The 68,444-nt window shown below is 43.6% G+C and overlaps 11 protein-coding genes and 1 long non-coding RNA gene across 19 annotated transcripts in view; 9 read left to right on the top strand and 3 right to left on the bottom strand.

The window, feature by feature from the left end:
• The window catches only part of LOC107280813 (uncharacterized), a 2,891-nt gene extending 541 nt beyond the window's left edge, over window positions 1-2,350 (top strand). The window contains 2 exon segments of the mRNA XM_015781369.2: window positions 1-10; window positions 1,597-2,350. The exon segment at window positions 1-10 is cut by the window's left edge and continues 541 nt beyond it. Of these exon segments, the coding sequence (XP_015636855.2) occupies window positions 1-10; window positions 1,597-2,350 (764 nt within the window).
• Window positions 2,351-6,547: 4,197 nt separating this feature from the next.
• Window positions 6,548-8,649, top strand: LOC4325563 (cytochrome P450 710A1). The gene has a single exon (XM_015781356.3). It carries the CDS (start codon window positions 6,707-6,709, stop codon window positions 8,219-8,221), a length of 1,515 nt encoding a protein of 504 aa, XP_015636842.1. The 5' UTR covers window positions 6,548-6,706; the 3' UTR covers window positions 8,222-8,649.
• A 17,942-nt stretch (window positions 8,650-26,591) lies between these two features.
• LOC9267882 (cytochrome P450 710A1) lies at window positions 26,592-28,355 on the top strand. The gene has a single exon (XM_015791527.3). The coding sequence runs from the start codon at window positions 26,639-26,641 to the stop codon at window positions 28,205-28,207; it is 1,569 nt and encodes a 522-aa protein (XP_015647013.1). The 5' UTR covers window positions 26,592-26,638; the 3' UTR covers window positions 28,208-28,355.
• A 4,418-nt stretch (window positions 28,356-32,773) lies between these two features.
• Window positions 32,774-35,022, top strand: LOC4325562 (cytochrome P450 710A1). The gene has a single exon (XM_015770324.3). It carries the CDS (start codon window positions 32,881-32,883, stop codon window positions 34,414-34,416), a length of 1,536 nt encoding a protein of 511 aa, XP_015625810.1. The 5' UTR covers window positions 32,774-32,880; the 3' UTR covers window positions 34,417-35,022.
• A 12-nt stretch (window positions 35,023-35,034) lies between these two features.
• Window positions 35,035-40,647, bottom strand: LOC4325561 (phospho-N-acetylmuramoyl-pentapeptide-transferase homolog). Of its 4 annotated transcripts, XM_015770305.3 has the most exons (9): window positions 40,346-40,647; window positions 39,859-39,936; window positions 39,529-39,752; window positions 38,873-39,320; window positions 38,700-38,764; window positions 37,898-38,091; window positions 37,220-37,428; window positions 36,336-36,514; window positions 35,035-35,316 (listed from the first exon to the last, which is right to left on the bottom strand). In XM_015770305.3, exons 1-9 carry the CDS (start codon window positions 40,505-40,507, stop codon window positions 35,103-35,105), a joined length of 1,773 nt encoding a protein of 590 aa, XP_015625791.1. In that variant the 5' UTR covers window positions 40,508-40,647; the 3' UTR covers window positions 35,035-35,102. The 4 variants fall into 4 exon arrangements, with proteins under 4 accessions (XP_015625791.1, XP_015625799.1, XP_025879606.1 ...); XM_015770313.3 differs by lacking the exon at window positions 35,035-35,316 and having other exon boundaries at window positions 36,018-36,514; XM_026023821.2 differs by lacking the exon at window positions 35,035-35,316 and having other exon boundaries at window positions 36,018-36,514; window positions 38,873-39,141.
• Window positions 40,648-42,008: 1,361 nt separating this feature from the next.
• On the bottom strand, window positions 42,009-48,627 carry LOC107279203 (uncharacterized). Of its 4 annotated transcripts, none has more exons than XR_010738494.1 (7): window positions 48,301-48,627; window positions 46,500-47,012; window positions 46,278-46,412; window positions 45,561-45,616; window positions 45,314-45,410; window positions 44,858-44,998; window positions 42,009-42,387 (listed from the first exon to the last, which is right to left on the bottom strand). It is a non-coding gene; the product is annotated as an uncharacterized lncRNA (long non-coding RNA). The 4 variants fall into 4 exon arrangements; XR_001540577.3 differs by having other exon boundaries at window positions 46,560-46,760; XR_010738495.1 differs by lacking the exon at window positions 46,500-47,012 and having other exon boundaries at window positions 45,314-45,428.
• Window positions 43,509-47,919, top strand: LOC4325560 (potassium channel KAT2-like). Of its 2 annotated transcripts, none has more exons than NM_001397731.1 (11): window positions 43,509-43,776; window positions 43,869-44,084; window positions 44,272-44,328; window positions 44,407-44,464; window positions 44,597-44,914; window positions 45,380-45,619; window positions 45,736-45,834; window positions 45,926-45,958; window positions 46,044-46,229; window positions 46,322-46,592; window positions 47,418-47,919. In NM_001397731.1, the coding sequence occupies exons 1-11, from the start codon at window positions 43,661-43,663 to the stop codon at window positions 47,528-47,530; spliced, it is 1,707 nt and encodes a 568-aa protein (NP_001384660.1). In that variant the 5' UTR covers window positions 43,509-43,660; the 3' UTR covers window positions 47,531-47,919. The 2 variants fall into 2 exon arrangements, with proteins under 2 accessions (NP_001384660.1, NP_001384661.1); NM_001397732.1 differs by having other exon boundaries at window positions 44,173-44,328; window positions 47,418-47,915.
• A 5,214-nt stretch (window positions 48,628-53,841) lies between the features above and the next one.
• On the top strand, window positions 53,842-54,902 carry LOC4325559 (uncharacterized). Its single transcript, XM_015758633.3, has one exon. The coding sequence runs from the start codon at window positions 53,932-53,934 to the stop codon at window positions 54,433-54,435; it is 504 nt and encodes a 167-aa protein (XP_015614119.1). The 5' UTR covers window positions 53,842-53,931; the 3' UTR covers window positions 54,436-54,902.
• A 1,734-nt stretch (window positions 54,903-56,636) lies between these two features.
• LOC4325558 (uncharacterized) lies at window positions 56,637-57,795 on the top strand. The gene is made up of 2 exons (XM_015758625.3): window positions 56,637-56,930; window positions 57,086-57,795. The coding sequence occupies exons 1-2, from the start codon at window positions 56,710-56,712 to the stop codon at window positions 57,519-57,521; spliced, it is 657 nt and encodes a 218-aa protein (XP_015614111.1). The 5' UTR covers window positions 56,637-56,709; the 3' UTR covers window positions 57,522-57,795.
• Window positions 57,796-58,323: 528 nt separating this feature from the next.
• On the top strand, window positions 58,324-60,620 carry LOC4325557 (alkaline ceramidase TOD1). Its single transcript, XM_015780109.3, has 4 exons — window positions 58,324-58,788; window positions 59,003-59,215; window positions 59,445-60,026; window positions 60,289-60,620. The coding sequence occupies exons 1-4, from the start codon at window positions 58,497-58,499 to the stop codon at window positions 60,618-60,620; spliced, it is 1,419 nt and encodes a 472-aa protein (XP_015635595.1). The 5' UTR covers window positions 58,324-58,496.
• An 81-nt stretch (window positions 60,621-60,701) lies between these two features.
• LOC4325539 (uncharacterized) lies at window positions 60,702-62,211 on the bottom strand. The gene is made up of 4 exons (XM_015780121.3): window positions 61,591-62,211; window positions 61,361-61,477; window positions 61,133-61,213; window positions 60,702-61,053 (listed from the first exon to the last, which is right to left on the bottom strand). Exons 1-4 carry the CDS (start codon window positions 62,101-62,103, stop codon window positions 60,895-60,897), a joined length of 870 nt encoding a protein of 289 aa, XP_015635607.1. The 5' UTR covers window positions 62,104-62,211; the 3' UTR covers window positions 60,702-60,894.
• A 2,528-nt stretch (window positions 62,212-64,739) lies between these two features.
• On the top strand, window positions 64,740-65,327 carry LOC107275864 (transcription factor MYB44). Its single transcript, XM_066306718.1, has one exon. The coding sequence runs from the start codon at window positions 64,740-64,742 to the stop codon at window positions 65,325-65,327; it is 588 nt and encodes a 195-aa protein (XP_066162815.1).
• Window positions 65,328-68,444: the final 3,117 nt, after the last annotated feature.

Here is a 68,444-nt window from a genome sequence, read left to right as displayed (position 1 = left end):
ACACTGTGAAGCATCTAGGCCCCCGGTGTTAATTTTGGTAATTAATGACAAGCACTAATTGTGGACTAACCGTTGTCTTTGAGTTATACATTTTTAAGTTAGGTCCACGTCATATGTGCGCATAGATGATTATCGATGGATTAAAATTGACGGTGCAAAGCAAAGGGAAAGAAGACGGTAAAACTAGCGCTTTAATTTAGAATTGATCGAGGTGTAGGGCGATCAAATTTGCTAGTTTAATTTTAGTTTCGCCGTACTATTAAGAGGGGTAATGACCTAGCAAAGAGATGATTTTAATTTCCACATTAGGTCATTGCATTTTCATTTGTGCTCTCTTTTTCATTTCACACACATTCACTAATTCACTGGGTTCGGCCTGACCAGGGACGGTCAGACTGGCCACATAGTGGCGGTCTGACCGGCGTGCCCTGGCCGGTTAGACCAGCTACATAGTGGCGGTCTGACCGGCGGCACTTTCCCGGTCAGACCGGCCCCCTGGAGGCCGAGATGATGCTGCTCGGGATGGCCGATACGGAGCCGACGGAGCCGTAGTCGGTCAGACCGAGCTGATGGTGGTCTGACCGAGCCGAGGCCGGTCTGACCGGCCGCCCCATGCCGGTCTGACCGGCTAGGCCGATGGGGCCCTCTGACAGGGCTACAACGGCTAGTTTTCTAGCCGTTGCAGAGTAGCACGGTCTGACCGGCCACATACCTCCGGTCATACCGGTAGAGCACAAAGTTGGGGGATTTCGCCCCCAACGGCTAGTTTTGGTGGGTGGGAGTATAAATACTCCCCCACCAGCAGCAAGGGGGCTCTCTTGGCACCCAATTCAATTGCATACACTCCTTGCACCTCTCTCACACTCACTTGAGCTTTGTGTTCATCCATCTAGTGTGTTAGAGGGTTGTTTAGCCAAGAGTCAAGTGCATTTGCTTCCATTGTAGATCTAGTGTGGCACTTGATCATCTCCACACCGGGTCATTGCTTGTTACTCTTGGAGGTTGCCGCCTCCTAGACGGCTTGTGGAGGAGTTGCCCGGTGACCTCTCCGAGAAGATTGTGGAGGAGGCCCGGCGCCGGTTTGTGAGTGGTTTGGAGTTCACCACCTTCGGAGTGAAGGAAGAACTATCCCGAGTGATCGAGGCTTGGGTAGTCCTCTCCGTGGGCCGGCTCCCGCCTTGCCCACCCCTTGACGAAGGGGGCGTGCGGTGGCTTCGTGGTTGAGCGGTGGAGTTGGGCTTGCCTCAACGGGGAGTAGGAAACCGGCGAGTTCTCGAACCTCGGTGAAAAATCTCTTGTCTCATTGTCTCATTTGATTGTCGCATTTACATTTGTGCAATTTACATTTCTAGAGACACACTTGAGATCATATCACCCTAGGATTGCAAAACATTGACATAGGAGCGTGATTTACTTTCCTAGATATATAATTGAGCCACTATCACCCTAGGTTTGCAAAACATAATTTAGTTGCTTAGTTAGAGTTCACCCTCACCAAGCCTAGCAACTTAGGTTAGATTTGATTAGGTGTTATTTAGTTTTAAATCGCCTATTCATCCCCCCTCTAGTCGACATCTCGATCCTACACACTGCAAGGTTGTTGGCTATAAACACTCCAAGGGGGTTCCCAGGGATGCTAGGTTCTATTGACTGTATGCATTGGAGGTGGAAGAATTGCCCAACAGGCTGGAAAGGACAATACTCAGGGCATGTGGATGGGCCAACCATGATTCTTGAAGCTGTTGCATCTAAAGATTTGTGGATTTGGCATTCCTTCTTTGGACTACCAGGTTTTCTTAATGATATCAATGTACTACAGAGATCACCACTCTTTCAAAGGCTTACATCAGGGACAGCTCCAGAGTTGGAGTTTATGGTGAATGGAAAGAAATACACCATTGGTTACTATCTTGCTGATGGCATATACCCTTCTCGGGCCACTTTTGTGAAGACCATTTCCAATCCACAAGGTAATAAGAGAATACATTATGCAAAAGTTCAAGAAGGAGTGAGAAAGGATGTTGAAAGAACATTTGGTGTTCTACAAGCCCGCTTTGCAATGGTCAGAGGCCCTGCTAGATTTTGGGATACAGAGACCCTATGGTACATAATGACAGCTTGTGTAATTATGCACAACATGATCATTGAAAATGAGCGAGATGAAGATGTAGACTTTGACTAAGATCAGGAGGACAGTGAGGTGTTGAGGAAGGAGGAATAGCAACGACGTAATAAACATGTGTTAGAGAAGTTTCTAAAGATACATAAAGAAATTGAAGACCGGCAGGTACATGAGCAACTTCGAGATGATCTTGTGGAACATTTGTGGGCGCTTCATGGTGCTCGGTAGTTCAATTTTTGCATTTTCTATCATGTATTGGGTTATGTTCAATATTTGCTTGTAGGACATATCATTTTCATGTTTGAAATTTTTGAACTCAAATTTGAATTGTGGTGTTTGAAATTGCAAATTTGAATATGGTTGAATTCCACGCGCTAGAATTATTTATGTTTCAATTATTGTGTGTTAAACTGGATATAAATATAAATTCTATACTAAAATAAAAGAAAAAAAGAAATAGGGGCTAAGATATGGAGGCTACTGCTAGACATAAAGACATATTTAGGATCCTAAAGCATTGGGGGCAGCTCCCATTTAATCTTTGGGGACTCTAAAGTAGGGGCTACTACTGGAGATGCTGTAAGGCGCGCGACTGTTGCATGCCATATATGGAGGTCTCAGCCGACGGCGACGACGAGGGGTTGGCTGCATCAACCGCGAAAAATGGAGAAGCAATGGCGACGACGGTGATAAGCTGTGGCATTATTGAGAAAGATGGTTGGGAAAAGAGAGTGTTTTCTAAAATTTGAAGAGCAACAAGTGTTTCCCTCACATAGTGGAGTCGGCATGAAGGTGAGAGCAAGTTTAATAGTATAGCTCACTACTAGCTCTAAATCATCTTTAGCCAATGTAATAACCAATTCATACAATAGTTGCTTACTATACTATTAATATCTGGTCCCACATGTCATACACGAATTATGTCTTGGAGTCCGTGCTGTAGCTGGCTACATATCTGTAGCCCGCTGCTTTTCTCTCTTTTCATTTATCTCTTTAAAATATATTTGTAGTTGGCTTATAGCCTGCTATTGTACCTGCTCTGATAGAGGGGGACTCACGCCCACCACTGTTAGCTCCTTTTATGGTCTTGTTGGGAAGACATACTTGTCACATTGTAGCTAACCAGCAACTGCAACTAGTCAACAGTAGCTACTCCCACCGTCCCAAAAAAAAAACCCAATCCTGGGTTTGAATCTGAATATAGTGTATGTCTGGGATTGGGTTTTTTTTTTTTTTGGACGGAGGGAGTACAACTTATATAGGTGTTGAAGCCAGCAAGTGTAGGGAGCACTAGTTCGTGTGCAACCGAACGGATTGGCTGTACAGCACAGCCAGAAAGTTGTAAAAATTGGAGTACCGAGTAGAGTAGAGATATGAGATTATAGACATCTCAAGTTTTGTGTGTTGTGGGCTTGTGGCCTGAGTTCCGAGTGGGGTGGTAGTGAATATGGACCTGGCGGGTCAATTTCACTGGACATGGTCTTATAGGTGCTTTGCAAGGAACACACCGACCTGGCCTTTTCGGCCTAGCCCAACCAGCCTTGCAGCATACTCCGTTCGTTTCCACTTAAAAAAGTGGATTAAGTTCTGGATATTCATGTCACGCTTTTCAAACTACTAAACAGTACGTTTCGTGTGAAAACTTTCTATATGAACTAATTCATTTTTCAAGTTTGCAATAATTAAAACTCAATTAATCACACGTTATTATCATCTTATTTTTACGTGAAACACTTAATCTCGTCATCTTCATCTTCAGAGATTCAAACACCACCATTGCACCCTTATTATATACTGCTACTACGCTACACAATGTTTTCTATCTCACATCAAAATTCAAGTTAGATTATAATTTGTCCGGTATGTGTATCTTTATCTTCTAAAGCCAGAGGTTCCGCTGGAATTCAATTGGTCCACATGGCATATTAAATCTGCGAGCGAGTTGATGAATGCGAGTTTCTACGTTAAAAAAATCTTCACATTTTTTTCTAATTACTATCATTAGCATTAACTAGAGGAGTTAGTTATGCGCGAAAGTATGCGTCGCTGGTGCGCACACGCCAGCTAGCTTTCCCCGTTCATTCGTGCTAGCTTCCCCTGTTCATTCGCCCGCACAGAAACAGGCAGAATGCATAATAAGAAACTAAAAATAGCGTAAAACTTAACAGTTGAAAAAGAGAAAAAGAAAGAAAGAAGTGGGTTTTTTTTTTAAAATAAAAATCCTTAGACAAATACTTATAGCCCCACCGGTTGCCTAAACAGAATATGTCAAAGCCAAAATTTAAATTTTAAAACATAATTTTGAATGATTATAAGATACTGTCAATGTAGTTTCTTTTTCAGCATTGGTTTTTAAATCGCTAAGAACACGTATATAGAAGTTTTATGCGTAAGCTATTTTTTATTCACTAATAAGCTGTTACGGTTTATAATAAGCTTTTGTGCAACCCAGGCCATGAGAGATGAGACCCTTATATGCTACTCCATCCGTTCCAATATATAGCAACCTAGGATAGGTCTCTACGAATCTGGAAATAAGATTTATAGAGTGAGACCCATCCTAGATTGCTACCGATTGAGACGGATGGATTAGATTGCTACCGATTGAGACGGAGGGAGTAATCCATGTTAAGTCCAAACACAAATCAACAAAAGAAAAACTAAGTGACATACATATTATTCCATCCATCCCAAATTGATCATTACCTAAGCAATGCTGAGATCAAGGGCATCAAAATGTTCAACGTTCTGAAATTAATCCTCGTTGATCAAGGTGCTCCGTCGCTTCATATTCAACATAAATTAATTCACGGTTTGAATGTTGCATGTGATTGCACCAGAGAAATTAATCTTGGCTAGTTACATCTATACGGTTGCATGCAGGGCATTCAACTATGCACATTTACACTTTACACAAATAAAAGAATACACACTTTATTAATGATGATTATTTCAGGAAGACCTTAAAATTCTTAGGTGATGAACAAATTGAAATGAAGGGAGTATAAAACAATGGACCAAACTTTGTTTCACCTCAAACTGTCTTTTTGGAATACTCCCTCCGTCCCAAAATATAAGAATTTTTAGTATAGTGCCAAGTCAACCATTTTTAACTTTGTAAATTAATAGAAATAAAATCAAACATGTAAAATTGATATTATTAGATTTATCATTAATCAAAATATTATAATATGCAACTCTTTTTATTTAAAATATTTTATTTTTATAGATATTGTTGGTCAAAATAACATCTCAAAGACTGTGTCGAAGTCCAAAAATGCTTATATTTTGGGACGGAGGGAGTATTTATTTTATACTAGATTTTTAGGAATATGCAAAACTTTCAGGTTTTTTATGAAATCACTGCAATTTGAGAAATATTACTCCCCCCTCCCCTCTAAAAGCATCGGTAATCATTTGTCAAAGTTAAACAGCATAGAACCAACAGAACTGATGGTAAGCCCTTAATCGGAAATGCTAAAATTATGTTGACAGAAAATACAACCTCAAATCTTGCAAATTTTAGATCACTGGATATGCTGGATGTGCTTCATGATTCGTGCTCTTCTTCTCAAACTCCGGCGATCACCTCTTCTTCTCCGGCGTTGGTGAACCCAAACTCCGACAGAGGGCCGACGAATTAGGGTCCCGGGGTGAGGTGGGGGTGGGAGGGGGGGAGGGAGGGGAGGGGAAGGAGGGGAGTTCACCGGCTTTAGAGGGATGGCCATGGGAGGTGGCAGCCCGGCGGTGGGCGGCTGATCGGGCGGGCGGCGAGGCGGCGGCACCGCCGCCAAAGCCGTGGGGTCGGGAGCAAGCGGCGGGCCGGTGTAGGAGGCGGGGGCAAAGCGGAAAAAGTGATAGGAGGAGGCGACCGGTGGTGGCTTCCCGCCGCCGGCGACGGGGTAGATGACGGACAGCTCGCCGCCGTCGGCTTGAGGCAAAGGAGAGGAGAGGGAGGGGGAGGGGGAGGGGGCTAGCCTGGGGGGCCTCGCCGGCACTGTTGACACCTTTCGGCCAGCCGGCGAGGCCGGGCGGCGCCCGGGGGGGGGGAAGCACTGAGGAGCGGCGGCGTGAGGAATCGGGAGAGGAGAGAGGATTTTTAGGGTTTGGTTGTCTGCACGAATCTTAAAGCAATCGGGTGGTCTAAAATTTGCAAGATTTGTAAGGGGGTTTTTTGTCAAATGATCTTTAGACAGTCCCTAAATTAATATCCTACTTTGATTCGGTCGTCTTTAGTACGTTTCTCCATAGGAATTAATAATCTAACTCATGTAGTCAGAAAATAACTAACTCACGCAAGAATTATATAAAAAAATCTTTGTACTAAATGAACTCTAAATAATATGCATATGTACTATTAAACTAACTGGCACGCAAAGTGGCGTCCCGATTTTCTATTTGCTTCCAACGCTGAATGTACGTATCTGTCAGATCTTCCAATAGCAATGGATGTTGAGAGACCAGAAACACATGTAAATAGGCCCTTTGGGAGTTTAGGTTGAGAGACGAGAAAAATACTAGGGCAATCCATTTGAGAGAGAGCTTTGAGCCAAAAGCACCCCACGCACTAGCCGGACCGGCGAAATGGTGGACTCGCTGCTATACGGGCTCCTAGACCTGCGCATGGCGGCGCCATTGCTTGCAGCTGCCGTGGCGTTGTACGTCCTTGTCGAGCAGCTGTCCTACCACCGCAAGAAAGGGTCCCTGCCAGGGCCGCCGCTCGTCGTGCCGTTCATCGGCAGCGCCACGCACATGATCCGCGACCCGACCGGGTTCTGGGAAATGCAGGCTGCTCGCGCTAGAAAGTCCGGCGTTGGGTTCACCGCCGACTTCCTGGCCGGCAAGTTCACGATCTTCATCCGCGACTCGGAGTTGTCCAACCGCGTCTTCGCGAACGTCCGCCCCGACGCCTTCTTCGTCATCGGCCACCCGTTCGGCAAGAAGCTCTTCGGCGACCACAACCTCATCTACCTGTTCGGCGACGACCACAAGGACCTGCGCCGCCGTATGGCGACCAACTTCACGCCGCGCGCGCTCTCCACCTACGCCGCCATCCAGCAGCGCGGCATCGTCTCCCACCTCCGGCGGTGGCTCGACCGGAGCGCCGCCAACGGCGGCAAGGCCGAGCCGATACGGGTGCCCTGCCGCGACATGAACCTCGAGACCTCGCAGACGGTGTTCGCGGGGCCGTACCTCACCGAGGAGGCGAGGGAGAGGTTCAAGAGCGACTACAATCTCTTCAATGTAGGCCTCTTGGCCTTCCCCGTTGACCTGCCGGGGCTCGCGTTCCGGCGTGCGAGGCAAGCCGTGGCGAGGCTGGTGCGCATGCTCCGCGATTGCGCGAGGGAGAGCAAGGCGCGGATGCGCGCCGGCGGTGAGCCAGAGTGCCTCGTGGACTACTGGATGCAGGAGACGGTGCGGGAGATCGACGAGGCCAAGGCGGCGGGGCTGCCGCCGCCGGCGCACATCTCCGACGACGAGGAGATCGGGGGCTTCCTCTTCGACTTCCTCTTCGCGGCGCAGGACGCGTCCACCTCCTCCCTCTGCTGGGCCGTGTCCGCGCTGGACTCCCACCCGGACGTGCTCGCCCGCGTGCGCGCCGAGGTGGCCTCCCTCTGGTCCCCCGACTCCGGCGAGCCCATCACCGCCGATAAGATCGCCGAAATGAAGTACACAAAGGCTGTTGCTCGCGAGGTGGTCCGGCACCGCCCACCGGCGACGCTGATGCCACACATCGCCTTGCAGAACTTCCAGCTGACGGAATCGTACACGATCCCTAAGGGCACCCTGGTGCTCCCGTCGATGTACGAGTCGTCGTTTCAGGGGTTCCATGACCCCGACGCGTTCGACCCGGAGCGCTTCTTCTCGGAGGCGCGGAGGGAGGACGTGGTGTACAAGCGCAACTTCCTCGCGTTCGGCGCCGGCCCGCACCAGTGCGTCGGTCAGCGGTACGCGCTCAACCACCTCGTCATCTTCATGGCGCTCTTCGTCTCCCTCGTCGACTTCCGGCGTGAGAGGACGGAGGGCTGCGACGTGCCGGTGTACATGCCGACCATGGTGCCGAGGGACGGCTGCGTCGTCTACCTCAAGCAGCGCTGAGTCAAGTTGCCGTCGTTCTGATCAAGCTGGTTTCCCGTCATCTTCTCGTGTTCCGCTCTGTTTCTCCGCTCCTCTCGATCCATGCACGGCTCTACCCCACCACCTCGCCTGCATGGCTGCATGGGCGTTCCACATCGCTGCATGGGCTTGGGCATCCCCTATCTTGTTCATTAATATTGGTCAAACAATCATCTCCCATAACCATTCCATCTTCTCTTTAATTTGCTTAATATATTAAAATTGCACACCAGTGTAGTTGCGGGTGGCACGTGTGCGTTTGCATGCACTGTGTAGGTGGTCTTTTGCATCAAGCGGTCTGTGTCTTGCGTGTCGTCCTTGTATGCGTAACAGTGTAATAACGTGCTGCTTGTATGAATATTGTAATTTGTGGTATATTTCGTTTGTTAGCACGCGCTCCATGTATGCTACTTCCTCCGTTTCAGAATGTAAGTCATTTTAGCATTTTTCATATTCATATTGATGTTAATGAATCTAGACATTAACATCAATATGAATATGTTTAGATTCATTAACATTAATATGAATGTGAAAAATTCTAAAATTACTTACATTATATTGTGAAACAGAGGGAGTATATAGTTTCATTTGTTAGCACGCGCTCCACGTATGTTATCCACATGGATGTCGAAAACTATCAACGCATTTTATATGAAAGAAATATTAGAATGCTACCTAGCGATAGGGGCGATCAGATTCTGATTCCCTCCCTCCACCTGGTTTCCTTTTTTGGCACCGTATTACTTTCCTATTTTAGTAAATTTATACACCTAAAGTTTGTACACCTCAAGTTTACACATCTCCACAATTTTTTTTTTAAAAATAAAAAGTTAGAAAAATTTAGGTATATAAATACTATATATAAAAAAAATTGAATTCAAATTCAAATTTGAATTGGGTATGTAAACTTTTAACTTATAAACTTTGGATCATTAAACTTTTGGTGTATAAACTTTAGATGTATAGAAATACTATATATATAAAATATTTGAATTCAAATTCAAATTTGAAACGGGTATATAAACTTTTGACTTATAAACTTTAGGTCTATAAACTTTAGATGTATAGAAATACTATATATAAAAAAATATTTGAATTCAAATTCAAATTTGAATCGGATATATAAACTTTTGACTTATAAACTTTTGGTCTCTAAACTTTAGATGTGTAAACTTGAGGTGTATAAACTTTAGGTGCATAAATTTACTAAAATAGGAAAGTAATACGGTGCCAAAAAAGGAAACCAGGTGGAGGAAGGGAGGGAGGAGGGGGTCGCTACCCCCATCGCCAGGCGATCGATCGCCCATTAGGCGTACCCCATGCGAGTTTCTAATTATGTATGCTTCATCCATTACGGGATTGTTAAAATTATGGCGTCACACTTTTCACTGAGTCACTTTTTTTTCCTGTACGATTTTCTCTCTCCTATATATATAAAAGTATATTTCTATATCTCATAGCTAGTCTTTTAAGTAAACAATAAATTACTTTTGATCCTAATTTTCTTATACATTATATATTTGAAAAATTAAAATAAAATATTGAAACTTATACGGTGTAATTACGTAAGTGTAAATAATTTACAGTATAAAAATGATTTAACTATTTTTTTCTGAAAAATATGGCGACATAAATATAGCTATTCCAATCTATTATTCACCACTAGAAATCTCCATGTTCCATGTTGTTTAGTTGTTTCCTGTTAGTGTATACAAAGTCCATGCAAAAAATATTGTTCCCTATAGTTTTTATATATGTAGGGAACAAAGGGTGGAAGGGCCTACCATGCTCCTAGTGGCTTGAAGAGTTCTGGATTTCCTTTTTTTCAATCAAAGTTGGTTAGCTGGTTTGTGATGCAGAATAATATGTACAAACATGCAAGTTTAAATTTAATATGCACTTGAAAAAACAAAAATAACAAAATAGGTATTGGAGAATAGAAACATAAATGTTTATATCTCTTTAAGTGTACATTAAATTTGTAGTTGTATGTTTCTTGAAAAAAATATAGTTGTATGTAATGCGTATGTAACTATGGTGGAAATTATGACATGCCATAGGACAACTGAATTGGCAGTTGAGCTAGGAGCGATAAAAGTAATAATTGAAACTGATACTATGAAGTGGTGAGGATGGTGGCTCAGTCAGAACTAAACCGCTCTATCTGTGGGACTAGGATCCATGAGCTCAAGTCTAGGTTACGTGTCTTCCACGAGTCGAAGATAATCTCGGTTCGGTGCTCAGTAAGTATAGTAGCACATACTTCCTCTATCAAAAAAACTCAACCTAGAAGAAGATGAATCTGGACATTACATCCCCTCCTAGGTTGAGTTTCTTTGGGACGGAGGGAGTAGGCTTGTAAAAGAAGGTTTTTCTTCTAGTTGCTTTACAACCTGGGTCTCTATTTCCCTGGGTTTTGTTTTATCCTTCCTTAAGGATGATTGTAAGAATGAAATGTGGCTTGAATAGAGTTATTATCAGTTCCTCTAAAAAAATATCATCAAATATATTAAGTTTATTTATATCACATGCGTATATCTATGTGTTGTCACCCTTCCGCCTCACTTGTGGCTGGACCATGCCCCATCCACATCCCTGATGTCTACTGTCCACCAGGATCTCCCACTCTTCAACGTTCTTATATATTCTATCATCCCATAGTGTATTTCTTGCATTATCCTTTCAATTTTGATTTAACAAAAGATATGATTTGGTTGATGATAATGACTCTTGTATTATAGAAAGACTGAGATGTTATTTTATTAATGTGCTAAACAAGCAAGCTAACTCCTGTATTACAAAAAAAAAGATATATTTTCTATTATGCGCTAAAAGTCCATTAAACTTCGTATAAACGCTCCTAAGCCGACTCGTGTTATCCTACAAACGCTTCTAACCACCATGTGGCGCTATAACAAATTAGAGAAAATACTGAAAATTCTCAGGAAAAAGGAAAATCTCCAACAATTGATTTTTACTTAAATTTGGTCCAATATTCTAAACCGTCATATTAGATTATATTAAACTACATCCTAATCGCACCTTCCCTCCTCCGCTATGGAGATAATTTACTATTTGCCATCATTCCAAAATGCACATACCCAAATGCTACTCTCCCAAATTTTTATTCTCATTTACAACTTTACTGTGCACCCAAATTACATTGAGCCATTCATTTTTCTAAAAAAAAATATGTCTATTACATCATATTTGTAATTAGAGTTGGTTGCCAACTACTGAATTGGTAATTACAAATATTCGTACTGTAGCATTGAACTGTTATATATAATTACATTTCTTCATGCATATATGTCTGTACTAATATTATGCAGGCATTGAATATATAATACCAAAACCAAATTGACTTGATTCGAGAAGGTACTATACAATGGCAGCTATATGATGGTCTTATAGAGAAGTCTATCCAAATTCAGAATGGTTGTACTTGGTGGTTTGCTACAGTACAGTACCTCTCAATCCATTTTTGGGTTGTAGAGTTCCATTACCTAGATAGGGCAATGAGATTGTTTGGAAGAAAACAATTAATTCCACCACCACTTCCACATGGTGAGACTGAGCTCCGCAAGCTGCACAAACCGAAACTTATTGGAGGAAAATATGTTTTTGGAATAAATTCCACGCCAAGTATGTACAATAATAATGATGAGGCTGAACAATGAATGGATCAAGAAGATTTATAGTACTAGAATATGTCTCATCCAGTTCTAGATTAGTTTTTTATGGGACGGAGGGAGTAAATTGCTAAATATGCTTTGCGAGGCTATAGATGGCCATATGACCCGAGGTCTGCGGCCAGGCCCAAGGCACGCCATTTTGGCCTGGCCCAAGCACGGCATGGCCCGACTGGGGTCGTGCCCTTTTCAGCCCGGCTTGACAGTCGAGCTATGCCTGGGCTGCACCCTCGGCACGGTGGGCCGGCTCGACACAACACGATCGAATAAAAATAGTATAGGGATGGAAAATAGACTTAAGTAACCATGTAAGGCAAGGCCCAAAGCGAAGAGGAATACAAAATAGACTTATTTTCCAGCCATATAGACATAGCCCACATAGTTGAGGGATGAAAAATAGACTTATTCTGTGGAGAAGCACGACGGGCTATCGTGCCTTCGGGCCAGCCCGGCACTGCCCGAGTCGTATTGAGCCATGCCTGGGCCGTGTGTGCAGCCCGTGGGCTAGCACGACTGTAAGTTCAAGTGCCTTAATTTGGTTTCGGTGATTAATGACAAATCTAATTATATGAGACTAATGTTTTTATGAGTCTTTCTTTGACTAGTCTTATTTGGATATGAAAGTAAAAATGATAGGAGGCATGTATTAAACTTCACATATTCTAACTTGGTCTCTCTTGTGGATCCAAAATATAGTGTGAGCTCCCTCATTAATCTTGATTGATTATGTGCATATGCATTCCTTCATATCTATATGTATGCACATCTTGAGGGGGAGCTTATTCTATATTTTGTTCATTATAAGATCTCTACCTTAATTTGAAATTATCTTTCATCTCATCTCTTTGTATTGTTTATATCGGATTATTATCTATCACAAAAGAGAGAAAAGATTGAAAGATCTTGGATTAAACAATTTGTGTAATTGTTACTTTGGTGATAGATGATAAACCGATGTTTATGGGATTAACCTCTCTTTTACATAAGTTTTCAACAAGGTTATTTCCCGATAATGAGATGTGGTAGATATGCATTATTTGGTGATGGACCTTAATCATGACAAGGATGAAATTCATGGAGATTAAGCGATATGTATCACTTCTTATCTCCTACTTTTTGATAGGTTCATATATATGATTTCCATGTTATTGTTATATAAGTGTGAGACTAATGTTTACTTGAGTCTTATCTTATTTAGTCTCCTTTACATTGAGAACATGGAGATCATGAAGGTATGTGTTTTTTTGTTTATCTTCATCATTACTACATATGCCTTCTCTATGTGTATAGGATAAACCCCCATTGGTTCTTCTTTACTTATGCATACACTTGTCTCTCTTGTATATTTCTTTGTATGCATATACTTAGGGGGAGCAAATCCTATACATTTATTGTGCATGTTTTAGATCCATGTTGTTCACATATTATTTATATCGGATCTTTGCACTTGAGCTTGCATACGAGTATATGACACTTGTGATGTTAATGAATACTCAACAAACATATCCATATCTTTCATATGCAACCGGTTGGTCATCAAGTGAAGGATGAGAACCGATTTGTTGAGACTAATGTTCTCCTTTGAGATGTGAAAAGGAATAGGTCCCACTACGATGAGGCTAATGAATGACACCATGGGTTAATGGTCACCAAGCCAAGGACATCGTCATGTTGGCAAGAATGAAGTCAAGCTTGTGATGAGAATAAAGTCTTGACAAAGGATGGTAAAGACCTCGGCATAAACATGGTTCAACCGGATGGTAACAAGTGTTGATCTTGGCTCAAGCATTGACCCCAAGTTGGATGGCGCAAGGCAAAGGTATAATGGAGCTAAGAGTGTTTTCTTAGTCCTTTCCCGGTCTTGGTGTTTGCTGTAGACCGGATTTGCTAGATAGACGCCGTACTATCAAGAGGGGTCTATGAAGTGAGCATGTGGATGATCTTGCGCCATATTAGTTCATATGCATGTAGGTGCATTTGGTGGGCTTGTCTAGCCAAGTGTGGTGAGTATTCTTAAGTCCTAAACAAAGAGAGATGTGGGCAAATCCTATAGGTTTGGGTAGCCTCATGTAGTTATGTCCGGTGGAGTATCCTTTGGAGTGTGAGCCCTTTCTCCCTGAGAAAAGTTGTGTTTCTTGGATGGATTGTTCATGGGTTGGATAGCCCTTTGAATAAGCTTTCCATAAAGTCCAAGAACGCCAAATTCCGAGACCCGAGTCAAGAGATATCGTCGTTTTACTAACGGTCGGTTGAGCTGAAAAGTGACCTGCGGTCTGACCGTGGGCCTTAGGCCGGTCTAACTGGGCCTGTTAGCCGGTCTGACCGGTGTGGTAAGACCGGTCTGACCGGCCTCACTGGTCTGTTGCACTGGTCTGGTTTTTGGTGGCGATACAGAGCCGCAACCGGTCAGACCGAGCCGACGGCGGTCTGACCGAGCCGTGGACGATCTGACCGGCCACTACACTGCGGTCAGACCGGCCAGGTTGAGTGGGCTCAATGATTGCCCTGTAACGGCTAGTTTTCTAGCCGTTACAAAGTAGTCCGGTTTGACCGGCCTCACAACGGCGGTCTGACCGGCAGAGCACAAAGTTGGGGAGTTCGGTTCCAATGGCTAGTGTTGATGGTTAGGGGTATATATACCCACTCCCCAGTAGCAAGGGTAAGATTTTGGCACTCCATTGCATTATCTTGAACCCTTGCAAGAGCTCTCACACCCTTGGGCACTTAGTTTATTTAGTGAGGTGTTAGAGAGTGAGTTAAGCCAATCCAAGTGCATTGCTTCATTGTTGTAGCTAGTGTGGCACTTGATCATCCTCGGCAAGCATCCTAGACTTGTTACTCTTGGAGGTTGCCACCTCCTAAACGGCTTGTGGAGGTGTTGTCCGGTGACCTCTCCGAGGAGATTGTGGAGGAGGCCCGGCGCCGTTTGTGAGTAGTTTGGAGTTCACCACCTCCGGAGTGAAGGAAAAACTACCCTAGTGATCGAGGCTTGGGTAGTCCTCTCCGTGGGCCGGCTCTCACCTTGCCCACCCCTTGACGAAGGGGGCGTGCGGTGGCTTCGTGGTTGAGCGGTGGAGTTGGGCTCGCCTCAACGGGGACTAAGAAACTGGTGAGTTTCCGAACCTCGGTGAAAAATTCCTTGTCTCTTGTCTCATTTATTTGTTACATTTACATTTGTGCAATTTACATTCATGGAGACATATTTGAGCCCATATCACCTAGGTTTGTAAAACTTAACTTAGTTGCTTAGTTAACCTTGCACCTCACCTTGCCTAGCAACGTAGGTTAGTTTTGTTGAAGTGCCATTAAGTTTTAAAACCGCCTATTCACCCCCCTCTAGTCGGCCTCCTTGATCCTACAACGACTCGGCCCAATGTGTAGGTCGGGCCGTGCCAACAGCATGATGGGATGTCGTGCCTTCGGGCTGGCCCAGCACGGCCCAAGTCTTATTGGGCCATGCCTGGGCCGTGTGTGCAGCCCGTGGGGTGGCACGACACGGCCCGACGTGTAGGTCGGGCCGTGCCGGCCCGACTAACCTCGGCCCAAGCACGGCCGAGCCTGGGCCGTGCCGTGCTGGGCAGCTGTTGATAGAAAACACGAGGCCTGGGAGATCTGCTTAACTTCAATGCAGGTCCAAAGCTCGCCTTCGAATATATGAGCGTGCTAGTTGATTTGATCCTGTAATCAACAGGAAATAGAGACAAAGAATTCATGGTTAAATCTATAAATGATAGCCGATCGGCTAGGTGCCGATGACATATCATTTATCTTTGAGCCGATGTCATATATAAATCGATCGGCGGTTATAAATAGATAGTAAGGAACTAAATCTATTTGATCGGCTGTAGATATTAACGATATATAGTTCTTACATTAATATATACTTAAATTAAGTGATTGGGATAGATCGGTCACCATGCCGAGACAGTATAAATCACTTAGATCGAAATACATATTAATAACAGAATTATATATTTTTATAGCATAGCCGATCAGATAGATCTAGCATGTATCGGCTAATACTCCGATACTACTTTATATAAAGATATCAAAACAAATATAATATACCAAACAAAAGCTTAATATACTTAAATGCAATAAGATCTTGACATAAAGGGCGGATTTAACATGTCATTGAAGCACATAGATCGAATATGGTTAAATCAGATAAGATCGGCTGAAACTCCGATACTACCCTAATCGGCAACCAAAGGACATGCTAGAGATTGATATTCTAAGCACGACTTAATAGATCAAACTCAACTGATGCAGCATTAAGTATGAAAAGAAGAACAATATCTAGACAATCAAGCCGCTGGGTGTTTCATAAAGTGGTAGTTATCTTATATAATCTAGGACAATGTCGCTATTTAACCTAATCGGCTGTCTTCTATTAACAGATGTTAGCCGATTGTAGGTTAGATGATGATATTGCCAAAGGTTATGTAAGATATATGATAACTTGACAAATTATATAGACAAGATTAGAGTGTCATAAAGATGGAAGCACTAATCTCGAGAACACAAGTCATCATAACAAGTTTTACCTCTTGTTAAAGATCGAAACCAATGCAGCTCAACCCGAAAGCAAGAACTCGTCGAAACAAAACTAAAGCAAAAAGGTGACGATGCGCCGAAATTGTATTAAACATGTGTGTTAAAAATTACATAGGGCTCAGAGTCTATCTATACCCGAGAATTACAAGATATGTCTATACCGGACACGATCACTATCTCTAACAAACTCTAAGATAACATAAGTCTTTACGGCAGACTTTTGCCCAAACATATCTCTAAGGAAGTTACATAAAACATCCTAATTAATAGATACAATTGCCTTCTCAGGACTCTATCCATGTGCGGCAATCATCTTGAAGCACCTCAATTCAACCCAATGTCATACACTAAATTATACTATCAGAATCGGCTGCATCGGGTCACCTAGTCCGACTCAGACCCAGCCGATCCTAATCGTAGCCGATCTGGACTTCAGCCGATTCTTGCTCTGTTCTTGGATCAATCTCCGCCTTCGACTCCACCTTGATCTAATCCCCTTTTCCGATACTGATATTACCAAATTTGGTCATTAACAGCAGCCCATTTGGCCATCTATACGCAAGGCTAGACTACCAACCAACGTTGATGAAATACCATCTTAGATGATCACCGATTATGCTTCCTAAGCAAGATATTTGACCATCCGCCTGCCCATCCACGCACTGCCCATCCTCCCTCCACCCATCCACGTGCCACTCGCACGGCCGCCGCCCTCCCGCCATCTGCCTGCACCCCCGCCCTAATCGGTACCAAATGGGACTACTACTAGAGTTGAAGACCTTTTTAAGGTCTTAAAAGAATTTAGGGCAGCCTCTATTTAGCTTTGAGGGGCTCTAAAATAGAGGTTAGTACGTATTGGAGATGCTCTAAATCACTAGTAGCCATCATTTCAGCTGGCACATAGTGTTTCGTATCTTTCATAATCAATGTGGCAATAGTATCTGAAACGGGGAATTCTGTTGAAAGCACAACTTTGATGGTACACATTACTTTAATCAATGTGGCACACATGCTGTTTTTATATATATAAATGCAACATTACTTGCTGTGCACCAAAACTCATCTACATGGCTTAGGCCCCTATGCTATGCGGGCATAATATTTTTTTTTGTACTTTTCTTCGTTCCAATTTGGATACGTAATGAACCTCCTGATACAACCTTAGTTGTAGAATTTCAATAGGGCAGAATAATATAAGAAAGCAGAGATTGAAGGAAATTTAACTAATCTGAAGAAACTGTTACCGCAAAAATAGAAATTCTTAGGCACTGTTACCTCATTAAAAACCATATGTTTAACACTAAAAAGGAGGATGGCTGTGGCAAGCATGCCACGAGGAACTGATGAAGTTTTGGTTGGATCTTAACAACAGATATTTGCTTTATTTTTTTGACAGGTCAACGGGAGGCGAAATGCCCACCTGACATATATTATGTCAAACAGACTTACGCAAGAGCTATTCACTTTATGATATGATTGAGCTATTCACTTTATGATATGATTATGTGACCAAAGCACATCAAATTATTTATTTTTTTGAACGAATCACCACTTAGAATGTGCCTTCGTTGAATAGAGTGGGAGAGAAAACTTTGAACTAATTTATCCACTAGTAATTGTATGGGCATTGCAAAGATATATTTTACCTCGAAAACCAAATTCCCGGTTGATTCTATCACTAATTCACTCTGCCACTCCAGATGTGTGAAGAGAGCAAAGGGGCATCGGCCGTGCCACGAGAACATGAATGATGAGGGGGAATCGGGAAGGCCGGCCACTACGGATGACATGATCACTGATGGACTTGGTTTCAGGTAATCTCTGAGAAAATGGCGGTTGCACCTAGACTTGATGCGAGGGTCCCAAGGGAGTTGCAGAAGCGTAGCTAACCAACGGTGAGCTTAGATTCTACAAAGGTTGATCGAGAAGGAAGAGCGACTGCCATACTTGGCCACAATGCTATAGAGCCAACCAAGGAATAGAACCAAGATCTGAGCCCCCCTCTAAGTCTTGCGAGAATACCACGAGAGACGAAGGATGGAAAGCCACGCAAGGTCGAAGTGGCCAGGCTATGAGATCAGGAGCTGTGGGTGTCCCCGATGCCGACCAACGCGATGAAGAGGGAGGTCACAAGAGAAGACATGGTGTTGGGTCAACCACGTCGTACGCTCTTCCGCGTGACGTCCATGGCTAGACGATATCCATAATAGCGTTCGTATCTGGACGCCATCCAAAACAGCGTCCTTACTAGTTTTATAACTCTTTACTCTCAATTATTACTTTTTTAATTTCAGAATTGTTAATTATTATGAATAAAAGAATTGGTCAATCCTTTACAAATATGTGTAGTACCAGTAAACGAGCATAGCAACACGAGATTGTTAATGGGCGATCGATCGCCCCTAGCACGCCCCCTCTCCTCCACGTGGTTTACTTTTTTGGCACTGCATTACTTTCATATTTTAGGAAATTTATACACCTAAAGTTTATACACATCAAGTTTACACATCTAAAGTTTAGAGACCCAAAGTTTATAAATTAAAAGTTTATATATTCGATTCAAATTTGAATTTGAATTCAAATATTTTTTTATATATAGTATTTCTATACATCTAAAGTTTATACACCTAAAGTTTATAGACCCAAAGTTTATAAGCCAAAAGTTTACATACCCGATTCAAATTTGAATTTGAATTATATCCGATTCAAATTTGAATTTGAATTCAAATATTTGTTATATATAGTATTTCTATACATCTAAAGTTTATACACCAAAAGTTTATAGACCCAAAGTTTATAAGTCAAAAGTTTACATACCCGATTCAAATTTGAATTTGAATTCAAATATTAGTTTATAGACCTGAAGTTTATAAGTTAAAAGTTTACATACCCATTTCAAATTTGAATTTGAATTCAAATTTTTTATATAGTATTTCTATACATAAATTTTTTCAACTTTGTGTTTTCTAGTTTTTAAAAAATTTATGATGTAGTAGGAAGAGAAGAAGGAGAGGAGGAAGGAAGAGAGTAGTGTATAGGGGGATGGGGGGCGATCGCCTAGGGCGGTCACCCGCCCATTAGCCGGCCCCATAACAACATATGTACGGTAGAGCTATGTTAAGGAAATGAAGTTTTCTCCTATGCTGAGAGAGATAAACTTCTTCATACTCGAGATATACCTCTTTATGCAAGTTGCCAAAGCTAAAATTTACACGTTGAAAGTAGGATTGGAATCTCATCTTATCTGTGTTCTTGACTTTTTGTTCCGTTTTTAGAGGTGTTTGTATTATGTGTAAGCTATACTAGCCAGGAGGTATAGACTTACCTCCTAATGACCAGAAAGATCTCGATAATGCTAACCATAAATTTGTCCTCAGATATATATCTCTAAGGATGAGAAAAAAAAATCTCTAGGAAACATATCAAAAGATGAGCTTAATTACCAGGGCCTGCATGCCATTGAGAATTTGAGATTGCTAGTCCATTGTAGATAAAGGAAATTCAACCACTAAATACAAGGTAGTTCAGGCCTTCAGTATTAATTGAAGCATACAGGCATCACTTAAACCGAATTAAGCCAGCACTAGCGTAGATACGATACGTGCATCCCATTCCACACGAAAACACTTGATGATGCCACTGAAGAAAAGGAGCACTGTATGAACGGCCCTGGCTTCTCTGATGCTCCGGCAACAATTCAACAACTCCGCAAAGAACAGCCTACATCACCACGGCAATCTAATCCGGCCTTCCGCCACACCATCCAATCAGAGCAAGTCACACGAGAAGAAAGATATATATAACAAAACAAAATTATTTTCGGTTTTGCTAAATTTTTGGCGACACATTTTCTGGTTGATTACAGTCGCTTGTTGAGCCATTGGATCGGTCATAGGATTCATGCTAGCATACTTAATAACGCGTAACTAGTTATGCTTCATAGGTTACAGGTCGCTAATTAGCGGTCTACTGGAGAACTTTGCTACTATTTTTTTGTTCACTGCATGCACTCGATCAAGTATGAGTATTTGTACCGACCAGCGAAACACATATGTAATTAAAGTATAAATATGTAATTAGTATATATTAGTAGTATATTTAGACAGTAGTTACACCCTACTTACACACCACTTACATATGTAATTAGTATGTAATTTTGTGACTTACATATATAATTTTAATACTTATATATGTAATTTTGGGACTTACATTGTAAATACACTAAAATTACATATGTAATTTAGTGACTTACAATGTAAATACATGCCGACTAACTTTTAGTGAAAAATATGGTGCTATAAATATAGCTACTCCCATTATTTTTCCTTCCATACATTTTCCGCAAAACAAACAGAGACCCGGCCGGTGTCATTATCCACCTGTGCCCAGCAGTGACATGGCCTTCTAGCATCCGTCTGTACCATGAAGACTGTATTTATATGGCGATGGCTCTCGGGCTCCGGACTGTGAAGAAACCAAGCGGGTGAAGAGGAGGACGAAGCACATTGTGCCGCACAGTTAGAGAGGATCGGTCGTATTCAGGTTGACATCCTTTATCATAATAGCACTATTATTACAGTCATTGACATATAGGGTAATAAAAGAATGAAACCCATATGTTAGTGATTGTAATGGTAGTGACATTATGGTAGAGGATCAATCCTCACCCGTCATATTCGTATCGTCTCTGTTAAAATATTTTATGTGGTTTAACGCTAGTCAATAATAAGGGGGAGTTGGGAATTTGTCCCATCACCTTATTTCTCATTTTGATTTACTTTTATCTTACCTTTTTATTACTATTAAATTTATAGTTGTGTGTCTTATGACAAAAGCTGGAGATGTAACCCATTTCTATTATCTAAAAATATTCGTATCGTCTCTGTTGTGGTTGTGGTTGTGGGCTCGATTAGCAAAGAAGCCTTTGGAAACAGAGCCCACAGCTCAAGGTCATATGAAATAGAAAACAGGAAAGCGATCTACTTGGGCATGAAGCTGAGAACACAAACATAGTATAGGTAACCCGAGTTGTGAGTGAAGGGCAGACGGACGACCGACTTATATATGAAACAGACGACGGAAACCTCTTTAGTTATAGTAGAGACAGAGATATAATGTGCAAATTAATATAAATGATCCTCCTCCTATAAAAATCCTATAAAAGTAACATGAGTAGAGTTATTACCTACCAGTTAAGGGATCTGAACCTGTAAAAAAAATACTGTCTCCCATCTCTTTTATCTCAATCTTGCGTATATCCTAATTCCAACAATTATCATTCTTTATAAATAATGTCTACGGGTATAGCCCGTCGACAGTGACGAACATGTAAAAACACTATCATGACAGAGTGTATGCTTCGGACTCGAAAACACCAAGCGAAGCAGGGTGAGGACATAATTACTTTTAGTATTTTACTAGCAAAATGACAATATGATGTAACGGATGAAATCAATTTTAATTTTACATACATACATCAAACATGCACGTTGGTAGATTAGTCGAAAGCAATGACACATTAACTACCACATGGTGAGTGCATAAGGAGCAGAAATTTACCATCTCTCACTAAATCGATTAGTCCATAATTAGCCATAAGTGTTACAGTAATCTATATGTGTTAACAACGGATTAATTAGGCTCAAAAGATTCGTTTCGTGGTTTCCAGGCGAGTTATGAAATTAGTTTCTTCATTCGTCTCTAAAATCCTTTTCAACATCCGGTCAAACATCCGATGTGATACCTAAAATTTTTTTTTCGCGAACTAAACAGGCCCTAAGAATGGTGGGACTAATTCCACTGTCCCTCGTGCACCCAAAACTTGCTGGTTGCACAACCACCGCCCTCCTCACGACACGTGCCATCTTTTTTACCCTCTTACAAAACTTAATCTATAAGAGCAGGTACAATAGCAGGCTATAAGCCAGCTATAAACATATTTTAAAAAGATAAAAGAAGAGAGAGAAGAGCAGCGGGCTACAGATCTATAGCCAGCTACAGCACGGACTCCAAGACGTAATGTGTGTATGATATGTAGGACCATATATTAATAATATAGTAAGCAACTATTATATGAATTGACTATTACATTGGCTATATATGATTTGGAGCTAGTAATTGACTATACTATTAAACTTGCTCTAACTAGATATTGACAAAACTATAACCAGAATGAGACCTTGTCAGTACCTTGGTCCTAGACGCTGACACCTTTGACAAACAATATAAAAGAATGGTAGATCCAACTGAATATTGAAAGTGTACCATAAATGACGTTTGGAAAAAAAAAACAAAGAGGTTACGGACGGCAAATGAGATTCGAACCCAAAATCCTATTAGATAAGGAGCAACTTACCATTGAGTTACTTAATACACCTAGTTAAGAAACAACCTACCTTCCTTTTGATTTGTACCATACTCACCAAGGTTCATGGCGCTGATATATTGGATCACAGCGTCAAGACCCATGGCGTTGAGGTAGAGTTTCAATTTTGGTAATAGTTTTTGTCAATGCATATTTATAAAACAAGTTTTGTGAAAGGATAGGAGTGGAAGAAGTTTGAAAATTGCTCGCCACTCCCAAATACGCAACCATGAAGTAATCCAATGGCGTTGACCCCTCTCACTACTTCCAAAATAATCACTCCCAAAATAATCACCAACTTCCACATCCACCCCTCCAAGCGCCTCCGCCCTTCCTTCGGCATCCCTTTCCTCCTCCGCATCCAGACTCTCACGTGAGTAGGCACCGCCGTGCCAAAACCTGTCGCAATGCATGCCTCACCGGCAAACCGAGTCCAGTGTTAAGCTACAAGCCTACAACCTCCAACAGTCCAATATTGATCCCTAGTCCGTATTCACACGGGAATATCCGTCCTTAGGGTTTTGGTGCTGGCCATTAGTCTAGCTTCAGGCCGGTGGCACTAGAAAATTGGAGGAGCTTCTTGTCGAGGAGACGTGGCTAAAGGTGTCCCTCAAGGAACTCCGCAAAGTTAGAAGTGTAATCTGAAGCTCGTAATCACGACTGTAACACGGACTCGTAATTGATACAAACGCAAACATAGTCATAAACAATTGTACACTGTGTATTTGGTACTCATTCAAGAATCTATACATGTAAGCAATTAGAATTAAGTAGCATCCTCCCAGAAAATGCATATAGCAAGGAGAATAAATTAATTGATAATCATTATATCCTCTACTAAAATAGGACACATGAACAGAAGTAAGAGAAAACCCAAAAAGAAAATCTGGAAGGTGAGATATTGGGTAAACAAACAAGTATCGTATCGTTCATCCAGGAATTACAACCAAATAATATAGAGTATATTTTTACTGTATCCTAAGTTGAGTATGATTCATTGATTTCGATCCAAAGGCTTAGATTTTATTATAATACATCAGAAATAGTATGTGTAGTAGTAGAAATTGTAAGAGGGGGAAAAAAAGGAAATAAGTCTTCTAATCTTCTTCCCGATTTCTGCTACTGCTCACCGGTTTTTCGCACACCATGGCATCTTCGTCCTCACGATTCAGCATGGCACGACTTCATTCTCATGATCCCTGTAGCTTCCAGCGACTTTGTTTGTCACCACGATTCACGAAACATGATCCCGGCTGCCGGTAGCCCTCAAGCCATGTGTTCCTGATCCTGACTCCCTGAACAGCATCGACAAGGATCGATCACAGGCAATTTTGTCATCTTGTGTTTCTAGGGGCTAAAAGAAGGACATGCTGCACGGCAGCTTGGCGGATGTGCAGCTTCGGCAACTGCACATGCAGTTTTGCTTTTGGGACTAGGGAAGCTGCTTAGATTCTAACTTTTTTCCAACAAACTTTCAATTTTTTCGTTACATTCAACTTTTCTATACTTACAAACTTTTGACTTTTCCATCACATCGTTTTAATTTTTTCAAACTTCTAATTTTGACGTGGAACTAAACACAACATAGATGAAGACATACAATTCAATTTTGGGGTTCGTCCACATATTTGGGGCACATTTCAAGAAAATTGTTCTTTGAATAGCTTCAAGATGTATCAGAATAGAACTGAACTTGATGATCTACCATTCGTAAACAGAAATTTAATTGGTGCTGAATATTTTAGGACATGTTATCAGGATAAACAAAAGCGATCAACCAACGTTTCGAATTGGGGAACTGTGGCTAAATTAGCGATGCCTTTTCTTCTCTTTCTCGTGTTGCTCAGGCGTGGGTTGCTTCCCAGACCGGCTTGTTTGTTGCTCACGAGGCGCGCGGATAATCGCGAAGGCCAATGCTAGTATGCATGACTAAAATAGTCTAACGGCCATGGAAATTAACGGTTAGATTTAACTCATACTACTCTACTGCCATATAGGAGTACTCCAATAGTGGAAGGTACCGTAGAAGTGCACATAATATACGCAGTTTAGCATGGCAGTTGTTCCACCACAATCTGCAATATTATTTGAGTTTACTGAACCATATATAGGTGGTGTTGGGATTCAGGGACTAAACTTTAGTCTTTGTCACATCGGATGTTTAACATTAATTAGAAGTATTAAATATAGACTACTTACAAAACTAATAGCATGAATAAGAGCTAATTCGCATGACAAATTTTTTAAACCTAATTAATCTATAATTAGCACATGTTTACTGTAGCATCACATAGGCTAATCATGGATTAATTAGGCTCAATAGATTCGTCTCGCGAATTAGTCCAGAGTTATAAAATAGGTTTTATCAGTAGTCTATGTTTAATACTTCTAATTAGTGTCCAACCATTCAATGATGTGACAAGGACTAAAAATTTTTAGTCCCATCCAAAAACAACCCCATATTACACCTTTCGTCTCAAAATATAGTAATGATGGGATGAGACCTATCTTAGAACTACGAATCTGGACATGAGGCATGTCCAGATTCATAGTGTTAGGATGAGTTAGGTTGCTACATTTTGGGACGGAGGTAGTATTTGAGACTTGCTCTGGTCAAATAAAAAGTACCTCAAGATACCAGTACTTCACGCTACCAAATTGTTTCCGATAGTTATGTTTAGCTAGACAGGATGGACATTGTTAGATCCAACCATCCGAAACAATACGGTACCGGTACCTCGAGGTACTTTCTGTTGGACAGGAGCAAATTTCATATTATTTGGGTTTGCTCAATTCCTAAAAACAGTTCAAGTCGAACGACTAGCATGAGGTCGATCTAGTATAGTGGGCCACTGTATCGGTTTAAAACCTGGATGAGATGGTTTGCGGCTAGCTAGTTATGGTCGGCTTACTTAGGTGTTGGCTCGATAAGATTGAAGGTGGCTTGAATTGTGTTGTCTCGGGTTGAAATCCCTCACTCACATCCCCTCCCGGTGAAGCTTTATATTTATACCCTCATATACCCTTATTTAAGTAAAAGTAAAGAGACAAATGTAGATTTTGAATCGTTTTAATCAGTGACAGATTTATGTGTAGGTTGTGGGGTCAGCCCAGCGTTTTCACTATCATCCAGTGAGTCTTAAATTTTCTATATAAATCTATTCAAATCTGCATAAATGACCTCACCAAAATATGAAGTAATAATAATTAACCCCACCGAGTAAATTTCCTAGCTTCGCCACTGGTTTTAGTAGGAACCAAATAGAACTATGTCTTTCTTTCATCATCTCCTCCCGGCTTTACATATGTTTGGGTTTGTTTTCATATAGGAGTCAGTGATATATGGTATTCCGTCGAGGTAAGTATACGTCTAACTACATATTAAGTTCAAACTCAATCTACACCAGGGTTTGAAATTTCGGTTCGAAATTTCGCCCCCCACCGAAATGCTCACATCTCACCCGAAAATTTTGTTTTTTGCAATATTTTGTGAATTTGGTCAAATTTATTCAAAATCAGTCAAATTTTCAAAAAAAAAATCGTACAAAAAAAATTCGGAAAATTCGGTTCTTTCGCCCACCTGTGGTAGAAATCTTAGTTTCGAAATTTTAAACCCTGAACTACACATTAAGGGGGGAAATCTAAGAATAGACTCAAGATTTTATGGAACAAGTCAAGTAATTGAAACGATTTCCCCCCCTATAAATACGCTCTTTGTTGAGAGTCCAGAAGAGCATAAGTGAGACAGTCTGAGCAAGAGCTCGAGCCTTCAGTATCCCACGCACTATGGGAACCAGAACTAACCCGCCCGGCTCAATGGTGGAGTCATTTCACGGCCTGGTCGTGGTAGACCTCCGCACGGCGGCGCCATTGCTGGCTACAGCTGTGGCGTTGTACATCCTCATAGAGCAGTTGTCATACCACCGCAAGAAGGGGTCCATGCCAGGGCCGCCGCTCGTCGTCGTGCCATTCCTCGGCAGCGTCACGCACTTGTTCCGCGACCCGGTCGGATTCTGGGACTTGCAAGCGACGCGTGCTAGCAAGTCCGGCGCTGGGCTCACCGCGGACTTTCTCTTCGGCCGGCTTATGGTCTTCATCCGTGACTCGGAGCTGTCCCGCCGCGTGTTCGCCAACGTCCGCGCCGACGCCTTCCACCTTGTCGGACACCCGTTCGGCAAGAAACTCTTCGGCGACCACAACCTCATCTACATGGTCGGAAAGGAGCACAAGGACCTGCGCCGCCGGATCGCGCCCAACTTCACGCCGCGCGCGCTATCCACCTATGCTGTCATCCAGCAGCGTGTCATCCTCTCCCACCTCCGGCGGTGGATCGACCGGAGCGTTGCTAACGGCGGTAAGGCCGAGCCCATACGGGTGCCCTGCCGCGACATGAACCTCGAGACATCGCAGACGGTGTTCGTCGGGCCGTACCTCACCGTGGAGACGAGGGAGAGGTTCGATAGGGATTACAACCTCTTCAACCACGGTTTCATAACCTTGCCCATCGACCTGCCAGGGTCCGCGTTCCGGCGCGCGAGGCTTGCCGTACCGCGGCTGAAGCATATTCTCGAGGACTGTGCACGTCAGAGCAAGCAGCGCATGCGCGGCGGCGGCGAGCCGGAGTGCCTTGTGGACTACTTGATGCAGGAGACGGTTCGTGAGATCGACGAGGCCGCGGCGGCGGGGCTGCCGCCGCCACCGCACACCAGTGACATGGAGACCGGGAACCTCTTGTTTGACTTCCTCTTCGCGGCTCAGGACGCGTCCACCTCCTCCCTATGCTGGGCCGTGTCCGCGCTGGACTCCCACCCGGACGTGCTCGCCCGCGTCCGAGCTGAGGTGGCCGCTCTCTGGTCGCCGGAGTCAGGCGAGCCCATCACTGCCGAGATGATGACGGAGATGAAGTACACCCAGGCGGTGGCGCGCGAAGTTGTCCGGTACTGGCCTCCAGGCCCGGTGGTGCCGCACATCGCCGGCGAGGCGTTCCAGCTGACGGAGCAGTACACTATACCCAAGGGCACCATAGTGTTCCCGTCGGTGTACGAGTCGTCGTTCCAAGGGTTCCCCGACGCTGGCACGTTCGACCCGGAGCGCTTCTTCTCGGAGGCGCGGAGGGAGGACGTGGTGTACAAGCGCAACTTCCTCGCGTTCGGCGCCGGCCCGCACCAATGCGTCGGGCAGCGCTACGCGCTCAACCACCTCGTCATTTTCATGGCTCTCTTGGCGTCTCTCATCGACTTCCGGCGTGAGAGGACGGAGGGCTGCGACGTGCCGGTGTACATGCCGACCATCGTGCCGAGAGACGGCTGCGTCGTGCACCTCAAGCAGCGGTGCGCCAAGTTACCATCGTTCTGAGCTGGTTATTTTCCGTCACCCATCAATTTCTCCACGGCTGCACCTCCACTGCATGTGCGTTCCCTGTACTGTTCACGGGTGTATTCTAAATTCTCAAGGAAATATCGATATCCTTTATTTGTATGTCATATAAATGGTTACAAAATAAAACTAAAAACACAACAAGTTAAATTAACATATGAGAAAACCATTCTACAAATATACAAGTTAAAATTTAACTTTTACAAGTTAAAAAAAAAACTATGAACGTATATTCACACTTAAATTTATTTTTTTCGTTGCAATTGGTTGAAGTTAAATTTGATCTTGTATATTTTTATGAAGTGATTTATCACATATTAATCTATCTTGTTGATTTTTTTTTCTAATCATTTGAATTATATGCAAACAACGAGGAATATCCTCTTAATAGTTTAAAATATTTTCCCTATTGTTCACTATTTGGACAATCATGTCATGACCACTTCGTCTTCTCTATTGTTTGCTATATTAAAATTGCAAGCCGATGTAGTTGCACCTTGCACATGCATGTGCGTGTATTAGGTGGTGTTTCGCGTCAAGCGCTTATTGTCTTGCGTGTCCATGTTTGTATACGGTTGAATGATTTAACCGTATAAATAAAGGGATGGCTGAGATTAAGGCAAATTCATCGGTGGAGTTGGCCGCAACTCTATGGGATCTGCACCTATCTTTTAGGTGTGTGAATTACAAACTATTAGGAGGATCACAAATTCACAACTGCAATCCCGAAATATTGGGGCAGCCGAAATTCAGAGGATTTTATTACTTCTTTACCATATTTTTTTTTCAAATCTACCCCTTCGCTAATTCTACTACTCAAGCTACATGTGTAGTACAACTGATTGTAGAGTCCGTCAGATGAAATTCATAGATGGCGGATGGCCATCCCTGGCTCCAAGGGTACATAAAAAATGCTCTATACTTAATTTAGATACGTTAAGTAGGGTATGGACGGACGTACGATTGCACGTAGAAGCAAATAACGATTTAATTTGAAAATTAGGAGTAGGAGGGCGTAGTATGTACATACACGAAAGATTTTTTTCGTTTTTTTTCTTTGGTGAATAGTACTCAATCCATTTCATATTATAAATCGTTTTGACTTTTTTCTTAATTAATCAAATCATTTAAGTTTGATCAAATTTATAGAAAAATAGAGTAGTATTTCAACGCAAAACAAAATGTATTATCAAAATATATAAAATATTGCTATTTTTTTATATACTAGAAAAATATTAAAATGACTTATAGTATGAAACGGATGAAGTAGTATGTATTTATACGTAAATAAACAGGATTTTTTAATAGCTTTTTCCATATTTCTGGTGAATAGTACGTACACATACATATGTTTTCTCTGGTATATAGTAGTACGTATTTATGCGTACCAGGGTTTACGATTCCGAGATGACCTTCCACTCTGAGCTTTGGCGGTATGACGGTTTTCGTGAAATCCGATAGAAAACCGGTAGGTTTCAAACAAATTTTGTAAACCAAAATTTGAATACTAATTCCCTGAGTTTATCGATATGCTCGCGAAAACCTGTCGGCTTTAGCGATATTCCGAGCGAAATCAAGTGCACAACCACATCGCCTCTCTATTATATTATCTAGGCTAAGTACTAAGTGGGCCTACTATATGGAATTTGGCACAGGAAAGTGTTTTTCTTTTTTAAACCGTTATTCTTTTCTTTTCTACTGTAAAGTTCAAGAAATACACGGAATATACCATTTCTTTTGGAAAATTTATACCCAATGGATTTTGTTTTTTTTTTATTTTTTATCAATTCAAATTCGAATTTGAATGAAACCCTTCAAAATTACAGACGGTTTCTACTTTCGAGCCACCTCGAAATCTTGGTTTTCGTCGGATCTGTTAACCCTGATGCGTACATGCGAGATTATTTTTCCTAGTTTTTTTCCGGTTAGTAGTACATACGTTTTTTTTTCTCTCATAGCGCACGGGAGATTAGATGGGAGGACCAATCATCTTTTTGTTCGTTTTTTCGGTGAGTGGTAAAGTACTTACGTACGTACGTACTAACTATTCAGGACAGACTTTTTTATTCATTCCCAGGTTACGTGTGATCTAACCTAATGTTTTAACTTATCTAAACGAATGTAATGGATTAAAATAATGAGTTTATTGATTAAATTGAAAACCAAGGGTTATATATAATTTTCTTTTCTATTGTAATTTGGAAGGTTTTCTCTAATTTATTAAAGCGACGGATGACAGAATAAGAGAGTTTGTAGGATTGCTATGTAGTCGTTTGATATTTTTCCTAGTGAAACTTTATTAAGTTTGATCAAGTTTATAGAAAAATTTAACATCTAAAATATAAAATTAGTTTTATTAAATCTAACATTGAATATAGTTTGATGATATGTTTGTTTTGTATTGAGAATAGTAGTATATTTTTCTATAAATTTGGTTAAACTTGAAGAAGTTTGACCAGAAAAAAGATCAAACGACTTATAATATGATATGGAAAAAGTAGTGATTTAGGAGCGTTTGTGACAAAATAATAGATGGATTTTTTTGGTTCTCTCTCTGGTGAATAGTTGTACATATCTATTATCTTATTAAAGTAATAAAAAAGGAGCCTCCACGTTCGCTCTCACGGCTTAAAAATTCTCATATTAATCGAAGAAAAATAAAAACATAGTCCATATAGAAATACAATTTAGAAATAGCTGAAATTCGAAATTAAAAAAAATAATGAATATTGTAAGAGGAGACTAGAGTACATATAGAAATATAATTAAAAAATAAAAGAAATTCGGAATTAAAAATAAGGAATAGTAGAAGAAAAGCATAGAGTCCATATAGGAATTTAGAATGTACTAAAAGGAATAAAATTAATAAAATTAAAATTAGAGCTTAGAGTCCATATAGAAATACAATTTACAAACAACTAAAATTCAAAATAAAAAAAATAGCAAGAAGAGACTAGAGTCCATATAGGAATACAATTTAGAAGAAACTAAAATTCGAAATTAAAAAAATAAAGAATATTGAAAGATGAGTTTAGAGTTTACATAGAAATACAATTAGAAATAATGAGAATTCAGAATTAGAAATAAATAATATTGAAGAGAAGCCTAGAGTCTATATAGAAATACAATTTACAAATAATGAAAGTTCGAAAAAAAAGAAATATTGGAAGACGAGTCTACATGCCATATAGGAATATAATTTAGAAACAACTAAAATTTGATATTAAAAATAATTATTAAGTATCACGTATATAAAATACAGTATGAATATTACATATTTGTAGTTTGGTAAAGTTAGTATAAAATTTAAAATTATATTGAATATATTTTAATAATAAATTGGGAAAAAATATATATGCTATTATATTAGATAGAATATATTAGATAGAATATAATGATCCTAGCCGCGCAATTTACGCGGACCACCATACTAGTTTATATGTAAACAATATTTTTAAATACTTTTCATATTCCTGGTGAATAGTACGGACGCACACGGATATTTATTGGGTTTTTTCTCCGTTGAACAGTAGTACATATTTATACAAACACGTGAATTTTTTTTTCAGTTTTTTCCGATGAATAGTATACATGCGTAGTTTTCTCTCGTAGCGCACGGGAGATAAGATGGGACGACTAATCATCTTTTTTTTAATCATTTTTGTTCGAAAAGGACATCGTATTCCGCGCGCACGCTTCCCAAACTACTAAACGATGTATTTTTTGTAAAAATTTTCTATAGGAAAGTTGCTTTAAAAAATCATATTAATCCATTTCTAAAATTTAAAATAGTTAATACTCAATTAATCATACGCTAATGGCTCACCTCGTTTTGCGTATCTTCCCAATCTTCTCAATCCCCCTCTCCTCAAACTCACCCCTAAGTACTATTTACGGCAGATTTTTTTTATTCGGTACGAGGTTGTTTCTTAATAAATCTAATCTAATAGTTTAAAATAATGGATCACCGATTTAATTAAAAATTAAGGTTAAATTTTTTTATTGAAATTTGTGTAAGATTTCTCTTATTTATTAGAGCGACACGTGACATCGCTAATCTAGCTAGAAGCGTTTATAGAAGTGTCATATGATGGTTTAAGAAGCGTTCATAGGAGTGTCATATGATGGTTTAAGAGCTTTTGTACGTGGTTTAATGGATTTTTAGTATATAATAGTTGATAGATAGTTGGAGAAAAAGAAAAAGAAAAAGATTAAAGGCAATCTTATAGTCTATCTATTATAGGCATGTTAGCTTTAATATAGGCTTATAGATAGTAGCTCTACTAAGTATTAAACTTGCTCTAAGAGCAAGGTCAATAGTTTAGTAGGCTACTGGCTTCAATATTTATCCAGGTCATTTATATATAGCTATTAAGAGAGAGAGCTTGTATAAAAGCAAGGTTAATAAGAGAGCCTGTTGTTGGCGCTTCAATTGATAGCCATGTTATCTATAGTTAACCCTATAGTCAATGTGTTCAATAGATGTATTGTATAACACGAATATTTGGATGGTGTTTGAATAAACTGATGGGACGTACGTTGCCCGCCGGATTGAAATAGTTTTCCTATAAATACGTATACGCGCATGTCCAGTAGAACATAAGTGCAACTGTCTGAGCAGGAGCTCGAGAGCCTTCAGCACCCCACGCACTATGAGAACCAGCACTGACCCGTCCGGCTCAATCGAGTCGTTTCACGGCCTCGTACACCTCCGCACGGCGGCGCCATTGCTGGCTGCAGCTGTGGCGTTATACATGCTCATAGAGCAGCTGTCATACCACCGCAAGAAGGGGTCCATGCCAGGGGCGCCGCTCGTCGTGCCGTTCCTCGGTAGCGCCGCGCATTTGATCCGCGACCCGGTCGGATTCTGGGACGTGCAAGCGGCGCTCGCTCGCAAGTCCGGCGCTGGGCTCGCCGCGGACTTTCTCTTCGGCCGGTTCACGGTCTTCATCCGTGACTCGGAGCTGTCCCACCGCGTGTTCGCCAACGTCCGCGCCGACGCCTTCCACGTCGTCAGCCACCCGTTCGGCAAGAAGCTCTTCGGCGAACACAACCTCGTCTACCTGGTCGGCGAGGAGCACAAGGACCTGCGCCGCCGGATCGCGCCCAACTTCACGCCGCGCGCGCTCTCCACTTATGCCGTCATCCAGCAGCGTGTCATCATCTCCCACCTCCGGCGGTGGCTCGACCGGAGTGCTTCCAACGGCGGCAAGGCCGAGCCGATACGGGTGCCCTGCCGCGACATGAACCTGGAGACCTCGCAGACGGTGTTCGTGGGGCCGTACCTCACCGAGAAGGCGAGGGAGAGGTTCGACAGGGATTACAACCTCTTCAACGTCGGTTTCATAACCTTGCCCGTGGACCTTCCGGGGTTCGCGTTCCGCCGGGCGAGGCTAGCCGGGGCACGGCTGATGCACACTCTCGGGGACTGCGCACGTCAGAGCAGGCAACGCATGCTTGGCGGCGGCGAGCCAGAGTGCCTCCTGGACTACTTGATGCAGGAAACGGTGCGTGAGATCGACGAGGCCACGGCAGCGGGGCTGCCGCCACCACCGCACACCAGCGACGTGGAGGTCGGCGCCCTCCTGTTCGGCTTCCTCTTCGCGGCGCAGGACGCGTCCACCTCCTCTCTCTGCTGGGCGGTGTCCGCGCTCGACTCCCATCCGAACGTGCTCGCCCGCGTCCGTGCTGAGGTGGCCGCTCTCTGGTCGCCAGAGTCCGGCGAACCCATCACCGCCGAGATGATGTCGGCGATGAAATACACCCAGGCGGTGGCGCGCGAGGTTGTCCGGTACCATCCACCGGCGACGCTGGTGCCGCACATCGCCGTCGAGGCGTTCCAGCTGACGGCGCAGTACACTATACCCAAGGGCACCATGGTGTTCCCATCGGTGTACGAGTCGTCGTTCCAAGGGTTCCAAGACGCTGACGCGTTCGACCCGGACCGCTTCTTCTCGGAGGCGCGGAGGGAGGACGTGGTGTACAAGCGCAACTTCCTCGCGTTCGGCGCCGGCCCGCACCAGTGCGTCGGTCAGCGGTACGCGCTCAACCACCTCGTCATCTTCATGGCGCTCTTCGTCTCCCTCGTCGACTTCCGGCGTGAGAGGACGGAGGGCTGCGACGTGCCGGTGTACATGCCGACCATGGTGCCGAGGGACGGCTGCGTCGTCTACCTCAAGCAGCGCTGAGTCAAGTTGCCATCGTTCTGAGCTGGTTCCCGTTACCCAGTCCTGCTCCGCTCGGTTTCTTTTCCTCCACCTCCACTGCATGGGCATTACGTATCTCGTTCATTCTTCATTGCCCCGCCGCTCCTTTCATTTCCCCAGTCATCTCCCTCCAAGGTTCTCTTCGTCAACACAGTTATTAGTACTCCCTCCGTTTGAAAATATTTGACACCGTTGACTTTTTATTACGTGTTTGACCACTCGTCTTATTAAAAAATTTGTTAAATATGTAAAACTATATGTGAACATAAAAGTATATTTAACAATAAATCAAATGATATAAAAAGAATAAATAATTACTTAAATTTTTTTTAATATAACAAATGATCAAACACGTAAAAGTCAACGGTGAGTAATAACAAGCTCTCTACGTCATGCATAATTGCATGTTCGTGCTTGTACCGTTGTACGTGTAATAACGTGCAGTTCGCACGATTGTGTTTGTGGCACGTGTCTTATAGCTCCCCTTTTATTATTGTTACCCACGTCTCACTCTCTTTCTTCTGATCTGTATCTCTATTATAATGTTTTCATTTGGTTTGGTATATCGTCAATCCGATTCCAATTTCACTTTTCATCTCGTTCGTTGAAAATCATTTTTCTGGGAATTAATTTCAGCAAAATCATTTTTTTCGAGTGAACAACTTAACCTAACCACCAGCGAATGTGTTCTGACCACTTGTAGAAATCTGTTTCATACTAGTGTACAGTAATTTAGCATGTACATTTATCAGAATTCTTTTTGTTACCTGTAAATATTTTTGGGAATATTCCTTATTTTCCACTGAATTCATATCAACCGTTATTTGCCTACGATATGTCAGGGGCATTTTGGACCTTTGACTTGGACGTGCAAGATCACTCCTGCGTGCATAAGTTGTGTCGTCACGTATCGAAACAAACCCTAAACTCATCATTGCAAAAGTAAAGGTCAAAAAAAAAACATTGCTACTATTACCATGTGTATTTAAATATATTATCCTATTGATTTTATTTGGTCAAACTTTTAAAACTGTGACTATAGATAGCTCTCAAAATAACTATGTTTTATAAGCCCTTTTATAATATTGTAATTTTTAGACATTATTGTTATATCAAATAGAAAAGTATTTCCTCCGTCCTAAAATGTTGCAAGCTAGTCGTCCAGATTTGTTGTCAGGAGTCAAATCACATCTTAGATTATAACATTTTGGGATGAAGATAGTAATAAAGTTACACATCAATGCCGTAAACAGTGTCTTATATTTATAATACGGAGGTAGTACTAACTTATTGCACTTTTAGCAGTGCGTTTTAGAAAACTGACTGCTACCTCCGACTTGTGAAACAGCTGAATATGTATCCGACCCAACTGTGAGTCTGTGACACATACATTGAATGTCTGAATCACTGATACACCGATTAGATTATCTATCTTTCAAAAACTTTTTCCCTAAAAGGCTAAAACTTCTGTACTCTTTTTCCTCGAGAAAGTTGTAGGCTAGCCCTTTAGGCATTTATTCAAAACTAATTTCTAGCAAAGCATACCAATCCATTATTGAAACTTTCATACCAGGGAGAAAACAAATCAAGAATCATAAGCTATTTTCCTTGATAGTCTAATATCTTTTGTAACTACAATAATTTAGGTCACAAAAGGATACAATTCTTTATGCAAGGCAGAAAACGTAGCTCACGATATCATGCTATAATACCCAATTCCCACAATTGTTAGGAATCCTACTAGGTCCAATATCTACATTTTCTATGTTTGTTGTATGAATCATACACTTGGTAACTACCATTCTAAAAGAATGCTATAGGTTCAAACTTTCTGAAAAGAATAAGGTAGGAGCGACAGAAAAAGAATGAAAGAATAGTAAGTAACCTAAGCTTCCACTTACGCTGAAACAAGACCAAGATATCCTGCAAATGCCGTCAATAGGCATGATATAATGTATGCGCCAGCCACAATATAAGGTTCCTTGATACCCCACGACTTAAGAAAGTAATACGAGGGAAGAATACGCAAGGGATATCTATTTGTCCCAAGGAAGTGCTTCTTAGCCATCTGAAAAGGGACCTGTGAGAGATAATCGTATAAATAAGACAGGCTTTGTTCATCACCAAAAAGTAATTCTATGATCAAATGCGCTCTACTTCAAAGGATTGTCATATTTGAATCTGACTAGACCAAGATTTAACTAAAAACTGTTCAGCAAAAACATATACACAAGGCATGATACGATTAATGTACCAGCGAAACTTACTTTTCAGAAGAAAAGGATAAGCAAACTTCACAACGTGGATTATGGAAGCATAACTCAGCTAAATTTACTTCCATACGAATATAATTGCTCATGGACAGTAAAAGGGCCTTCTAGGGGGTCCTGATTAAGCACATAAGGTTTGGGCTGCGGGGCCCAGAAAGATGGAAACGATAACAAAAAATAGTGGTTTACAACAAAGATCACTTGATGGTCAGATATATTAACCCATCTATTTTTATATAAAAGGGTGTAAAGCTATAACCAAAGTAAGATCGTCCATGCTCTTTGACAGAGAATGAGAACAATCAAATAATGAACTCCAACAATACTCAACCATTATCTACTGGAAAACATCTAAATCGGTTCATGCAGCTCAAAGCAGAAGCTACACTTTGTAACAGTTATAGAAATGCTGACTAAGTGTAACAACCACCAGATATAAAAAATAATTGAAGCAAAAGGAAGTGATTGTCTCCAAAAAAAAAATAAAAGAGGAAGTAATCCAAGCAATAACTTACCTGAAATATTACCAAGAGCAGCTCAAGAAGAAAAATGCTGCATGCGATGAACATCGGAATGAACATTCCACTGCAGGCTGCAATTGTAGCAATTGCTCCTCCCAGTGCAAAAGAGCCAACACGTCCCATAACAATTGAGGCCCTATATCTGTTATGGAAAAGAAAGCCAGTGCAAGCGCCTGACATTGATGCTCCAAAAACACTCATTTCTGCAGTAAAAAGGTGAATAGCTTATTAGCCATTACTTCAGTAGAATCACTACAGATATTAAACCTACAACTAATAATGCACTAGTAGCAGTCGAAAATCAATTAGACGGTCAACAGGAGCGCCCATCTGGAAGATCACTTTGAAGTACAATAGGGACAAGGTAAATTCTGATATGCCAACTTCAGATTCATGACTAGTGACTACACAACTTGTTCTCTTTCTCCCTACAAATGATATGCATGTCTGCAAGGAGACTGCATCTGGCTTTTTCAGCCAGTGGAACACATAAGCTTTGAAAGATCCAGATGAAACTGAATGAGTGAAGTGCATCACTGGCATTTTTCCACTTAGGGATGTTTGTATCCAAGCAACAGTAAAAGCCAATATGCTATAGCCGAATAAGGGATTATTCATGGTTTAGGATAAGTATATTTGAGATTAGCTCAACAAGCCAGAATGGCAAATTACCTGAACAAATTGGGAGGGAAGCAACAGACAATCCAGCAAGTGCTAAAGCAGCGACGCCACCAGCCAAGCCATCAAGATGATCAACCAATGTAACTCCAGTGCCCATGGAAAGAGAACATATTGCAGCCAAAACGAGATAGATTTTTCCTATGAATGCAAGGCCAAGAGGAGGAGGAAGAGGAACAAGGAATTTCCTTCATGAACAAATTCGAATTAGTAAAGCTGACAAGTGAAAAAAGTCAAAAACATCCTAAAGTATTAGTCAAAATGGCAAAGCTATAGAACTATGACAACGGTAGTGACATGTATCTTTTTGTTACAGAATGCTGGTTATGGAGTTTAAGACCACATCAATGTTGGTTATGGAATTTAAGGCCACATCAATGCTGGTTATGGAATTTAAGGCCACATGACTAGCTTGGTGCACTAAATAGGAAATGAAAATCAGAAGTGGTTAGCAAAGCACCCTTGCCTCTAAATTAACATGTGAACACGATCACTAGTGACTAGCTACTAGCATGAGTTGAAAATAGATGTTAAATCAGTACATTTGGAAGTAATGTAAGGCACGAAGTATCTGTGCAGTGTTCCTGTGAGTACAGGGAGGCAGAAATAATGTTGTGCACCTTATTAACTGAATTGTACATTGTACTGCATCATGATAATACTTTGATATAGGCCATTAAGAAAGGTTACTCCTCATCAAAAAAAAAAAGGCAATTTACCACATTGCCTAACCGATAAAGCATTAATTCAAACTGCAGTTAGTTTTTCAGTATATATAAGTTGAAGTAATGCTTACGTGTTATATGGTGTTGAAATATTTGTAGAACTTAACCAGATAGATAAGTAAATCCCAGCAACAATCTGCAAAAGAACTGTAAGTTGCTTTCAACATAATAAGGGAAGAGCATCTCCCGTCAAAAAAATAAGGGAAGAGCATCCTATCATCTCTCTTGAAAAAGCACCATTCACCTGAACAAATAATCTCATCCAATGCGGTATTTTACGATTGCAGTCCATGACAAGATTTGAAATATCATCAAGAAATCCAACCATTGCAAATATGAGGGTTATAATAGCTGCTCCATTCACTCCAGTTGAGGAACCAACCTGTCTTCTTGCAACAAAAATGCCAATAGGTACAAAGAACAATCCTCCCATTGCTGGTGTTGGCTTTCTATAGAATGGAGACATAAGCTTCCCTCTCCTCCGGAAATGATGAATCTTCATGTTATCAGCAACTGGTGCAAAAAGAAATCCAGCTAATGCTGATAGAACTGATGATATTAAAAAAGGACGTGTCAAGTAAAAAGAGTCCAGAGGTAGTCTAACAATCCGCCAAGAACACCAGTCGACAAACAAAAGTAATATTGCTAAGAAAGCAATCAGTCCAACATTATTCATCAGCCCTTGTTGAGTTCTGGGAATTGATGTAAAGAGCTTCAGTCAGAACCTAGCAAAAACACTTGTAAAAAGCGTGTGTTTCTTACTACTAGTTTGATAACTTTTAAGTGCCATTTACCAGGAATAACATAAACAGATAATCCTGGAAGATCATAATGCATGCTACAAATCTACACGCTGAATCTCTAGTTTTTAAGTATTATCAGAAGATATTATTATCTTGCCTGCTGTCCCTATGCCCTTTCTCAATCGTGGCAAACCTATGGGCAGCAACTGTCATCGCACCCTCTACACCCTCAAAGCGGCTCTTGCTCTTTAGAGGTAACTCAACATCACTCGTTGGATTTAACACGACCTCCTCATCGCTCCAGTCGCTCTCACTTGAATATACAACAACCTCTAAAGGGTCATCCCCATCAGCGTGCACCAGCGAGAAATCACCCAGATCCTACATAAAAACCAACGCTAATAGTAAATTAAGCTACTCCATAAGAATCAATGTATCAAGAAACTCCATAAGAATCAATGTTATCTAAAGAAAAATAAAACAGTACCTCATCAAATGCAGAGGCAACTGGAAGGACATCGCGCCTGCTTGTGGGTCTCGTGGAGATATTTCTGAATTGGAAGTCCTGAAAGGATAATTAAATGACAATGCGATTGCCTTAGCTTAACCATTTCACACGCATTGGTTTGTCAAACGAATCATTCTCGCGCAAACTCAATTAGTTATATACAAACATCCATCATAAAGTCACCACTCAGAAATCCAAGGTGATACTGTGGATGATTTCTCCAACAGGCAACATCCTAACCGTCTCGACGAGATCAAATAGCATCGAAACGAATCACACAAGCAGCATCCCAACTCGCCAACACATGGATAATCAGACGGGGAAAAACTAGAAGAGAACACTCATTTCGTGCCAATAGTACACGTGCTAAAGCCTCGATGAACATCAGCGAGGCGGCTATTCCCCCGATGCGGAACCCTAGCAGGAGGAGAAGGAACGAAGGCGCCCGCGAGATCTGGGAACTCACCCGGAGAGCGGAGGATCGGCAGGCGACGGAAGAGGGAAGCACCCGCGGCTGCGGCTGCGGCGGCGGCCGGAGAGATCGCCGCGACCGCAAGCGCGGGCGATGGGGAGCGGCACGCGCGGCCGCGGCGGCGGAGGAGGAGGGAGCGGACGGAGGCGACGCCATGGGCGAGGCGGCTCGTCGGAGAGGAGGGGGACAGGAGCGCACGACACGGTCGGAGATCGCGGCGGCTTTTTCTAGACCGCGACGGCGACGGCGACGGCGTTGCGCCGATGCGTTGGTGGGGTGGGTCGGTGGGTGTGGGTGGGGTGCTCGTGGACTCGGTGCACGTAGACAAGCGAGCTAGACCGACTCCGGTGCTCATGGTGGGTCCATGACTCCGGTGCTCATGGTGGGTCCACGGGTTGTGATTTGTGACAGGTATTAGACAGGTGGTTACTGGTTGACGGTTTATTCCTTCACGTGTCCAAGTGGACATTTTTTTTCTCCTGTGGGCTTGGAATGGGCCAAAAGAGCAGCATGTTGGGTTCCACGGCCAGAACAGTCTAAGCGGCTCGAACATTGTCTTTGCGTTGTTTCTGTCAATAAAATTTTCAGCTTAATTAACACAAGGTTGCCAAGTTCGCTTTATGGATTAGTATGATAATATAAAGGATTTTAGATGGATGTGACCAGATTCATTGTAATAGAATGTATTATATCCACCCAAAATCTTTTATATTATGGGACGGAGAGAGTATACTATAATTTCTACGAGCTGACACGTCATGACTGGAATGAATTTCTCCTTTACTGATGTCTGGTGACGAAATCCGTATTGTGAGTGGGAAGTTACTGCATCTGTCTAAAATATTGTAATCTAGTAGTAGAATAGAATTTAACTTATTCTAACAACGAATCTAGTTAGATGGATCAAATCTCATCCCAAGGTTGTACTTAGTAACATTTTGAAATGACTAGTATCTATGCAAATTTAAAAAAGAAGCCAATGTTGATGGACATGGCCCTGTTTAAATCCCATCTTAAAACTTTACACCCTATCACATCAAGCATTTGAACACTATTAAATATAGGCTAAAAAATAACTAATTATACAGATTGCGACTAACTTGCGAGACAAATCTTTTAATCCTAGTTGCTCCATGATTTGTTATTGTGGTGCTACATTAAACATTTGCTGATGATAGATTAATTAGGCTTAATAAATTTGTCTTGTGGTTTACTAACGTATTTTGCAATTAGATTTTTTGTTAGTGCCCGAACACCCCATGCGATACCCTATATAATATCCTATGCGATACGCCAAAACTTTACACCCCTACATTTAAACACCCCCTAAGTAAGTGAGAAAGCACAAATCAATCACCTCTCCTCTCCCAACCCTCTTTCTATGAGCTCCATCTTTGTTGACCAATGTGGCACCGGCCATGCAGCAGTAGCACTATGTTTAAATCCCTATTTGCTTCATGCACAACATGTTGATCGAATAGCCTATTTAGGCTATTTTTAATCCTGTCATTGTTAATTGGAGTTTGAGAGTGATTGTTTAGTCTTAATTAGATTATCTAATGTTATTAGATCTTGTTGCAATGTACGGAATTTTTTTTAGTCATGAATATTTCAATTTGGCCAGAATTCAGAATTTAGACATGACTGGTCAACAGCATGGATGAAACAATTTCGCATTAGTGACCTAATCGATCGGAGCACAGAATCAAGCTTATCCCTTCCTGAAAGTAGAACTCAATTCATTTCCAGATGCTTTTCTAGAACTCGGGATCACAAGCTAGCCGAGCTGAAGGCGACACACGAAACAAAGTGATCAAGTAGATGCATGTGAAGAAATTACAAGAAAGCATTGGACACGAGGTCGACCAGATCTCTGAGTTAGGCTTCCTGCAAGCCATAAGCTCCCAGGAAGTCCGTGATAAAGGCAGGGAAAACTGAAGCCAAAGCAATCTGTGTACATTTCTTCACGTCCTCCTGACAACAAGATGTTTCTTTTTCACTAATTGTCACATCCAGTTCCATGATCTCTCTGGACCCTGCAAAGTCAGAAACAAGATGACACGTGAAATGATCCAAATTAGCCGTGAGTTCTTCGTTTGCAGCCAAAATTAACAAACAAACCTAAGAGCCTGGTGAATGTTTAGATAGCTTGGGGATCAATAGATAGTTAATACTGATGACAAGCTTTCGCTATTCTCAAAAAATTAACCAAAAAAAATCTCTTTTACTGTCTTGTACATGTTTAGATGGCTCGAGGATCATACATAATGATACTGATGGCAAGCTTTCGCTGTTCTCGAAAATGGCCAGAGAGACATTTAATAGACTTATCAACTGATCAGAAGATGTACAGTACAGCTTCACTGGCAAAATGCAGTCATTGAACTAAGAGTTGCAACTTGCAATGACATTTAAACTCTTCGTGCTGTAATGTCGACATCTTCTCAAAATAGTACAAAATTATAAAGGAAAACTGGTTAAATAAGCACTTCTGCAAACGAGAATCAATGAGATAATTCAATACCCTTGGCCATCCCATATTTACGAAAGGTCCAACTGGAATGAACCTTCAGATGCCAGGAGGTTTTCCAGTTAAATTCACACGTAATTTTGCACCTCAAAAAGCATGCTCTATGCGACTATGCAGACAGCAAAGATTATGAATTATGGATATTAGGAGAGAACTGGGATAGTTCGGGGTATACAAGGAGTCCCTGGAAACAACATGCACGAACTAATGAAAACAGAGTGATATTTCTGCTCTTCTTGCTATAATATAGAATCAGCTGAAGCTGGGTCCGTTTCAGGGGGGAAAAACAGTTCATTTTCTATAAAAAAAAGTTCAAAATTTTCTTAATCTCCGATTGCTACAATGTAGAACTCTGCAAAGGCTGCCCATCATATCTAAAAAGTGATACTTGGCAGGCGTCGTCTCCAAATACCTGACCACTTGGTACACCAAAACATTTACAACTCATTCATAGCTAACCAACCAAATCACGAGCAATAAGACCAGACCACTTGGTTTTATTTTCCTTTTTGAAAGAAATACTTGATTTTATTTCACATAGAAATAACAAAACCAAATAAAACAATATTTTCCAAATAATTCATTGTTTCCTCCATCTTCTTTCCTGAAGCCAAACCAAACCCTTATTTATGCTGCATTCACAGCTACCACTTCACACTCAGCTAGTCAAGATTACCTGGCACACTCAGAAATGTACCACCAACATGTCAGTAATAAAAACAGCCTCTAGGAACTAAGATCTCGACTTAGGCACCTCCCACTTCTAACTAGACACTCCAATGGAAACTATTAGCAATATCTTTCACAATGACCCACTCCCACCTCTAGGAGCAAGAGCAAACCAATCTATCAAGCTGAGAAAATTCATTATTTCTCCATATGATTCCCGTTACAGGTAAGATCGATATTTGCTTGCTCATATATGAATATGCACACAAAACACAGTTAATTTACATAGTTAGTTCCTTTTTGTTTATGTCTGCATAGGACCTGGGAGACGTTCTTGCTCGTGCTTGTTGTTTATTCAGCTTGGATCTGCCCATTTGAACTAGCATATCTGAGAAATCTCTCCTGGAAGGTTTCTCTTGTTGACAATATTATTGACAGCTTCTTTGCAATCGATATTATTCTCACATTTTTTCTAGCGTATCTGGATCAAAAGTCATATCTTCTAGTGGATGATCCAAAAAGGATCGTGGCTAGGTCAGTTTTTTCACGTATGTAATTTTGAATGCTACAGTACACGTTCAAAGATAACTGTTGAACAAAACTGACAATAGTGTATATGAAGATATTTCTCTTCCTGGTTCCTTTTTGATGTCTGTTCAACGATTCCATATCAACTGCTTGGGCAAATCTTCAAAAAGCATGAAAATGGCCTTGCTTATAGGTTACTTAGCATGCTTCGATTATGGCGTCTCCGGCGCCTCAGTGAATTATTTGCCAGGTACAGTGTTTTTCCGTTTCATCTTGAAACTTACAAAAAACTTAAATGAAAATTGATATGGTAAAACAATTCCTCTAGGCTCGAAAAGGATATCCGATTGAATTACTACTGGATAAGGTGCACCAAACTAATTTCTGTAAGTTTGCATGCTCTCATTTCCCTCTTCAAATTTAAAAAAAAAAGAAGAAAAAAAATCGAAGTACACTACCTTGATGAAGAAAACTTAGTTCTATATTATTATTATTATTATTATTTGTAAAAATTTCAGGTTACACTTTTTGCGGTACATTGTTCAGGATGCTTCAATTATTTAATAGCTGATAGATACCCCAATCCAGCAAGAACATGGATAGGAGCAGCAATACCAAACTACAGATCACAAAATCTGTGGGTTCGATATGTTACGGCAATTTATTGGTCCATAACAACACTCACAACAACTGGTTATGGGGATTTGCATGCAGAGAATCAAAGAGAAATGTTATTTAGCATATGCTACATGCTATTTAACCTGGGATTGACAGCATACCTCATAGGTAACATGACAAATCTGGTTGTTCAGGGAAGTTGCCGGACCAGGAATTTTGTACGTACTCTTCCAATAACTTCAAGAAATCCTATAGCAATTTTGATGATGTTGATATTCCTGCTTTGTGGATTTGCAAAATAACTGGAACAAAAAAAAAGAGAGAAATAAGTACTTTGCTTATGGATTTTTAAGCTTATCACTAGCATGTCTGGAAATCGAAGGCTGTGCTGTAGAGATGCATGTGAAAACTCTTGCAAATTGAATGTGCACCTGTATGTGCATACATGCATAGACACAGCTAGAAGTAATATGAGTATTGCTATACAATTCTTTTTGGTACAGAACTGTACTAACAATAAAGTTGCATGTAGAATCATGAATGGGAACTTAGATTAGATAAGATTGGTTGTTGGTAAAAAATTCATAAAAACTCTACCATTCCCAAGCAGTACATACCTTCTATTTTTGCAAATATCAAGTGCATTTAAACCTCTTAATCGTTCTCATCTTTCCATACTGCAGAGGGACACAATCCATGCTGCCTCTCAGTTTGCTGCAAGAAATCAGTTGCCTGGACATATTAAGGACGAAATGCTATCTCATATCTGCCTAAGATATAAAACAGAGGGGCTGAAACAGAAAGAAACATTGGATAGTCTCCCCAAGGGAATCCGTTCAAGCATAGCGTGCAACTTATTCTTACCTGTTATAGAAAAAGTCTATCTTTTCCATGGTGTCTCATTTACTTGCATGATCCAACTGGTATGAACACAAGGAAATTAGTTTCTATGCTAGAGCAATTGCAAAAGAAAAATAAAAAGTTAATATTCGATATACCATGAACAACTCAAAGTTAATACATTATCCCTACATAATAGGTAACTGAAATGGAAGCAGAGTACTACCCACCAAGAGAAGTTGTCATACTCCAAAATGAAGCACCCCGAGATGTTTACATATTAGTTTCGGGAGCAGTGGTTAGTGCAACTATATTTTGGAACACTGTGATGATTTTGCAGTTCATACAACTATGGATACTAGTGTAACTGTTGTTATTTTGTTTGGCAGGAAGAGCGGGTAGAGATCGATGGAACAGAAAAGGTGACTTAACAAAAGTTCATATGTTCTAAAGAACAATGGTTAAAAGGGTAATGCAGAATTTGACATGTATAATTACAAAATCCAGGTCCAGGAAGTACTGTGCAATGGTGAAATATTTGGAGAAATAGGAGTTATCTGCAGCATCCCCCAGCCATGTGCTTTCCATACAATCAAAGTTTCACAACTATTAAGGCTGAACACAGCAGTGCTAAAGAACATTATCAAGGAAAACAGCGATGACAGACGAGTTATTCTGAACAATCTTTCCCAGGTTAGTTCATGTCTTGGTATCATCATGGTGTCTTGTTTTATAATATACCTTTTTATGCAGAATGATGATTAGAATTCTTTCGTATTCGGCAGAAGATGAACCAAGATCACAGGTTCTCTACCGAGGTGATGGAAAAATCTTTACAGATGATGCATCAACACTTTGGAGAGTACAACAGATGTTCTGCATTGAATCAAGACAATGAGAAGAATGAATTAAAAGCTAATAATGGTCATTCTATGGCTTTAGAATGGAAAAGAGTGACAATACATATGTATTCACAGAGGAACAAAAGACCGGAGGCACCGCTTGCAAAAGTTATAAATCTACCAGGATCTCTTGATAAACTTTTCGCCATAGCTTGTAAGTATTCTTTGATTTAAATACATGAGGGAGGACGATTAGGGCCCTGTATAGGAGGGCTTAGTTTCTTCCATGAACTGGCTTCTCAGGTATGTAAGCAGAAGGGACCTCATATTCTCAGTGCAAGGGAGGTAAAACTCCCCTGAGAAGTGAGAAAAATCCTTCCAGCTGCAGCATGTTTTGGAAAACTTAAGATTCTCATAGGTTACAGGAAGAGTACTTTTAATTTACATCCCATGCAACAATCAAACAGAGTTCTATAATTCTATCCTACCACTACACCAGAACTTTCTTAGATGATAACTGTTTTACATCAGTATGCTACTCTATTTGCTTGGTAGAGCAATAGACTGGAGGTTAAGGTCTCCAACATTTACTTATAGTTCAAGAAATATGTTTCTTCATGGATAACACCTTCACCTGAAATGTTTAAATTGAATACAACGCCATTTAATCAAGAAAGTAAAGCCCAGCAGGTATACCAAACCACCAGATCCTAACCCTACCAAACAGTATATTTATGCATTCAGTGTTGAGTTGATCAGTTGATGGGTTAATGGGCCATGAGATTGCATTAACCCCTCAGATAACTAGCACCAAAATTTGTTAATAGTTGGCACGGTATTAGTTCATTTTATAGATTGAACTGTCCCTTGGCATTTTTGTAGTTTACATTTGGTTGACATTTCATTAAAAAAAAGCAAGCAGTAGCTGTCCCATTAGGCTATAATTAATCATAGGTACAAGTATGAGGGACTGTCTGTATTAGGTAATACAACTTGGATCTAGTGCAAGTGTTCTTATTCAATAATTTTGATTCTGCAGGTCAGAAGTTTAACAATTATCGTCTTACAAAACTTGTCAATCCAGAATTTGCTGAAATTGATGATATTACAGTAATTCGAGATGGTGATCATCTGTTTTTTATGGAAATTTGAATAAGGATGCTTGAAATCAGCAACGATGCAAAGAACTGCAGATAGGTATGTAGTATACCTTTCAGAAGGTACCAGATTAAGATAATAGTGATCACTAATCAGGCATGAGGCGACTTGGCATGATAATCAAGAACATGCCACCTAGGGATGTTTCGAGTTGCAGTCCTGTAGTTACATCTAATTTTACTTTAGAATGTAAATGTAGAATTTTGGAGCAATGTAGTCTCTATTCCGCTTTCAAAATGTTGGATCATGGCAGAGGGCAGCCCTCTATGATCTGTGGAGTTTGTAATGTAGCTATAGTGCAACGAAAGATACTAATATCGTTTACAGGTACTTTATAGTGTTTCTCCAAGTTTTTTTTGAAATAAATGATGAAACAGACATGCAGACTGGAGTACTGGACATGAGCGCGCATTCTAGAAAAGCTAACCATTATATATCACAATTGACAGAAGTCACTTTTTTGTCTCCAAAGGGGTCGGAAATCCCAGTTATAACACTTGAATCAAAATCAGATGCAAAACAATTTGTTTGGATTTTCAGGATTGGGTGAATTTAGGTTAGTTAACATCTACACTAGGAAATCACAACAACAGTTCATCTTGAACGTATCAAAACTATATCAATTTGACATCGTAAGTCCGAGAGAAATACAGTTCATCCCAAAGTAACCATTTGAAGTTTTATATAAAGCCTGACATGGGGCCAAATACGCTGGAACGAACTACTAAAATTCAATCACGCGGGGGGTGGAGAATGCGGTGCACCTTGCGGCGAGAACGGCGGAGTAGCGCTGCCACCGAGGTGTACCGTTCGGCGTCGGCATCGCCGGAAGGCGAACAAGCGCCGCGGCCGGCGCGCGGGGGGGGGGGGGGGGGGGGGAATCTACGGGTGAGCTGCTGCGGCTAGCGCAAACCGCGGCGCAGTCGGGATCTGGTCTGCTCCACGACGCGCGGGGGAGGTTTCGGCGGGAGATCGGAGGGGGAGGGGGTATGCCGTCGTGCGTGGTGCGCCGCGGCGGAAGGAGAGGAGGAGGAAGACGAGAGGGAGACAGAGTACTCCGTGTAGTATCTCCACTTGGTGCTAGATCTGACGGCCACAATTTATCCTCTCCTATACTCATTTATATCTCTCCGGTTTGTAAACATTTACTTTTTCTCGAAGATACTCATGTACGCCGAGTTAGTTCTAAATGTTTTCTTCAAACTTCCAACTTTTTCATCACATCAAAACTTTCCTACACACACAAACTTTCAACTTTTCCGTCACATCATTCCAATTTCAACCAAACTTCTAATTTTGACGTAAACTAAACGCACCCGTAATTGTACTGATTACAGGCGCGTAGGGATAGGTGAAATTGCTACAATCATTTTTACTATGGGTGTGTTTAGATCGTAAAAAGAAATTTTTTTGAATGTCATATCAGATGTTTGACCGGATATCGGAAGGGGTTTTTGAACACGAATGAAAAAACTAAATTCATAAATCGTCTGTAAACCACGAGACGAATTTATTAAGTCTAATTAATCTGTCATTAGTATATGTGGCTAATTATAGACTAATTAGGCTCAAAAGTTTCATCTCGCGATTTTATATAAACTGTGTAATTAGTTTTCTTATCTATATTTAATGCTTCATATATAGTCTAAAGATTCAAGATTCGTTGTGATGTTTTTGGGCAAAATTTTTTAGAACTATACCAGGCCTATGAGAAAATAATTAGCCGTGAAGTTTAGTACTTAATACTCTTCTATGAGTAGGTTTCAACTCAACGAACCTAATCATTGAGTGTAACTCGTAATTTGTACTGATACAAGTAGCTTTATGATCTCTCATTCAGCATCAATTTGAGCATCAATACTCGTAGTATTGTATAGATGACTTTGTGTTGTCATCCACTCGATTTTTACGTAAAAGCCCTTTTTTTTAGGAAATAAGTTTACTTTAGATCCCTTAATTTGTTGTCGAGTTTAACATTCGTCATCAACCGAAATACCAGGTATAGCCCATCCTTCAACTCACAATACCGTGTTAATTTTAGTCCTTTAGCAGTATGATGACCGATTTTGGCTAATGGAGTCAACGGCTCACTCCTCTCTCTCTCTTATCGCTCTCCCTCTCTGCCACATCTCTCTAGGGCACGCGGCAAGGACATGGTGCCATGTGGCATGCGGCGGCCGGCGGAGGTGATGATGAAGGAGATGGTGGCGCACGGCGGCCGATGCACGGAGTCCCAAACAAGGAGACGACGGCATCCCGAGGATCTCTCAAGGTTGAGGAAAAGGGAATGGATGTAGTGGTAGTCGAGGGCATTCAAGAAGCCATCGTGAGGACGAGGACGACTCCCCGGCCGCAAGGACAAGGACGACTTTACCGATCATGGTCGCAAGGAGAGGACGACTCCACCAGCCACCGTGCACTACAATCTCCTCCGCCATCGCGTATGTCGCCTCCTCCGCAGGCTAGCACCGCGTGCCACCATCTCCTCTGTCATCGCCTTAGCTAGCTGCCTCCGCTGCCACCTCCGCCAGCCGCCGTGCTATTCCTTTCCCGTCAACCACCGCGCGATGCAGGCTACGCGCCACCATGACTTCATCGCGTGCCCTAGAGAGACGGGGAAGAGAGAGACAAGGAAAGGAGAGAGAGGAGTTAGCCATTGACTAATGGGGCCCACATGGGTCTCACACGCCACGTCAGCTAAAACCAGCCACTATATTGTCGAGAGACTAAAATTAACACAATATTGTGAGTTGAGGGATGGATTATACCTTGTATTTTTTGTTGAGCGATGAATTTCAGACTCAGCAATAAATTAAGAGATCTAAAGTGAACTTACTCTTTTTTTTCCGGTACAAGATTTTATCTTGCTTATATGTTGCCACTTGTTATCCACAATGTCACTACCCCCTCCACGTCCTGCATTGCTATACCTCTGCTTCTCCACGCCTCCTGGTCTGTCACCATTCTCACGTTCTCCTTCACCAAAGCTTGCATCTCCCATGAGGGCACGAGCATGGCTCCATGGCTTCTATACGTTAATACTACCTTCGTTTCAGGTTATATATATGTCTAGATTCATTAACATATATATAAATACAAACAATGCTAGAATGCCTTATAATATAAAACGGAGGAAGTACTAGAAAAGCTCACTGTTGACTTTAATTTCAGCAAAAGATAGTGCAGATGTGATATATATATATATATATATATATATATATATATATATATATATATATATATATATATATATATATATTGTACATATAACCTCTTATGTTACATGTACAAAATTGGATAACTACCCTTTCTATAGAACTTGCTCTAGTCATCCCCATGGTGACATGAAGCATATGGGTCCAGGGATTGCAGCGACTTTGTTGGTGCGCAGCATCCAGCCACTGGATCGGAGTTGCGAATGTAAAGCAGATGGTCGTTGGGTGTTACAGGCATCTTACACTTCATTAATGCGACAACCTTTAACTTCATTAATTCAAGTATGCTACAATCTTCAACCACACAGTTTGGAGCCATGGAAGAAGGTTCAGGGAGCTTAGATTTAGAGCACCCGCAATAGTAAAGTAAGGTGCTATCTATAAAACATGTACACCTCAACAATAGACTAGATTAATAGTAAACCACTTCAATGGTATGTCTACATGGGTATCTATAGCTCTCTAATCCATTGCCTCGTTTTTCTCTATAGACTATCTTCATGTTAGTAGATAGCTTTGCTCTCTCTCTTCATTTAATCTCTTCCAAGTAGGAAAATATGCTGACATGGATCTCTTGTAGAGAGCTTATAGATAACCATTGTGGGTGCCCTTATGTGAGACAGTGAGAGGCGACTTTAGAATTAGTGTAAAGGGTGCTGAGCTGTTCTTAAAGATATTCTCAATGTCAATTTCACTAGGGATTTTCCGGGATTTTGATAGAAACCAGATTAACTTCCCTATTGAAACGCAGTTTCAAGAGGGTTTCTGTGGTGGCCTTTCTGTAACAAAACTATACAATATGCTCAATTTTCAATTGGGCTTAGAACTTTGTAGGATCAAGCGTAACATTACTGATCTGATCCCTTAGAATTCATTTTCTTTCCCTCCCCAGTTCCCTCTTTAGTAAAGCCATGCAGTCCAAACCTCTTCAAAGGACCAACTATTTTAAGAGGCTCACAAGTTTTTTTTTCTTAAGACTTTTATATTTTATTTAAAAATTAAGATTAGAATACAAAGGAGAGAAATGAAATTCTCCAGTACATCAACTTTTTTAGCATTGAGTATGACAATTTCATCGAATACAGCAAGAGAAAAAACCGAGCTAGACAAACAATACATCAACTTGCTACACATCGACAGCAACTGATGCTAATTCCATCCTTCTTCTAGAAGGTATGAGCTGTAAAATGAGAGCAAAGCATCCTCAGTTTCACCATACAACATTGAAAGATGTTATGGATAGGGAACTATGGCGTTGTCGAGACTATTACATCAACGGTCTCTATTAGCATGCACTCGCTTATGGGTGCATATAATTAAACCATGCTCATACGGACACGTACAATTGCATAGCTCAACTAGTTCACTATTCTTTCTTGGGCAAGTTGTATAGTAGAAGGTACAATTGTCACATTTAATTTTATCCATATAAGCTAATCTATATTAACTATAGCACACTAGCCTTAATATTTTTATTTTATTTGTTTGTTCAATCGACTCTTTATTTTCTTTTATTTTTATTGGAGTTTTGTGTGGAGATTGTCCCTTCTACGAGGGGTGGCTTCTATTCTCTTCTCCACCTCAAGTATAAACTTATGTGGCACCTTTTAAAGCACTTGTTCTTATCAGTACCTTTCTTTTTCAAATCAACTTCTTATCCATACTCGAGCCGAGCAATGAGTATACTGCTTAGAAGCTAGAATGCGTGTGATTGTAAGGTATACTTTGGTTTATTTTGTATTCCGTCTGTTAAAAATAAATTAACCTGCGATAGAATGAGATATTATGTACGATGAATTATGATATATTTAGATTGTATTTTTTTCTGACAGAGGAAGTAGTGTGAAGAACTGTACTGGTTTTATGTTGTTGCCGTATTTGCACGTTAAATCAGGTGGTTGTACGTACCCGAGAACCAGCTTGCAACGTCAAAGACGCATGACGAATTGACGATGCCACATGCAACATCAGCTACACATTTCAGAGGTCAGAACATTAACTCCGATACGCTCACCTTGCACCTTGTACATGTACGCCATTGAATGGTGCAGCTGTATATCACCCTTCAATCTGAAGATTCTAACGCTTTCCATTGCTTCCATCCAGCGTGTCCTGCTTGCCATAGCACAGTTGTACGTTAAATTAGCAGCTGGACTGAGCTGTGCTGCAGCAGCTGCCGGGTGAAACTCTTGTTTTCGGAGGCAAAGAACTCGAGATTATGTTTATGTTTTCTGTCAACTGCTCGTCTTTTTCGTGGCAAGATATTGACAACTAGTTGTACCAGTGACCAAATATGGCCTAATCAATCGCACAGTCCACGATTTGACGACAGAAAACGGCGAGCGCTGTGGTTGGGTTCGCATGATTAATTGTTGCATTTAAAATGTGGGTCATGACCGCTATGGCGTCATCTAAACTCAAAATATCTTACGGTTGGTTTCTACAACAGTCAGCACAGGCGTGTCCAATGCATGCCGACTCTTTGAGTCCCCATTCGATTCGAGACGCAAGAATATAGTAACGAATTTCTGTGACGATTTCACGAGAAACAGTCTAAATCCAGGTAGTGTTGAAGGAGGTTTTCCGTTCCTATTCGAAACGGCTACCGCGCGCGCGACACACCCCGCAAGCCTGCACGACACGTGAACACGAAATCCACAAGTAGAGCAAACCGTCCAACCACCCGGCGAAAGGCCGGACCCAATCAATGAATCAATCCACCATCGCGCGCGTCCGACGCCTCCCGTGCCCCGCCCAACCCCCACCTGCACACACCACCGCCCAAACCATCGCGTGGCGTCGTGCGGTGTCGCGACTCGCGCGCTACGCAACGGCTCGCGCACAGCGCGGCGCCTGCGTAACACCCCCCCCCCCACCCCCCCCCCCCCAACCCCAATCTGCATCAAGGCCTCCTCTGACTCGCGCGAGTTGCGAGAGAGATGTCACGTAGGAGTAGTAATAAATAAACCCCCCGCGCCTTAATTCCCCCACCCCAACCGTCCCCGCCTCCTCTCCTACTCGGAGGCTCACGGAGTCCACCAATCCGATCTCCTCCCCTATAAATCCAGCGCCCCACCTTTCCCCACAAACAACGCAACCCAAAGATTCCCAGTATCCCACCACCGCATTGTGCATTTGTGAATTGTGAGTGTCGAATCCAAGAGTTGGAGTTCGTGTTCGATGGGGTCGCAGGCGATAGAGGCGCACAGGGAGGGGGCGGAGGTGTACCACGGGGCGGCGCTGTGCGCGGAGAAGGCGGTGGAGCTCCTCGCGGAGATCCACATGCCGCTGGGCCTGCTGCCGCTGGCGGAGATGGAGGAGGTCGGCTACAACCGCGCCACGGGGTTCGTGTGGCTGCGCCAGAAGAAGGCCATCACCCACACCTTCAAGCAGATCAGCAGGCAGGTCTCGTTCGCCGCCGAGGTCACCGCCTTCGTCGAGGACCGCCGGATGAAGCGCGTCACCGGGGCCAAGACCAAGGAGCTCCTCATCTGGGTCTCCCTCTCCGACATGTTCATCGACAAGGACGACGCCTCCAAGATCACCTTCAAGACCCCCACCGGCCTCGGGAGGACCTACCCCGTCGACGCCTTCGCCAAGGAGGACGATGGCAAGGGCAAGGTCCCCGCCGCCGCAGCAGCGGCCAACGGCAAGGAGACCGCCGTCAACGGCAAGGCCAAGTGAGGGTGACGCGGGTTTCTTGCGGGGTTTAAGGTTAACTACCCTCTTAATTGATATACTTAGTCTTCTAAATAAAATCACGGCTGCTGTATTACTACTACTACTCTGCTCCGGTTTTTCACCGAGAGCGTTATACTCGTGTGTCACCTATCCTATTTTTTTGTCTGTTTTATCAAGCGGGGATTAATCTTGTGAACCTTACAGTAGCATCACGAGAAGTAGATGACTACCTGAACGATGTTCATGATTTTAGACTTGAAAATCTTCTCTTGGCCGTAATTATAATTCCTACTCCATCTACAGTTGTATTCGCAGACAAGAGTAGCTGTCGTATTTAAACATGTTGCTGGTGAGAAATTTATGGCTAAATAGACGGATTGAACGGACTGTGACCCTTTTAGCCGCGAAGAGTTTGGCATAAATTTGTACTGTAGGGAACATGATTAATGATGTCCTGTGATCTTACTTAATTTGATGATTGTTCGTGTACCATGCTACCATGACCATCACCATGCATAGACCGTACTACTACTACTACTACTCCTATCTTACTAACTCCGTCCCAAAATAAGTGTAGACATAGATATGCATGCTCAGCGTTTTGACCATCCGTTTTATTTAAAAAATTTATAAAAAATATTAAAAAAATTAGTCACACATAAAGTATTATTCATGTTTTATCATCTAATAACAATAAAAATAATAATCATAATCTTTTTTCAAATAAGACGAACGGTCAAACGTTGGATATGAACAGTGCTGTCGTTGGATATGAATAGTGCTAAAACTGCACTTATTTTGGGACAGAAGGAGTACTTAATTTGTACGGAAAATCGAATCCCAGTAAATGAAGCAAGCCCCAACCACATTGAAGTGTATGATACTGCACGTGCTATTTTACCCAGTAAATGTTGCGGATGAAATTCCATATTACCCGTTTCATATTATAAGTTTGATTAGGTTTATAAAACAATTTAGCAACATCTAACATTAAATATATTATCATTGATAATATATTTGTTTTGCGTTGAAAATACTAATATATTTTTCTATAAACTTAATTAAACTTGACTATTAAAAAAAGTCAAACGACTTATAAAATGAAACTGACGAGTACATTTGAATGAAAGCAATAACTACAAATTTTTTTGACGGAAAAAAGATACTACTATGTTTTGGGGTCGAAACCACGATTAGGATGGCAGGGCTTCGTTGTAGAATTGATCCTTTCGGCAAGTTGGGTGACACGGTTGCGAGGAATTAATTCCTCGTAAGCACTATTTTTTTTCCTTCAAGAAACAATGAATTCAAGAAAATTAAATTTCACAACATTACACTTCGTTCAAACTAAAGATTGAAGGTGTGGTAAAAAGATATAATATTACCGTGAAATTTCTTACTACAAATTAACATGGAATATCATAAAAATTAAAGATTAAGTAGTAAATCTATCAAATTATAACGTTTATAGCTTTAACCGGAACAATATCACTAGAGATTTAAACTCTAAAATATGTAGTTTTATAATAATTTCAATATTAAATATATAGTTTTGCGATACTTAACTTTAAATATATAATTTTATAATAATTTTACGTTGAATCAATAGTTTTCTGAAATTTACTCATGCAAGAAAAATTTTGTCTCTATCTTTTACTTGAAGTAACTGCTCATTACTCAATCAGTCAAAGTTGAGCAACCAACTCAACAACAAAGTCGGATGAGGTGAAGGTCTCAGTTCAGACTTGACAATGGAGAAGAGCAAATATGAATCGGCATTTAGGGCTGATTTGGTTTGATGCACTACCAAACCATTGGTAGCACCACTACCAATGTTTTGGTAGAGTTGAACTATATAAATTGTATTAGCTATAGTAAATATTGGCATCAAAACATCTACAAAGTACTATTTAAATTGACTACTGGTTGGTAGGACAAGTTTTGACATCAGACCAAAACAACCCTCAGAGTTTCAGACACAAGAATATAAAACGAGGTGAATACAGCACACGCGCCGACGCGACTGTCACTAATTTTGGCAAGGAAAATCTCAGAAACCACCAAAACGACGCTTCTTGCGCCTGCTTCCCTCTTCCCCGTGCGTCTCCAACGTACGAACGAACATTGGCGACGTGGAGGCACCTGCGCCGAGCAAACGCAAAGCGCGGCCGTATTTATCCAACCCGATCGATCGATCGATCCCCAACCGCACGCACCCGAGCCCCACTGCAATCCCACCTCCCCAACTCCGCCGCACGCATCCCCGCACCCGCCACCATGGCTCGCCGGAGCGGCCTAATGCTACTACTCCTCGCCGCCGCCGCTGTCGCCTCCGCGGCCGTGCCGCCGTCGTGCGAGCGCATCGAGTGCCCGTCGTACGAGGTGGTGGACAGCGCCAACGGGTTCGAGATCCGGCGGTACAGCGACGCCATGTGGGCTTCCACCGCCCCCATCGAGGACATCTCCTTCGTCGCCGCCACCCGCACCGGCTTCCTCCAGTAAGTCGTCAGTACTCATCACACTCCCTCTTCTCGCCATGGAAAAGCTTCATCACAGGCTAGTAGTACCAGTGAAGCTTTCTTTTTTCTATTGGGCTTTACATGGGCCACAAAAATGTTTGGGCTTGAGATAACCCTGGGCTTTGATGGGCCAGGTTGTTCAACTACATCCAGGGGAAGAACGCGTACAACGAGACGATCGAGATGACGGCGCCGGTGCTGACGCAGGTGGCGCCGAGCGACGGGCCGTTCTGCGTCTCCTCCTTCGTGGTCAGCTTCTACGTGCCGGCGAAGAACCAGCCGGACCCGCCGCCGGCGGAGGGGCTGCACGTGCAGAGGTGGGCCGGGGCCAGGTACGCCGCTGTGCGCCGCTTCGGCGGCTTCGTGGCCGACTCCGACGTCGGCGAGCAGGCCGCGCTGCTCGACGCCAGCCTGCAGGGGACCAGGTGGGCCGCCGCCGTGTCCGACGGGCGCAGGGCCGACCCGACGTCGTCGTACACGGTGGCGCAGTACAACTCGCCGTTCGAGTTCAGCGGCAGGGTCAACGAGATATGGATGCTCTTCGACGCGAAGGATGCATCCGACATGTAACGCGATGAGCGCGCGGCAATTCCAAATCTTCAAATGTTCACCGGAGTAGTAGACTCGATCGCACAGCTAGTGTAATCTTCAAGCTCCTGGTCGGAAGAATAATGGCATCTTAAAGCCCTAAACTGCTCGAGTGAACTGTTTTTTTGCACTGTAAAGTATGTAGTTGAGTTGTGACTCGTGCGTATCGAGATTAACAACAATAAAAGTTCTGTTTAGTCAACTATTTTAACGCATGATTTAACGGGGAACATCAATATATATACCTTTTCAGCTCTGTTTCGAAGAAAGATTTTTCTTTTTCCTATTCTTGCAGAAAATAAACTAATTTTCTGTGACACTTCCAAGTGCATACCGGAGTATCTGATTAATTAAGCAGGAAATGCAGTTCATTAGTTGCTTCAGCCATGATTCAAAAATGCAAGTATGCAACCGATATTCGAGGCAGTAGCAGGTCAACCAGGTCGATAGTGTGGCCACATGGTAAATTTCCAATTACAAACGCGATCACATACAGTCGAGAGTCCACCCGTAGTTTCGGGAATGAAAAAGACCTTACACGATACACGCGTTGCCGATCGATAAAGCAGTGATGAATATTCAGAGTTTTTTGCCCTCTAATCGATTCTTTATCCTCATAGATGATTGTCAACTCAACTGAACCTGAACCAGTTTTACCTACAACCGAAAAGTCGTCGATCGGGCCGGGCAACTGACACTGACATGTGGCCCCACACAGCCACACTCAGTCTGTGTACTTCGTACCCTGCTCGATCCAGAGCGAGGTGAGATGAGCCACTGAGCCACAAGCCCAATCGCCCACATTGTCCTAACCGAAAGTCCGAAACCGCCACGCGAGTGCGACGCCGCGCGCCCGCGCGCCCACTGGGGAGAGACGGATCGATCAAGCTCGGTCAAAAACACAACCGCGACGTGCGGGGAAGCAGCCGCGGCCGCGGTGGACGTGGAGACGGCGAAATGGGGTGGGTGCGGATGCGGGTGCGGGTGCGGAGCCCGCCGGTGATGCAGTCGAAGCTGCTCTGCCTCTCCCTGCTCTACCTCCTCACCACGCTCCCGCTCGCGCTCTACGTCTCCTTCTCCGACCCGGCCTCCGCCGCCTCGCGCTGCCTCGTCTTCCTCCCCTTCCGTTCCTCCGCTCCTTCGTCGGCGGCGTCGGCGGCGCTGTTCGAGTACCCGCGCGAGTACGGCGAGCACAAGCACGCGATCCCCGCCACGCGCGCGCTCTGCTCCGACCCCGCCGTCTTCTCAGGTCGATCCCTCTCCGTCCGGGAAGGACGTAACGGATGTCTCTGCTTCTCTTTTCATGATCCATGGTCGCATGCAAACGCAACAAATGCGGACGATCCTGTTTCTCAGCTCTGTTTTTCTTGTTTTCGTTCAGTGTTTTCTGATCAGTTTTTTGAATTTCTGGAATTTGAATGCCATAAGAAATTCACAAGTGCTATATTTTACTCTTGGAACAGACTATAAGACGGTCTTAGAAGAGATCAACAAATTCTGCCGCAACCTCTCGGCGTCTCCTTATGCAAAACCAGCATTGCGGTACCAGAATGGGAGGAGGAACTCGTTCGCGGGAAATTTGTCCACCGTTGAGCGGAGATCCTTCTTCAACCACACTGATAGCGCAGTTGAAATTCCATGTGGGTTCTTCAAGGAATTCCCCGTCAGAGAATCTGGTGATTTCTTTGGCCAATTCGCATTTTTCATAGAGGAGAAAATTCTTGTGGCACGTGAGCATGACTATCATTGAGCTGAAAACTCATTATAATCCCTTGAGTTGCAAGCCAGATGTTTTTATGTGTTCTTTTGCGTATATGCAACTCAAGCCTTTTGTGGTGCAATAATCAAGAAACACTGCTACACACTTCGATGTTATCATCTTTGTGAAGACGTTGTTGGTTTTAGACAGATTGGCCATGGAGAAGTGCAATGGCGTGGTGGTGGCGTCGGCGATCTTCAACGACCACGACAAGATCCGGCAGCCCAAGGGGCTCGGCTCCGAGACGCTCCGGACGGTGTGCTTCTTCATGTTCATCGACGATGCCACCCACAGAGTCCTCGCGAGCCACAACATCCTAGCCGGCGAGCGCGGCGAGGCCGGCACGATCGGTGCGTGGCGCGTGGCGAGGCTTGTCGCCGGCGCCGGCGGCGACCACCGGCTCCCCTACGAGAACCCGGCCATGAATTGCGTGATCGTGAAGTACCTCCTGCACAGGCTGTTCCCGAACGCGAGGTTCAGCGTCTGGGTGGACGCCAAGATGCAGCTCACCGTCGACCCGCTGCTGCTGGTGCACTCGTTCGTCGCCGGGAAGGGTGCGGACATGGCGGTCTCCAAGCACCCGTTCAACCTCCACACCATGGAGGAGGCGATCGCGACGGCGCGGTGGCGCAAGTGGGGCGACGTGGATTCCATCAGGGAGCAGATGGAGACGTACTGCCGGAACGGCCTGCAGCCATGGTCCCCTATCAAGCTTCCATATCCGTCAGGTATTGCAATATAGCACAGAAAGAATTTGCTTTCTCGCCTTCAGTTTTTGGTTTCTTGCTTGATCAAACAAACAAACAGCTATCGTACGAAGCTACTGAAACTGACATCTGAACAATGCCAATAACATGAACAAAATGCGATTAGCCAGCATGTCAACATTGCTGACACATGATATGATAGTGTGTCACAACTCACGAACAATGTAACGCCATCCAAGCAAAGATCAGGGATACGGGATCACGAGATTTTGTTGTGCTGCAGATGTGCCGGACACGGCGATCATCATCAGGAGGCACGGCCTCGCCAGTGATCTCTTCTCCTGCCTCCTTTTCAACGAGCTGGAGGCGTTCAACCCGCGCGACCAGCTCGCCTTCGCCTATGTCCGGGACCAGATGAGCCCCAAGGTGATCATGAACATGTTCGACGTCGAGGTGTTCGAGCAAATCGCCGTCGAGTACCGGCACAACCTAAAGCGTGGCAATGGCGGGGCAGGAGGGAAGCAGGGCATCACCAGGATGGCATCCTCGGGAGACATCGCAGGGAGCAGCTGCGAGAGATACCTTCTGAAGATGTGGGGGGAGACTACTGAATAAAGTCTTTGGAAATTTTGTCAGTTCGTTGTTTCATTTTTTTTTTCTTCTGAAGATTGCATTGGTGTAAATATACAAAAGGGATAAACACAACTAGAAATGTTGGTAAATAATTGTAGGTTGTAAAATAGGTATGCATAATGAGAATCGAGAACATTTACGTCACAAAGATTGGGGCAAACTTCACAAGCAACTAAGTGGGTAAGACAGATTCATCACAAGAGTTGTCAGCACTCAACAGAAAGATTTGTCTGAAAGCAAGCATAATACTGGTCAGTCAGGTGCTGGAATCAGTTGACCCCTTGGCATGCTCATACTTGGTCTTGAATTCCTTCCACGCGTCCATGGCATTCTTTGACATCTTCTCAATGTCGTCACTATTGGCTGTTTCAGGAGAAAGCATGGTCTCCACTGCCATCATCATGTTGATGACAGCCTGAAGAAAAGCATCATTAGGCACAAGCTTTGCAGATAACCAAAACAAAACTTGACTAATAAGTTGGTTAGATCATTACCAAGTGCAGGTAAGGCCTCGAGTCACGTTGGTATCGGCCAGTCAATTGCTGACAAACTTCTTTTGCCCTCTGCCATTCTCTCTACAGGATTAAACATAGTATCACTACTAACTAGGTGATTCAGATCACTTACAGAGCTTGGAAGTTAGAGTTGAGACAAGAAAGTTTTAAGAGTGAATCCGGATTACTTTGCTTAAACTGAGTTAATACTGGATCATAGAAATGTACCTGGTTGATCAGTACGTCAGTGAGCAGCAAGCCCAGGTCAAGCTTCCTCTCGGAATCGCGCGACGCCGACCACTCCTTCTGCAGCAAGCTCGTCAGCTTTCCCCTGTCGCCGATTTGCTGCGCATGACAAGAGACACGCAGTTGGTAGAAGCACATTTTCTTGATCTAGCTAAGATTGAGATGAGAAATGAAGAATCAAGAAATGGATCGGGATGATGGATCAGGAAGACCTCCTTGGTGACTTGCTCAAAGACGAGGTCCATCAGTGTGGCGCGGTCCCTGGGCGCGTCCTCGCGCCGGAACAGCGAGTCGGAGAGCGCGTCCACGCTCGTCCTCATGGTGGCCGCGGCGGCGGCGCTCCGTTCCGCGGTGGCGCGTGACGCGCTGTCCGTGACGACGTTGAGGGAGCACACCGCGGCGGGTTGCATGAGGACCGGGCCGGCGCTCCCGCCGCGCGCCCTCCACGACGCGCCACCCAGAGCCAGCGCCAGCGCCACGCCGGCGCCCACCTTCAGCGCGGTCGTGGGAAACGCCGACGGCCCCCCATTCGCGGGCGCCTGGTGTTCCGGGTCCGGCTGCGTCGCCGCCGCCTGTGCACGCGCGGTGAGAGGCCTCCACTGGCACCGCGGCGCCAGTCGAACACGAGCGACGCGGCGACGCGGGGCGACCGGAGCTGGAGCACCACGTGTTCCGGGCGTAGCCGTGCAATCCAATGCGCGGATCAACGAGGATGCCATTGCCATCCGCTGGTCTGATCGGTCAGCTTGGTGTCTGGTGAAGCCAGGTTGCAATCATTCTCATATCTCAATTTTGCTTTTTATTGGGAGCTTCAGAGCTTGTGCTACCATGCTTCTGCATGCATGGTGCTTGACGTCTTTTGCTATCGCAAGCAAGGCATCCGGTTCCTAACGCGCTCTTCTTTTTTACTCAAGTTGATTAGCAATTTAACATAGGCTCTAAGCTTGGTTACACTCATGGGCTCATGGTGATATAGCCAAATAAGAATGTGTATTAGAACATATGAGTTGCTCCCTCTACAAGCAAAGCGTTATTCCGGTTGTACTACCGTCTACTACTAGTAGAGTGCTAGACTGCTAGTATCTATTCACTGCTGGAATCATGCCACATTTTGTAGTGCTAGACTGCTAGTATCTATGATACCTCCTCATGTCAAAGGAAAAGGAATACTCTTCCTCATTCAAATCGATTATTCCAGTCTCACATCAATTCGTTTGAGCTCGATCCTTCAGGAAGGCCGTGTTTAGTTGCAAATTTTTTCTTCAATTTTTTAATTTTTCCATCACATCAAAACTTTCCTACACACACAAACTTCTAACTTTTCCGTCACATCGTTCCAATTTCAATCAAACTTTCATTTTTGGTGTGAAAAACACAGCCGAAGTCATGATAGGAATTAGGCAAGCACTGAATTATATTGAAGATGGAGAAAGAGGTACCAAAAAATTTATTGCGAATTTCCGTAGCTTCTAGTACCCAAGATACCGAGAGGTATCATATTTTACACTAGAAAATATGATATCTCCCAAACTGTAAAATCACTCCTTTTAGATTAGATCGCCCCTATTTTAAACCTTCTTTTTTTTAAAAAAAAAATAAAGCATGTGACTAAGTAAGGTTGATCAAAGTTGAACATTAATTCCTACGGAACCCCATTTGTCTTTACTAATGTAAAAGATACACATGGAAACTAGGTTAGGACAAGATCAGTTGGATCAGGTGGTGCACTGGTGCTACATATATAGATTGACTGAGATGATTTTATAAGGGGACTGCTATATAACGGAATCCTGTTTTCAAACGGGATGATCCCGAGTAGGTATCAGGTGTGATACCTATCAGGTATCAGACGATTCTACACAACAGGATGATCCCGAGTAGGTATCAGGTGTGATACATATCAGGTATCAGACGATTCTACACACGTTTCAGGTGATAACTACAAGTATCATGTGATACTTATCAGGTATCATACGATTTTCTACCACGTATCGCGTGATACTCGCAAGGTATCATATGATTTCAACCACGTATCGCGTGATACTCACGAGGTATCATGCGATACCTGCCGTGTATCAGACGATTTCTACCACGTATCACGTGATACTCGCAAGGTATCAGACGATTTCTACCATGTATCACGTGATACTTGCGAGGTATCGGATGATACCTACCAGGTATCAGGTGATTCTTACTAGATATAGCTGGGCATCTCGTTGTGGGAGGAGCACCCCGACACGCGCGGTCGCCCCCTGTAGCCATCCCTTGTAGACGAGGACGGCGACGGCGGCGGCAGAGGACGGGCGTGGCGACGGCGGCGGTAACGGAGGACAGGCGCGGCGGTGGTGGGGGATGTGCGCGGCGGCGGTGACGGGGGACAGCGACGGCGGCGGTGGGGGATGGGCGCGGCGGCGGCGGCGGCGGTGGCGGCAAGGGACGGCGACGGCGGCGAGTGAGTGTATGGATAAGAATCGCGTTGTGGAGAGGAGCTATCCTGTTGGGGGACGGTATCCCGTCCCCTAGCATTCCCATTTTATAAAGTAGCCGTTGTGGAGAGGAGCTATCTTGTTCGTCACTCTCACAAGAGAATTGACGGGGGATTTGAAGGAAAATATTTTCACATCTATTGAGGTTTGTAATTAATTATTTTCAATCCCGAACAAACCTTAAGCCACTCGGCAGACGGAATCGAATTCTCCGATATATCATGCACGCCTCAACCTATCGGCCCTATCGGCCCTACCCTCTCACTTAGACCGCGCTCGGCCTCAGCCCGCCGTATCAGCTCAAAGCTTCAAATACCACTCCGAGGTGACGCAATGTCAGCTGTGAGCCGCTTTTTTTGTCCCGTCCTTGTGTTCAATGTTTCCCGAAATTTACGTAGTTTTTCGAAATTTCGGATCTATCGGTCCTCTCGAAATTTTCAGTGGTACTAGCGGATTAGCTCGAGGAAGCGCAAGTGCGCAACTAATGGCGGCGGAGCGTCACGGGTGAGACGGCCCGACGCCGGAGAACTACTGTGTGGCGTCGGGCTTCTCCGCGGCGCGCGGAAGATGCGCGTGGAGCTCGACGAACAAAGCGAAACAATCCATACGCGATTGCCAATCTGCCATACACTCCTTATGCTAATCGGATCGAGTTTGCATTGGCGGACGGCGGGGTAGTATTATGATGGACTAGTCCGAGTTAAATTTCTTCCTCGAAATGGAAGCGAAGTAAGATCGACTTCGAATCGGAGAACGCACGCATGCCATCTACATAATTAGCGGCTGCGCCAGCGTGCGTACACACCCCTGTCAGATCAGAAGAGATTGTGTGATTTGTGAGCGCGCCTACGCGCTTTGCGTCAGTTCACCTAGGCATGGAAACTTCTTCGTCTGATTTCTCTTCTACAACGGAGGTGGCGGCGACCCCGTCGAGCGCGATGAGGATCATCCTCCGCATTAGGCTCTCGCCGGCGTGGACGCCCGAAGAGGACGCGTGCCTGGAGCGCCTCGCCAGGGGGTACGGCTTCCGCCACTGGCGCCGCGTCGCCGAGGAGATGCAGCCGAGGGAGCGGCGCCGCTCGCCCAAGCAGTGCCGCGACAGGTGGCGGGACCACCTCGCCCGCGACGTCTACCACCGCCCCTTCACCGCCGACGACGACGCCGAGCTCGCCCACCTCCGCCTCCGCGGCGGCGGCGGCGACCGGTGGAAGGACATCAGCAGGGCCGCCCACTGCCGCACCTCGCGCGCCATGAGGCGCCGGTGGAGGGAGCTCCGCAAGAGCGACGCGTTCCTCAGGGCGCTGTACTGGCATCCCGACCAGCCGGTGCCACCGCTACTTGACGACGCGTTGTCGTGCAGCGACGTCCTCGACTCCAGCGTGGCCTCCTACCGTGGTGGCTGCGACGCCGTGGCCGGCGGCGGCACGATCGTTGCACCAGGGTTCGCCTGCTTCGCCGCATAGGCGCATAACTGATGCGGCCTCTGAACTCTGAACTCTGAAGAAGTTGGTGACAAGTACTTCCAACTTGTAGAGTTGTAGTCCTTTTTTTGTTGTATTTGATGATAGATCAGTATATTGTACGATAAAAATATGGATTAAGTATTTTATTTTTCGAGCTTAATCTAATCTTGTTGGCATTCTCTTTGAAGGCGTAATGCTTGAACATGCTATTTAAGAGCGATTTATAGTCTTTGAATCTCCCAATAACCTGACAGTAAGGGCACCCACAATGGTTATCTATAGGCTCTCTCTATAAGAGATCCATGTCAGTATATTTTCCTACATGGAAGAGATTAAATAAAGAGAGAGAACAAAACTATCTACTAACCCGGAGATAGTCTATAGAGAAAAACGAGGCAATGAATTAGAGAGCTATAGATACCCATATAGACATACTATTGAGGTGGTTTACTATTAATCTAGTCTATTGCTGAGATGTACATATTTTATAGAAAACACCTTGCTTTACCATTGCGGGTGCTTGCAGTCCCAGCGCTACACTAGTAGTACTTTCTATATTCTTTATTTTTTTTAACGACTCGCACAAGACGGTGCGAAGTTCTATTGATAGAGCAGGAAAAAATTACAAGATTACAACTCTGGAGAGTCGTAACCAGAAAAAGGAAAAAATATACCACCACCCACACGCCGACATCGCCAACCCACACGTCTAGGAGAAGGCTAGCACCGGATCAGCCGCCGCTAGGCGTGACCGACCGCCACTAGGCCAATAAAGTGTAGCGCCCGTTCCGTCGTGGCGCCTAGCGGGAAAACTATCTCTTAAAAACCTTAATTGCGAAAATTGTTTCCTCGCTCGTAGTCAGTCTCCGTGCCATTCCGGATCTCAAATCCCCAATCTATCGTCAAGTTCAATCCCGAATCTCGATCCGTCCCAAATCAAATCCCTCCGCAAAAGTCTATTTTGCCTCCCTCAGGTTCGATGGGCCGAATTCCTCTCGGCCCATCTCTCCCTCCCTCCCCATCTCTCTCTCTCCCTCTCTCTCTCTCCCCGCTCTGCCCGTGAGCCACGCCGAGCCCTCCCTCTCCGCTCTCGCTGTCATTCCCGCCGACGCCGCCCAAATCGCCGCGCCGCCCGCGCGCGCGCACGCCGTGGTGGCCGACCGCCTGGTCGCTGCCGCCGTTAGCCTCTGCCGCGCCTGTCCGCGCCTGCCGCCCGTGTCGCCGCTCCGTTCCAAACCGCCCCCGCCGTCATCGCCGTCGTCATCGACTCGGCCCCGCCTCTCCTCGCGCGTGCTTCCAAGGGACGGAGGCAGAGCTCCCCCCCTCTGCTGCATCGCCCTCTCTCCCTCCTCCTTTTCCCCAAAGTGGCAAGGGGGCAAGCACCCTTTCTTTCCCCCTTTTTCCCTTTAGCCTCCCGCCGGCGTCATCCTCTCCCCCCCTGTCGCCGTTTGGGCCGCGACCGCCGAGCGCTGGCTCGCTCCCTTGACCGCCCAAGGTCAGTTTCCAAACCGACATTGCTGCCCTATAAACCCAGGCACCCTCCCTTCCTTTTTCCCCTCCCAATCTTCCCCGTTTTTCGCCCGCGCCATTGCCGTCCCTCTCGCCGACCGCCGCCGTCGCGTGTGCCGGAGGAGCCGGTGCGCGCTAGGACGCGGAAGGGGACTCCGGGCGCTCGTCTTCTTCCTCTTCCCCGGCCCGAGGCCGGAGAGATCACTCCCGTGCCGTCGGCCTCTCGTCACTACGCCCCATCACCCCCGCACGGTAGTGCCTCCCTCCGTTCTCCCTTCTCGTTCCATCTCCTCCCCTTAAACTCGGGTAGTAGCTCGAGTAGCCTCCCCGTAGCAAGCTGGCGCCGCCCCGACCGTTGCTGCCGCTCGCTGTGTGCTCGCCGCCGTCGCCGCCCGTGCTCCGTAGCGCCCGCTCGTCGCTGGCCTCGCTCGGCGTAGCTCCGCCCAATCCGACGCTAGCAACGGATTCCCGGAGTCGCGTAGATGCTCTAGCACGCCCGAATCGGTCTCCCATCGCGCCGTTGCCGTTTCCCCCTTCCCTCGCCGCCGGTTGCCGCCGCCGCAATCCGCCACCGTCGAGCATCCCCCGGCGAATCCGAGCCGTTGGCTCGTCTCCCCTCGTCCTGTGCAACCTCCCGGTGTGCTCGCTTTCGCCTGTATCGCCGTGGTTCGCTCCGCCGCTCGCCACCGCCGTCCGCCGTCCGTTCCAGCCGACGTCGTCATCTACCTCCCACCGGCCCGCGTGGCAGCCACGTAGGCGCCACGTCCGCGCCACCTCGGCCGCGACCGGGTCAAGCTGACCCCGGTCCGCGGCTTCCCTCCGCCCCACTCGCGCACGCGGTCCACCACGAGCCGTGAGGCTGTGCGTGGGCCCGCCGCACCGCGTCCTCCGCGAACCGCGCGCACGCGCCGCGCCTCCCCTCCCCAAACCCTAGCACGCCCTGCGTGCACCTCGCTCACGGTGAGCCGAGCCGCTGACAAGCGGGTCCTACCCGAGACCATGCGGGATGGACCCGGCCCACCGGCTCTCTCTCCTCCCCACCCGCGCGCATGTTTTAGGCCGCCTTCTCGGGCCGGCCGGCCCGTTAAGTTCGGCCGAGCCGCCCCTTTCTCTCGGGCCGCGCCCTAGCCGCCCGAGGAAAGTCTAATTTCCCTCCCTCCTTCTTTTCTTTCTTTTCTTTTTCAAAAAGGATTTAAATAAATCCTTTTCCTTTAGATCAAAAATCCAATAATCTTAGAAATTCAATATCTTTCCAACCGTAAGTCCGTTTGACTCCGTTCAACTTCCAAAACTCCTCAAATCTCGAGATCTATCTAATGGCACGCCTAGAGGTCAATAATAGGACTTTATTTTCGCCGTTTGTTGAGTTTTCCTGTTTTGCGTGTAGTTTCGGAGCCCGAAGACCCGCAGTGCGAGGAATTCGAGGATCAAGCTCAAGATCTCGAGCAAGGCAAGCCACCTTTGAACATATTGAGCCTATATTTGAACTTAATTATATTGCTTGCAAAATATTATGCATTGATAGGATTGCACTTAATCTGTTTGCACCGTTTGCTAGGCAGACCGGTGGGCCTACCTAACTTGTTGCATCTGATCCTTCCATTGTTA

The sequence above is a fragment of the Oryza sativa genome, chromosome 1 (assembly GCF_034140825.1).
Source record: "Oryza sativa Japonica Group chromosome 1, ASM3414082v1".
NCBI classification, from domain to species: domain Eukaryota; kingdom Viridiplantae; phylum Streptophyta; class Magnoliopsida; order Poales; family Poaceae; genus Oryza; species Oryza sativa.
This window is presented reverse-complemented; position numbering and strand designations above follow the sequence as displayed.

What these genes read in the sequence shown, in the direction of transcription:
- LOC4325563 (XM_015781356.3), top strand. Translation starts at nt 6,707, where the DNA reads ATGGTGGACTCGCTGCTATACGGGCTCCTAGACCTGCGCATGGCGGCG.
- LOC9267882 (XM_015791527.3), top strand. Translation starts at nt 26,639, where the DNA reads ATGGGAACCAGAACTAACCCGCCCGGCTCAATGGTGGAGTCATTTCAC.
- LOC4325562 (XM_015770324.3), top strand. Translation starts at nt 32,881, where the DNA reads ATGAGAACCAGCACTGACCCGTCCGGCTCAATCGAGTCGTTTCACGGC.
- LOC4325561 (XM_015770305.3), bottom strand. Translation starts at nt 40,507, where the DNA reads ATGGCGTCGCCTCCGTCCGCTCCCTCCTCCTCCGCCGCCGCGGCCGCG. An exon ending in GCCGATCCTCCGCTCTCCGG is followed by an intron (nt 39,937 to 40,345) that starts GTGAGTTCCCAG and finishes TTATCCTTTCAG; the next exon opens with GACTTCCAATTCAGAAATAT. An exon ending in TTCCCTCCCAATTTGTTCAG is followed by an intron (nt 37,429 to 37,897) that starts GTAATTTGCCAT and finishes TTTTTACTGCAG; the next exon opens with AAATGAGTGTTTTTGGAGCA.
- LOC4325560 (NM_001397732.1), top strand. Translation starts at nt 43,661, where the DNA reads ATGGAAACTATTAGCAATATCTTTCACAATGACCCACTCCCACCTCTA. An exon ending in CTCAGTGAATTATTTGCCAG is followed by an intron (nt 44,329 to 44,406) that starts GTACAGTGTTTT and finishes CAATTCCTCTAG; the next exon opens with GCTCGAAAAGGATATCCGAT. An exon ending in GTTGCCGGACCAGGAATTTT is followed by an intron (nt 44,915 to 45,379) that starts GTACGTACTCTT and finishes TCCATACTGCAG; the next exon opens with AGGGACACAATCCATGCTGC.
- LOC4325559 (XM_015758633.3), top strand. Translation starts at nt 53,932, where the DNA reads ATGGGGTCGCAGGCGATAGAGGCGCACAGGGAGGGGGCGGAGGTGTAC.
- LOC4325558 (XM_015758625.3), top strand. Translation starts at nt 56,710, where the DNA reads ATGGCTCGCCGGAGCGGCCTAATGCTACTACTCCTCGCCGCCGCCGCT. An exon ending in ACCCGCACCGGCTTCCTCCA is followed by an intron (nt 56,931 to 57,085) that starts GTAAGTCGTCAG and finishes TTGATGGGCCAG; the next exon opens with GTTGTTCAACTACATCCAGG.
- LOC4325557 (XM_015780109.3), top strand. Translation starts at nt 58,497, where the DNA reads ATGGGGTGGGTGCGGATGCGGGTGCGGGTGCGGAGCCCGCCGGTGATG. An exon ending in ATTCCCCGTCAGAGAATCTG is followed by an intron (nt 59,216 to 59,444) that starts GTGATTTCTTTG and finishes TGTTGGTTTTAG; the next exon opens with ACAGATTGGCCATGGAGAAG. An exon ending in CAAGCTTCCATATCCGTCAG is followed by an intron (nt 60,027 to 60,288) that starts GTATTGCAATAT and finishes GTTGTGCTGCAG; the next exon opens with ATGTGCCGGACACGGCGATC.
- LOC4325539 (XM_015780121.3), bottom strand. Translation starts at nt 62,103, where the DNA reads ATGGCAATGGCATCCTCGTTGATCCGCGCATTGGATTGCACGGCTACG. An exon ending in TTGAGCAAGTCACCAAGGAG is followed by an intron (nt 61,478 to 61,590) that starts GTCTTCCTGATC and finishes TGTCATGCGCAG; the next exon opens with CAAATCGGCGACAGGGGAAA. An exon ending in CGAGGCCTTACCTGCACTTG is followed by an intron (nt 61,054 to 61,132) that starts GTAATGATCTAA and finishes GCTTTTCTTCAG; the next exon opens with GCTGTCATCAACATGATGAT.
- LOC107275864 (XM_066306718.1), top strand. Translation starts at nt 64,740, where the DNA reads ATGGAAACTTCTTCGTCTGATTTCTCTTCTACAACGGAGGTGGCGGCG.